The following is a 55,486-nucleotide window of genomic DNA, read 5'->3' on the forward strand; positions in this document are numbered from 1 at the left end:
GGGGAATATTATTTTGTTAGATATTAGAAAGTGCAGATGTGGCATGTGTTTTTTATACCATTTTTTAATGTGACTAGGAGAAATACCTTGTTGATGTCATCAAAACAAGATGATGTGAAAATAACTCCATGAGATTTTGGAAGGTTTTTGGTCGAAAGATGGGGCTTTGGTTATGTGTACAAGTAGTAAAGTTGATATTTCTTAAATCCTTAGTTGTATGCTTGACCTTGTTTTCTTCTTAACCATTAAAGTATGAAATATGTATAAAGGACAAACATTGCTTTGAGTTTTTGTAACTGTCCATTTTTTAAAGGGGTTTTGATATTAAAATCAAACACTGAACTGCCAGCAAAGTGCAGAATAGCTTGTTTATATGATGGTATAATGGTTGCTGTAGACTAGAAATCAGCTTGAATTAATTTATTTCTTACCATATTCATAAAACTTGTGAGATATGATACAATTATCTAGATATTCATTCATTTACTGTGTTATGCCATTCATCTGTACAACTTCAAGAGACCATTACAAAAAAGGCATTGTCAAACCTTTGTAAATTTTTTTCTCACACTTTCCTTAAATGAAAATATTGACTAGTTATTAACTGCAATAAATATGTGTGTCATTAATTCATTCAGATGGTGGGTTGCTTATCAAGATACTGAAAAGGACAGCTGTGTTTGAAGAGAGGGATCTTTCAGGGGGACCCCCTGCTGCTCAAAATGTGAAATTAAACGTGCCCAAGAAAACCAAATTGTTTGTAGACCAAACAATGAGGGAAAGGGAAAGTGCAGTCAGTAAGTATTTTGACTTAAGAAAATGTTCTTGAGGTTGTTGTAAGTCCCCTACCGGTTTACCGGAGGGGACTTTAGGTTTACCCTCTGTCCGTCTGTCTGTCCGTCTGTCAGTCCACAAAACTGGATCCCACGATAACACAAAAAGTACTGAAAATATTTTTTTGAAACTTAATATATGGATAGATAGCAGTATGGAGATTATGCACATCTTTTTTCTTTTCTTCCTATGTTGAAAATTCTGGTTGCTATGGCAACAAAAAGACTGAAAATATGGCAAATTTTACACATAAACTGGATCCAGTGATAACGCAAAAAGTACTGGAAATATTTTTATGAATCTTGAAATATGGGTAGATGGCAGTCTGGAGATTATGCTATCTTCCTATGTTAAAAATTCTGGTTGCTATGGCAACATATGGACTGAAAATATGGCAAATTTTACACATAAACTGGATCCAGTGATAACACAAAAAGTACTGGAAATATTTTTATGAAACTTGAAATATGGGTAGATGGCAGTCTGGAGATTATGCATGTCTTTTTCTTTTCTTCCTATTTTGAAAAAATGGGTGCCATGGCAACAAATAGGCTTAAAACATGGCAAATATAGCAATATTTGTGATAAGTCAAAAAGAGCTGAACATTTTTATGAATTTGCATCTTTATTTCAAGAGTTATCTCCTCTTTAAGAATTTTGCTTTTAAAAATGTTATATTTTAGTAACAGGGATGTTAAAATAATGTTTCAAATATTAACTTTAGAGTGTCCTTCAGTCCGTCTGTCTGTCTGTTCATAAAAACTGTTTCCTGTGATCACTTTTAAAGAACTTTTCCAACAAAATTACTTAAAATAGAGAAAAATTGAAACATTAGTGAATGGCCAATTGCCCTTCAGAATGTTGATGGTATGTAACCGGTAGGGGACTTATGGATTGCTTGCAATACTATGATAATTGCTTGTAATGTTTATATTGGCCCTTGTAAAAGGCGCAATTTGAACCGAAAATAAAGCAACTTGGGCTACCTTTTCACAGAACCATGGAGATTCATTCAACCGTGGCATCCTCTGATGAGATCTTCAAGTCTTTTAATGTAATAAATTATCTTAAATTTGTTTCTTTTGAAAGTTAGTTTAAGTGTATGTGCTTGGATAGTTTTGAAATTTCATCTTTTCTTATGTGCAACTAGTGCGTTAATGATATTTCTGTTTATTTATCGTGTGAAGATCTTAAAATATAATATCTCTTATCCTGCATATGGCAACAGATTATAGCCATGCTACCAGTGCACACCAAGATCAGCTGGCACATCCATGCCATGTAATCATGGTTTGCACTATTTATATTTTGTCTGAACATATTTTGAAATTTTCCCTAAACTTGATGATAAATGGTTTTGTCCAGATTGAAAGGTAGACAAGTTCATTTTCATATTGTAAATAAGCACTTGTATATTTTCAGCAATGCACAGGACATTCCAGAGGGACCTGTATTTGTTGAGATTGAATACAGCGCGGGAGTACGCCAAGGCCTTGAATAATGCAATGAATCCTATCTCTACAGATCCCATGGATCCCCTAAAACTATCTGCACAGGTTAGGGATTATTGTTTAATCTTTATATATACTTATTTTTAATGTATTTGAATCATAGTCATACTTCTTTAGAAATGATGTAAACTGATAAATAACATAAAGTATTAAAAGGTGAAAATGTCATTTAAAACAAGCAAAGAGGAAAGGACATAAAATGTTTATTTCTGAAAATTAAGCTTTCAAATTTTGTTGACATAACCCAGTTAAATCTAGATTCTCAATATCAAGCAAATTTTAAAATGAACTTAAACTGAAGTCAAGATGAGTGTTTGGTATTTTAAGTGGCCAACTTTCATATGACTCATCTTAGTTTGGACAATTTGATTTATCCAAAATAAAGCTAAAACTTCTGACATCATGGAGTTGATGATAAATAAATCCTATGTGACTGCTATATAATTCTGCATTATAAATACTTTCCTATGTAAGTTTAATTAATGCTTTTTCTTCATTTTGTTATACAGGTTCAAGGAATAGGGCCCACATTTAAACTGACAGTCAACCTTCAAAACACATCATTAAGTCAAGCATCTACCAATCTCCACATTACATTTGACTATGATGATAAACTTTACAGTTTCCGCAGGACATATATACCTGTAAGTATAATTATACGTACATGTTTTTATGGTAGGGTTTTTATCACACCACCACTGTTAGGTCAAGCTTTACTGGTGTAGAAAGATCTCAGGTGCCCCTCATTGCATTATTTCAGTCACAAAAGGGTACCTGAGTAGAACCACTGGCATTCTGTAAGCTAGGTGAATAGCTTCCTCTCATAAAAAAACCAAAGTCCCCGGTGGGCATTGAAATTAGAAGTCAAGCAACCTTAACCACTAGGCCATGGATGATAGGCATACATACCTATGAGTATAGCAGGAGATACACAACTATTTAGGCAATGATTAAACTTGTATTAACATCCGTTTGTTTGTATACTAGTATGTGTAATGTAATGATTCTGTTGAGTCAGCAGTAACAATAATGGCCAAGTCCCAGGTTTGTTGGTATCTACTTGTATTTATTTTTATAACTACAAAACCTGGTGTATTAAAATCATTGTTATGAGATACCATTTATGATTAATTGTAGTCATTATATTGTACATGCAGTTGTAAAAGGGTATAAGCATGTGACTAGTTACCTTAAACTAGAGCTGTCAGTATCTTTGAAGATTTATGAACAAGTGTGATGTTTTTGATGATTTTTCTTTTCTCTACATTTCTAGGTATTCTAATACATATTCAAGTTAACATTGTAAAGTACATACCAGTTATTTCGTAAATATTAGTATGCTATGGACTGTAATAAATTACTTGTTTTATATATCAGTATATAGGCAGGTGAACAAAGACATCAAAACAGACTTACAAGTATCTATTGAGTATTTTATATTTAACAATTTTATATTTCAGGTTCCAATGTTAGTTCCAGGACTCAATTATACCTTTGAGACTTACATAGAATGCCTGAATGATAAAGGTGTTTCAGACACTGTTAAGGTAAACACAGTTTTATATATTCTCTTTGTTTTTGTTGCATTGTAGTATGAATAGCTTAACTATGTGTTTTGTAAAGATTTTATCATATTATGAATGTCTGTGTTATATAGAGGTAAAACTCATTGATCTAATTTAACTGCAGGTGTGTGACTCCTCTAAAAGAGGTAGTCATTTTTGGCAAATTTTAATAATAGTTAGGCAATTCCTGGAGTATTAAGTCAAGAAAGATTGCCTACACAGGACCTTCGTTAAAATGATTTTAGTTAAAATGTTAAAATCGTGACTGAAATGCTAATTAGCAATTTCAGTCTGCATATAAATAGCCAGGAATAAAACTTTCTACTAGCATTGATGCTCCTGCTGCATGAAAATTGTTCTCAATGTCTGTTGCTATTTATATTTCAGGTGTATGTATTGAAGGAGAACAAAAGTGTTCCTATTATTACAGGAGTTATCAGTATGCCAGTCAGTGAGACATTGGTTGTTGTGTAACATCAGTTTGAAACTTAAAAAAGCTTAGATTTGTGTCAACAGACATCATCATAACTTTGGTATTCCTAAAAACAATATTTGAAGTGGCAAATATTAATTAGTGAAGTAGTACATGCCTTTATTTTCATGTTGAAAAAGTGTATTTAATAGTAATTATTGTCTTAAGTATACAAAATAACATGATAAAGGCATGGATGTCCACATTATTTCTCTTAACTGTGTAAAATTTTCATCAACATCTCATTTTCTTTTGAATAGAAAAGTGAGTCATTTTGTCAATTTTACTTTCCAAAATGCATCCTGCCTGAGTTTTCTTTTCATTTCTGATGAATAAAAGAACAATTCTTGATGTGATATTTTTTAGTTAATCATTGAGAAACTAATCTATGTGCATTTTCTATTTTATAATGTGTTTGTTGTGAACAAATCTCACCGATGGGATTTCCCCTATACATCACAGATTTCAATACATAATTGTGTACAAGACATTTTGTGGAATAAACTTACCTTTATACATGTTATACCTAACATTATTTGTGTAATAGACTCGTAATTCTAGCCTCAACTGTAATCATCAGATCAAACATGTATGAAACATGAAACACATTTTATGTACTAGTATGTTTGTATATGTTAAAGATTTACTGTAGTTGTGAGAATTTCCGTCCGTCTTTATTTATTGAATGTGATTTATATTGAAGAATAAAAAGATACACTTATCTCTAGTTTTATTGTCACATAGATAAAACATTGTACTTAATTAATATGACTTAATAATAAACCTTTGATGTCAGTTTGACATAAAATCTACTGTCTTATCCTTTTGTTGTTAATTCTAGATTTTCTTTCAGTTTTCAAGACGAGAACACTTAATTATTAAATTGTAAATTTGTTGATAAATTGGATTATAGAAGAGTTGTATAATGGCATCATCCTCGCCAATTATGTGATTTGTGATACTGTATAGATACGTGTAAATCATTGATGAGCACTGAAAACTGCCAAATGAGTATAAAAAGACTATTAAATCTATGTAATTACTAATTAGGCAAGTGCGTGCAAGCAGTAGATTATTTTTCCTAAATGATAATACATCTGCATATAAAAAGGGATATCTATATTTGCACACGTTTAATGTACATACAAAGTTTGCAAGAAGACTGAATATCGATGATGTTAAGTATAAATACAGTGTACATAATAATTTCAATATCTGCTATATACAGTATTTTACTATTGCACGAATGGCTCGTGACATCAAGCTGCAGCATTGCATTTATTGTACATTTTATTTGGAACGCTTCACTTAACCCTTTATCATAGCTTCTGCTACTACTACTGCTACTACTAGAATATAAGACAGTATATAAGGTCAATTCGTCACAATGCTCGCCAATATGGTACTTTTTCCGACAGTGAGGGTGAATTATAAACCAAAAATTCGTCAAAGATTTAAGAAGTTACACATTTTCTGATAAAGTCTGTAATGAATGCGTTTGTAATCTGGCAGTTTTCCTTAAATGCTCCTGAAATAACAAATTCAAGATGTATGTGTACTGGTAACAAAATCAGTTTATAGTTTTCACTAGTCTCTGTTATATTGTTTATAAGGATAGTTACAGGTTGTGTCTTGCCATGGATTTCCGTTCTAACAAAGCATTCTCGCCCATGGCTTATAAATACGTACTATATCGACTTATATAACAGAAGAGATACATTTGTTTGAAGTGACGTTTTAATGTAGCAGGAATTGGCTACACTTTTTAAGTTATTGTCCACATTCTGCTTTAAATTACATGTACCTATTAAAATGCTTTTGATAAGTAAATCAATTTGGTTTACCATTTATGAGGTACCTGTAATGTATGTAATGTTTGCTGTTTTAAGATTTTGTATGAAAGTAGTCATATTGCTGATGAAATGTAATGTTCTAGCATATCCTTGATAAAATATTTATTTTCATATAATTAATTCTTTGTTTCTTTGTTCATGATTTACCTTATTACTTTAAAGTAATAACATCTACCTGGCAAACTCCAGTAACTGTGTGGTACACCTTTAATTAACTCCAGCTGGACTTGTACACCGGCAGCTTTCAGTTTATCATGGTATTCTAAAATTAAATGATTTTGAAAATGGCATGATTGACAACTAAACGATAAATATTAAATAAGATCTAAAGATATAAAATCGTTTTGATATACATATGTAGCTCGTTTTGAAACCGAATTATTGATATGCCTGTCGCAAGCATATGGACATCGCTAACATCTGTGTTATGAAAATATCTGGTCAAACGTGGTTCGTATATGCACCAAACCGATGTGCGTGCGTATGTATTATTGTATATATGTATTAATGTTTGTATTTTAAGCCTAACGACGGTTCATCTGCCTTTTCTGGCGAACATTCATGACTTTAAAGGTTATAACTTGCCGGTAGGTGACCTATATTTTATTTTAGTAATTCACTGCATGATACATAATACATGCAAAAATTGATTTTGTAAGCAGCTACATCCTGAAATGAGTTTGAACATAAATTTATGTCACCATAGCAACCGTCACGTAACTGATCATGTTCAGCAACAATGATCAGTGTTGGTGGAAGGTATGAGAAGTCCTTATTCAGTATCACTGAAGCTCTTGGTAAGTTCTTCTCTTCTTCTGTAATGTACTGTTCTGCATACCTATCAAAAGTATTTACACACAGTTTACATAACGAATATAATAAGACATTCCATTTGCAATAAATGTTACTAGCATTAATATTATTCACATATGCTTGCGATTTTTATATGCCCGAAAGGGCATAAATATGTTATACCCCCTGGCGTCTGTCTGTCTGTCCGTCCGTACGTCGTCCGTCCGTTAGCAATTTGGTTTCTGGAGCATAACTTAAGTTCCATTTGGCCCACAATGTTCAAACTTCATAGGATGATTGTCCATATTGGGCAGAAGACCCCTATTGATTTTGGGGTCAAAAGGGTCAAAATTCAAGGTCATTATTACCTTAAAACTGAAAACAGTTTCAGGAGCATAACTTAAGTTCCATTTGACCCAAAATGTTCAAACTTCATTGGATGATTGTCAATATTGGGTAGAATGCCCCTATTGATTTTGGGGTCACAAGGTCAAAGGTCAAGGTCACTATTACCTTGATACTGAAAACAGTTTCCGGAGCATAACTTAAGTTTCATTTGGCCCACAATGTTTAAACTTCATAGGATGATTGTCCATATTGGGCAAAAGACCCCTCTTGATTTTGGGGTCAAAAGGTCAAAGGTCAAGGTCACTATTACCTTAAAACTGAAAATAGTTTCCGGAGCATAACTTAAGTTCCATTTGACCCACAATGTTCAAACTTCATAGGATGATTGTCCATATTGGGTAGAAGACCCCTATTGATTTTGGGGTCACAAGGTCAAAGGTCAAGGTCACTATTACCTTGATACTGAAAACAGTTTCCGGAGCATAACTTAAGTTCCATTTGGCCCACAATATTCAAACTTCATAGGATTATTGTCCATATTGGGTAGAAGACCCTTATTGATTTTTGGGTCAAAGGTCAAGGTCACTATTACCTTAAAATTGAAAACAGTTTCCGGAGCATAACTTAAGTTCCATTTGACCCACAATATTCAAACTTCATAGGATGATTGTCCATATTGGGTAGGAGACCCCTATTGATTTTGGGGTCACAAGTTCAAAGGTCAAGGTCACTATTACCTTAATACTGAAAACAGTTTCCGAAGCAAAACATAAGTTCCATTTGGCCCACAATTTTCAAACTTCATAGGATGATAATCCATATTAGGCAAAAGACCCCTATTGATTTTGGGGTCACTAGGTCAAAGGTCAAGGTTACAAATATCTTAAAACCAAAAACAGTTTCTGGAGCATAACGTAAGGTCCATTTGGCCCACTACATTCAAACTTCATAAAATGATTGTCCATATTGGGTAGAAGACCCCTATTGATTTTGGGTTCACAAGGTCAAAGTCATTTTTACCTTAATATTGAAAACAGTTTCTAGAGCATAACTTAAGTTCCATTTGGCCCACAATATTCAAACTTCATAGTATGATTGTGAATATTGGATAGAAGACCCCTATTGATTTTTGGGTCACAAGATCAAAGGTCAAGGTCACTATTACCTTAAAATTTAAAACAGGTTCCGGAGCATAACTTAAGTTCCGTTTGGCTCACAATATTTAAACTTCTTAGGGTGATTGTCCATATAAGGTAGAAGACCCCTATTGATTTTGGGGTCACAAGGTCAAAGGTTAAGGTCATTATTAATAATTAAGTATTAATCAACCTACAGCTGTAAAATTTTATATGATGAACAGCTAATTCCCATGTCTTACAAATGTTTCATCCTTACTAAAAAAAAAAACACTTTCGGGCATATAATGCTCTGCCTAGCGGTGCTCTTGTTTATATACTGTTGTAAAAAATCATCCAATTAAAATATGAAACTTTATTTTAGTATAAACTACATATATAAATCTGCGCTACCTAAACGCAGGCCATATAAATCACCTACCAATCAGACCTTCTCTTGGGAAGTAATGGTCCAAATCTAAATTCTTCTGTCGATTTGTTGGCTTTTGTGAAATCGACTTTGGGATAAACCAAAACCTACAGAAAATAAGAAAGAAAAGACGAATTAAGATGGAAAGATAACAAAGTGAGTCTTCCGGCTATAAAAATTTGGAAATATGTTTCTTAAATTGTGTTGTTATCATCATCATCATCATCATCATATCATCATCATCACCACCACCACCACCATCATCATCATATCATCATCATCATTATTATTATTATTGTTTATTATTATTATTATTATTATTATTATTATTATTATCATCATTATAATTATTATTATTGTTTATTATTATTATTATTATCATTATTATTATTATTATTATTATTATTATTATTATTATTATTATTATTATTATTGTATTATTATCGCCATTAACTGAATTTTAACACACGGTAAGACAAGAATAACTTGCTGCAAAGTCTATAAGTGAAAAAGCATCGTGGCAGACGACAGCTGCCAGACGACCACCAGCACTATCTCCCGCCACTCCAATCTTGCTGTCTGATTCACCACCTAAAAGAAACAACATTACAGCGTGTTTGTAAGAACATTAAATAATCTAATGATGATGTTATTATTTAAGTGGAAAATGTAAAAACACAAAAAGCAGTATTCTAATGTAAGCAGACGAATTCGGGTGAAAGCGATGATATTTTATTATTTAATGTTATACACATTGTACGTATAAAAGTACACCCTCCCCCGAAATACAAACTTTCATTACAAAGAATTTCAACAGATGTCACAGGGCTTACCAACTTCCTTTTTATTCTCAGATACCCATTCCACAGCACGCTTGGCATCGTCATTATTAGCCGGGAACTTGTGCTCCGGTGCCAGTCTGTATTCCACATTGACGACTATACACGGTGTATCCCTAAAAAGAATTTATAAGAACATGGTATCTTAAAATATATATGGAATTGTCTATGACTGAATTGTTGACGTAGTGTATAGTCAGTTCCGTGAATTCGTGAATTAATTAAAATCGTGACTTCGTGAAGGTGAAATCGTGAATTTTTAAGTTCAATATGTTGAAATCGTTTGTTTTTTAAGTCGAAAGTGTGAATTAATGAAAATTAGTTTAAACATTTTAATGTTAATATTTCATCATATTATACATTTTATAAGTATGTAATTATTACATATTATTTAAAGGGATTAGAACGAAAGAAAACTCATTTGGAGACCAAGTGAAGTTGACATCCCATTTGTCTTTCGTAGAATAACCATATGGTTGTCCGATTTAAGCATTTTACTATTACATGTAATTTAAAACAAAATGTTTTCATTTTGCATACTCAGGAGTGCACTGCATATGTGTATTTTTTAAACTACCTAAGGTTTGTGAACGGACTTACGTACCTAGCTAGAAGTTTGCAAACATTTTCGTTGGTTTTTCTGCTTTTGATAACGTTACCACCACCGTGGAAGTAAACAACAATAGGTACTGTAGATTTGTCACAAACTTCGCTCTCTGGTTTGTAAATTGTAACAGGGATCGTATCTAAAATACATGTATAATTATGTCTAACATGTCATTCCATTGGTATTGATACATGTATTAAATTATCCATGTAATAGAAATACTGTAATAGAATAATTAGTTAGAAATTTAAAGCTTTAAAATGGTACAGACTTGCACGTGCTAAAAACATGAAATTGTGTTTGATATTTATCTTTACACTATCTCAACCCTGTTAGATATATTAAGACCTTTCGCCCTTACTTGGTTAAATATGTACGAAGTGTAATAAAACTTTGTTGAAATGTAAATTATGTACATATACAGATGACTAAGTTAAATATTTACAATATTTCTCGACGGAACAAAACAAAAATCTAGCAAAAAGAAATAAAGCATTTTATACTAGTAGTAACAAAGTTTGCTTTACTCACACATATAATTTTGTATTTATTTTGTTGATGTTAATATCTTTTATTTAGGTGTATCATGTCGGTATGAGCACTACGTGTGTATTATATGTAAGTAATAGAAAGAGCACCGAAACACGAGGTTATCTGATTTGTACGAGGGGGCGTAGCCCCCCGAGTATTAATCAGATTACCGAGTGTTTTGGTGTACTTTCTCTTTTGTATCATAGTCAAACATAAAAACACGTTCCCTGTTGTTACAATATGAAACCCCGGCAAAAATGAACCAATGAACGAGCATCTAAATATGACATTTCTGTCGATTTCACTTTCACTGCCGTCACAATATGTAAACCCCAGCAAAAATGAGCCAATCAATGGGCATGCTCTGGAGTGCGGGTAACTAATACCCGCACTCCAGTTAACGCACTGTGCATGTATATGTATACGATTTAACCCTGACACATTTTCAACAGAAAGGTCTCCAAACTATGATACAATCATGCCATACACTACTTGACGATAATAATATCATAGTTTACCTGTGTTTGTCGTAGGTGGTATAAAATGTTCGTTTTCTGTCCCGTTAAACTTTACATGTCCTCCATATTGTTGAGCTGTCTTTCTTGCTGCTTCTCGTGTTGTTTCCACCGCATACCTTTCATCTGATTTTGCTTCAGATTTACCTTTGAGATAATCCACAGTTTCCCGGTGTGGATTGTACGTTTCAATATAAGATTTTAAATCAAATGACATCTTTATTTCACTTAAATGTTTATCTGTTCGGGTATTTCTTTAAACTTATGTCAGATGGTACATATGTACTATAAATTTACTGACATAGAAATGTGATAAACCAAATGTTATGCTAGTGATTAAACACCACTGACAAATCTGTAATACACTCGTCTTAAGCCTTAATCAGGAGACGGGATCCCGAAAAAATGTATAACGTGTGCGCGCTTAAAGCAGCACGCCCCTATGTTCATGCTTATTTCATGACCATTTTTGAAATGTTTTTAAACATTACCCATTACCAATGGCACTTATACAACCCGCGCGCATTAATTACCAAAAGGAGATTTATAGAAATATGCAAAAATAGCCATTACTGCGAAATCAGTCAATAATACCATTAAATAACATATAAATTATAACTTGAATCTTAAATTTTAAAATTTTAAAATATTTTTCTCAATTAAGTTTGATTGATTGAAATAGTTGGCTCATCTGGAGGCATGCAGATTTAAATTGCTTCTAGAAATTCGAGTCACCGTAATAATGAACATTTCGTTATGGCTCTAAATCCGGACAGTCGTAAAAACGAGTTACAACTTAGAAAATTGGTAATTCTTTTTTTATATGTACATGTATAACTGTCTGTTCTTGAGTGCTCTTCAAACGAAAACAGTAACTGTATGATATTTTATTCCAATGTTAGAAATAGAAGACAAACATTTTCTGTCAATTCTTTATCTAAAAGATACCCAATTTGATTTAAATCATCACCTAAATAACGCTAAGACATGTAAATATAAGGAAATCTGAGATTGATAGTGTATGTTTACTAAGACACACGATCCGGGGACCAACCAGTACTGAGCAATGAGCCAAATGCAACGACTTGTCCCCGATAGGGTTTGAATCCACGTACGAAACGTTATAACCACTTGGCCATTCCGCCTGTATATTATTAGTTATAAAGATCGTTGACAGGTTATATGGCCCTATATAAACGGCTATTTGTAAATATAACCCGAGCCGTTAGGCGAGGGTTATATTGCAAACAGCCGTTTATATACGGCCATATAACCTGTCAACAATCTTTATAACGAATTTATAATACAGCAAACATCATTTTTAGAGAAAAAAGGCAAGATTTCTTCATGGATCGTCAGCAGCCGTGTATATAAAACTATATAAACGTCACGATTATCCAATGAAAAATGACGTTACAAACATGCAGTATTATAATGATACATGAATAACTTTTATGAACAATACTATAACTATTTACAATATTTACGGTTTTTATTGAAACATCACATATATGTCATTTTTTATCAAAATCATCTTTACAAAAACCTAAATATTTATGCTTAGAACATACTCTTGTTGAACGAAACGAAATTTGCCTTTTTTGTACACCTGTTCATACTTTAACCTAACAGTAATAATTAAGTCCGAGAATGTATTCAGATATAGAGCACTGAAGTGTGTTGGTTTAAGTTCCGGTGACTAACTGCCCATAATTTAAGTACCTTGTACATGTATTTAATTACTATGCAAAACATTTATCAAAATTAGGTTTTGGTGATTTCACTAGCAAGTTAGTAGTTGATGCTAGCAGGTCATTGTCTAAATAACATTTCTAATAAATCCGTACCAAAATAAGAAAAGGACGCATATAAATAGCGTATTTCTCTGTTTATATTATAAAGTATAAATGTGGACACTCAATAATTATATTCAGCATCATTTGGACAAACTATATAGCATATTTTAGTTATTATAACAGTGGTCTTGGATGAACTTCACAGCAGCAGCATGTGCTTCTCTACAATTCTCTTTGTATGCAGCTGTAAATAAATAAATAAATAAATAAATAAATAAATAAATAAATAAATAAATAATTTTTTAAAAATAAATAAATGCTACTTTGTCTTTATAGAGATAGCAATGACTCTGTAATGAACAGATAACGGTCGTTTTACTAAAACATACTAAACATGCATTTATTACAGTTGTGATTTTAAATTTGCTGCATTCAAGAGCAATTTGACCAATATTCCCAGACCGTGTCACAGCTCTAGATATATAGGCATACACAATGTTTTTTTTTGTTGTTTTTTTTTAAAGAAAAATCTTTAAAAAAAAATAACATGCATGGCATTAATACTGAGAAGTAATTTTAAAAAGCTGTTTATTGTTTTGCTATTTATAAGACTGTTAAATAACTCATTGTCTGAAAATAGTTACTATGTTTACCTGTAAGGCTCCAAAATGCATGAGGCACACCTTTTATTGTTTTCAACTCTACTTTAACACCTGCTTGCTTTAATTTCTCATAATATTCTACATAAAAGAAAAATAGATACTTGATAAAATGAAAATATAGAGACGAAATGAAAATACAATGAACAAAAAAATCTAGCAAAAATATGTTTTTTAATTCTTGAAATTTATATGATTTAACATACGTGAATGCCAGAGAAACATATGCATGGTTGTTTTTTGAACTTATGCATAACAGCTTAATATCATATATAGAGCTAGAATTCCAATTCTCTCAATTCCGATCTTTTAATTAAATTTTAATTTAAGGAAATTTTATTAAAAGCTCAAGAGAAAAAAAAATGAAATTCTATAATCACTTAATATTATTCATGAAACAAACCATAACATCCGTCCCTCAGAGGATCAAGATCAGCCACAATAATCTGTGTCGGTGGAAGGTATGAAAAGTCTTTGTTCAGAATTACCGAGGCTCTTGGTTTGTTTTTATCTTCATCTGTGATATATTGGTCTGTGAACCTGAAATCAAATTTCTCCTATTTTAAAAACTAACAGTCTCATTATGGATATATCACCAGAATGTCTTTGCACAAGATTGGAAATTCACAAATGCTTTGTTAATAATTTACAGGCACAGACGTTATGAAATTAATCAAACAAATCGAAAAGATTACTATCATGTCTTTGATATAAAGAACAAGCATGTTATGTGCGAAATGTTATCTTGATAGAATAATAATATCTGTCATATTTTGCGGTTCGGATCGGAATATCCGTCCCGAGGTGACCCGCCCATTGGGCGGTAACGAGGCTTGCCGAGTTACCGCCCATGGGCGGGTGACCGAGGGACGGATATTCCGATCCGGACCGCAAACATATGTCAGATATTTTTTCTTGCATATTCTACCATATTCCATTATACTTTAAATTCTTTATCTTTATTTTCAATGAAAATTAATATCATTACAACCATAACTACTTTCTTACAACGGCGTATGAATTACAACTTCATTCATAACGGTAAAATGACGTCATCCTAATCGTGCCATTGTACAGCACGCGACTCATCTGGAACCCCCCCCCCATGCCAGATGAAATTTCCGGCATGGGTAAAACTCACGGAAACGCCAGTCTGATATGCAAGAAAAGAAGATTCACCATACTATAAACATGCTCAATTAACAATGATAATCAATGTACTAATTAATATGGAGCTTTCTTAAAACAACAAACAGATGGGAAAAGAAGGTGCTTTATATTAGGGTTAAAATAAATATGCAATTTTAATATCAAAGCGTCTATCAAGTAATAAACAGTACAACAGGGGATATGGGAAGTGGGTGAATGGTCATGTAATTGAACCCACCATTTCATTATAGGCGTTGAAAGTACTGGACCATCTTCAAATTCTTTATGTGACGGATACACCGCTGCATAACTTACACTTGGATATACTAAAACCTAAAATAAATATTGCCATGACAACATATCTTACCATTTAATTGTCGTTTGAGACAGACTCGGACCATCTCGGAACTCTTCATTTGAAGGGTGTTCAAAGTTCATACTGACACTTGGATAAATCAAAATCTGTCAAAGTTTATATGTCACAAAAATGATTATCAATAACAAAATAAGTGTTATGCACTAAAGCTACCCAACAAAATGGTAACATTATATTTCTTCTCGAATTTGTTTCTGTCAAATTGAGAAAGTGATTTAAATGATGTTAAATTTTGATTTTAAATACCGGTAACAATGCAATTTTTCTATAATTCAAAGCAAGGTATTCAAGACTTTGTGTTTATAACTGTATAGTTGTCTACATACATTCTTATAATAACAACAGATTAATCGTATAGCATACATACTGCAAAGTCTACCAAGTCTTTAGCTTCGTGACATACAATAGCCGCTAGTTTTCCACCAGCGCTATCCCCAGACACACCAAGTTTACTATTTACATTACCACCTGAAATTGTATGAAATAGTAACATAATTATTCATAATCTCGTTAAAAGAACTATTCACTGCCAAAAAATAATTGTAATACCTTCATTATCATGAACATTTATCATCTACAAAAAAATGGAAAACAAATATGTATTTTTTATCAACTTTTAAAAAGATTTTTATTGTACCTATGGTAGTCTTGTTTGCTGCCACCCACTGTAGCGCACATGTAGAATCGTCTATATTTGCAGGATATTTGTGTTCTGGTGCCAAACGGTACTCAACATTCACAACTATACATGGTGAATCTCTTAAAAATAAGCATGCCGAATTATTTTCGGTCTATAGCTAGATATAGGGCCTAAGTATATTTTCAGATAAGCAAATACGTATAAGTTACATAGTTTGTAAGGCTTAGTGTGAAACAGCTTCATAAATATATAATATATTTTGAGAATTAGCATGTATGACTGTTTAAGAGTTTTGTTCTATATAACTTTGTTAGTTCTTTACACTACATGTAAGCTTAAGAGTATTTATCAAGAATCATTGACAAATATTTACCTTGCTAAAATTTTGCATACGGTTTCATGGGTTTTACGGCATCCAACAGTATTTCCACCACCATGATAATATACAAGAATACCAGGATCTGGCAATGTATCACAGGATGACGGCTTGTACACAGTTACAGGTATACCATCTGAAATGTCAAACTTCAATATCAGACATGCGCGTCCAATTCAAAGGTTAAGTTATAGGTATGGCATCGTTAATGAAACACTTAAATTTATTTAAAATCTAATTATTTATCTTTCAAAGCGATTCGAGGTTATCATATGCTTACTGAACATGTATAGTGTCTATTGTTTCGTAAGTAAGATAAAAAATACTGAAATTTTTATCAAAAACAAAATCATCCTTGCCTTTGCAGTGTGGAGATGGAATGATAAACTCCGTCTCTTTTCCGTCAAGGTTAACTGTACCACCATATTTAATTGCTGCGGCAGCACTCTGTTTCCTCGCCTCTTCTACTCCAACTTCATAATATGGTTGAACATTATCCGCAAGCCTCGCTTTGAAAAATTCTATTGTTTCAGGATGGACGTAATATTTCTTTACGAACTCCTCAAAATTAAATGACATGATTGTATTGTCAGTTTACAACTGAAGATAACTTCATGGATTAAACTGAATGGAGTGCATATAGATTAACAAAGTGTGTAAAGTTTTATCAGAGGACTTGGTCAACTTTACTATCTTAATTTTATGTAGACGCACGCTCTTAATTTTAACTGATATGAAATAAGAGGTCTGGATTGTGTAGTGTCTGTAGTGTTACAAAACATCATGAAGTAACGTAAAAACAGCATGCATGATAATGTATCAAATGCTGCAAATATATCAAGCAATGAAACAATTCCATATCTTTTCTTTAAGAACTATCAACTGGTTAATCTATTACAGAGTATTTACTAAAACTTATATTAACGTACGACAGTAATTAATATATAATGCCTATCTATAATCCACAAAAAAAAAAATCATAACTTTCGCAGAAGCGGTGTATCCATAGCAGCAGCGGTGAAGTATTCGTCGCAGTAGCGTTGGATAAAAAAGGCCGTTTGCTGTTGTCGATAAGTTTATAATTCAATTTTGTTTTATGTTATAATGTTTATCTGGAAACACCTAGTGAGACTGGAGGCTACATATGTATTCTTCAAACTTATTACACGCACACGGTGCAATTCATTGCCATTTATGCAAACACTTGTACGGTTTGACGAGGGGACGCCACTGTTTTTGGTTAAAACACGTACAAATGTGTGCAAAACGACCCCTTATATAATACTACGGCATAGCATTGTTCGTATGATACTTGTAAAAAACAACCATATTTTGGAACTTTAAAAATGTCAGTAGTCATATATATAAAACTTTATACAATACTGCTGTAATGTTACTTTTTCATTGGATAATAGTACGTGGTGTTTATAAAGTTTTACATACATGTACACAGCTGCTAGAAATCTCACTTTTTTCTCAAATAAAGACGTTTGCTGTATTAAGATTCGTTATAAATTCCTGAAAGGTTATATGACCGTATATAAATGGTTGCTTGCAATATAACCATCGTTTACTGGCTCGGGTTATATTTCCAAACAACCGTTTATATAGGGAAATATATCCTGATAAAACTCTTTTTTGTAACTAATAATAAAAAATCGTCAAAATTATTAAAAAAAATCGACCTTACAAACGTGCAGTATTATAATATGTTTAATAAACTTTTCTGAGAATATGTAACAGGTACCAGCTTGTATTGTAATCTTCAAATGTGATTTTATTAGTCTTTATTCTATATAGAAAGTCTTCGTATTTTCTGACCATCCACTGTATTTGATATAAAAAAAATGTAAATTAAATATTCTTGAATCTAATATAGTTTCGGATTTGTATTTTTTTTATTCAACTTATTAGTAAGTAATAAGCCAATACTATATATTATATATACTTCATCTATAAGTATAAAACCATATTTTTTTCTAATTTAAAAGTATAATTTGTTATCTTTTTGATAAAAAATACTTTTAAATTTTAAGTTGTACTTAACTCAGTAAATAAGAAGAAAATTTTAATAAAAACATAATTATATTTTTTGTGTGTGACAAAAAAAAAACGCTTATGAAAATTACCTCATGCATAGATTTACTGTAAGAAAAGGAATGCATGTGTCTGTTAATTCGGCGGTCCAATGATAGACTTGCTAAAACATCAGCTAGTAACTTGGCATCAAATCCTTCTGTTACCATTGAACTCCATTCACCACTCAATATTTTTGATATTTGACTGTGTATGGGGAATATCATACTCCGGCTGTCGTCTGACAAGGATTTATTTTTGCTGTTTTGTTTGGGTCATTCGGTTATATAAAGTTTATAAAGCTTTACAAAAAGGTATTACTTGTCGAGGTTAACGGGTTTATTAGTTGTCAAGAATATGCGTTTGTTCCAGTTAAGTTTAGAAGTGATATTTACACCCAGCTATTTTGCATCACATACAATTGTACTGAATTGTACTGCTGTTCGTGTTTGATCACGTACGTAGTGTGAAGGTTGTTTTATGGGGATGTCTAAATTTCGATCTAGTGATGTTAAACATAGGCGCTTGGTTTCGGGATAAAACACCTTAAGAGAGGTTTTTAGAACTCAAATTCAATTGAATGTAACGATTTTTAACATACATGTAGGTCTTTGTCTCTTAAATTTTTTCTAAAACGTCATTTTCCCTATGTTATTAAAAAGATGTTTAGAGCTACACATTGGATTTGTATAAGGGATCCAATGTCTATCTTATTTTGGTACTCTTGATATTATAATACTGTTGTATTATGGGTATATTTATTAATATGTACACAGAGCGTGCACTTGTAATATATAACACAGACACGTGTTACTAGTTCTATCGTTTAATGATAACTGAATATTCCAAGTATATAAGTGGCGGGAAGATAATGGACATGCGCATTACAGTATAAGATATTATTAAGATGAAACATATGTTTACAATATACAACATTCCCCTTGTTTTAAAAAAAATAAGCACATTTAGTAATATTTCAAATTAATCTGTAAAAAACAATTATTTAAGTATATCAAATATAATTAATGATCTTTTAATTATGACATTGAAATATACATGTATTATTAATATATACAAGCAAATTTTTTTAATCCTTTCTAAATGTCACTGATTTACAGTTTTACTAATGGCTATTTCAACAATTCAACAATTGTTATCACTTTGTCCAATCTTTTCCACAGTAAAGCTTATTCGGGTTTCACCTCTCTACCTGACCTAGTGATTGTGAATGGTTTCGATTTATCTGCACATTTGCAAGAGATAGGGACTCTGTAGGGGTATTTTGAATTGTTTGTTCACTTAAAATATATTCTTGGTGTTCATCGACTTTAGATGGTTGCTGTGTTTGTTTTGACAGGTCAGATAATTCAGGAGCTTTGTTTAGGAAACGACGATTTCTACGATAAACAGCACCGTCAGGGGTCTGCACGTGAAATGAATGTTCATTATGCTGGGTTATAACCTTGGCTGGTTCCCAGTACTTATCTTTTCGAATTCTGACAGATTCACCGATTTTTAGAGGTTTCATTTTGTGCGCATTTTTATCGTAATGATTCTTGCTAATAAATTGTAATTCTTCCATTTTCTTTCTTGCTTCACAATGATTTACTGTTTGTGGCAGAAGCTGATTGTTAGTTGTTGGGAGAAGCGACTTGAGGCGTCTGCCCATTAAAAGTTGAGCGGGTGACCATCCACATTTAAGTGGTGTATTCCTATATTCTAAAGGGGCAAATAAGGATCTTTATTATCATCCTTAGCTTTCTGAAGAATGCGTTTTGCAATTTTAAACATATACTTCACTAAGTCCATTTGAACTTGCATGCGTGGGACTTGAAGTTTCGTGTTTAATGTTCCATTGTTTAAGGGAATTCTGAAATTGTTCGCTAGTAAAGCATGTCCCATTGTCAGTTTTTTTAACTTCTCACAGATACCAAATCTGCTGAGATGTACCTTAAGTTTTCTTAAAATACAAGTACTAGAAGTGCTAGTCAATAGGTCGAACTCGAAATATCGACTGTAAGCGTCAACAAGAACCATAAAATCTTGACCATTCCACGTAAATAAATCACATGATAAATATTGCCATGGTCTTTGGGGTATATCATAAGGATGTAATGGTTCTTTTTTATTTGAGTCTCTATATTTACAACAAATCTGGCACTTAAGTACATAATCTGTAATTTGTTTTGACATTGATGGCCAAAACATTATATCCCTAGCTCGTCTTGTCGTTTTTTCTACACCAAAATGACCCACATGTACTGCGTTAGTCATGTCCTGTCTTAATGATTTTGGTATTACAATTTTTTGACCCTTGAACACAATATTGTCTTCAAAAGCCAATTCGTCTCTATGATTCCCGTATTCTGATACAGTCGTAGGGCAATTTCGTCTGTCGTCAGGCCAACCGTTAGAAATGACACTAATAAGCGTTTGTAACTGAGCATCATTTTGCGTTGCTGTTTGAATTTCCTGCAATTTTAAATCACTTATCGGTAATGATTTCAGTACAGTGTGTACATGTGTTTCTAATCCGTCAATCAGATTAGGAAAAGTGTCAGTTACGTAATTCCGGCTGAGAGCATCTCCAAGCGGAATATCTTTACCTCTACAGTGAATTACATCGAGGTCAAAATCTTGAAGTTGTAATAACATCCGTTGTAACCTAGGCGGGGCACTATAAAGTGGTTTTCTCATTATAGATACTATCGGTTTACAGTCAGATTCGACAACCGTGCGCCGTCCGTAAATATAATGCTTAAATCTAGTGCATCCAAATAATATTGCCAGCATCTCTTTTTCTATTTGTGCGTATCCTGTCTCGGTCAATGTCAGTGTTTTTTTGAAGCGTATGCAATTGGTTTACCATTTTGTAAACAACAAACACCAAGACCTTTGGACGAAGCATCCAATTGTAATCTAACAGGCTTCGATGAATCATAGTAACTGAGGACAGGTGCTTGTGTAATCACTTGTTTAACCTTGTCAGAAGCGTCAGATTGGGCTGAATCCCATCTGAACTCTACGTCATTGCTTAATAACTCTCGCATCGGGCTAGCTATCTCCGAGAGATTTTGTGAGAATTTTGTCAAGTATGTAATCATACCCAGCAGGGTTTCAAGATCAGCACGATTTGCAGGATTTTTCATTTCGATAATTGCGCTAATTTTTCTCAGGGTTAGTTTCAGTCCATCAGCACTGATCACGTGACCGAAATATTTAACCTCCGTTAGACCTATTTTCAGTTTGTCAGGATTAAATCGTAAACCGACTGCCTTTGCTCGATCGAGTACGTTCTTAAGGTTGCTGTCATGTTCTGTGCGTGTGCTTCCAAACACTAATAAGTCGTCAATTATTGACGTCACACCCTGTAAACCTTCAAAATGTCTCGTCAATTTTCCGTTGGAAAATGTCTTGAGAACTTCTTATGCCCATAGGAAGTCTTAAATATTTGTACCGTCCAAATACCGTGTGTTAAATGTCGTTAGTGACGTTGAGTGGTCGTCTAATTTGATTGACCAGTAACCTTTGGTGGCGTCTAATACACTGAAGTATTTAGCGCCATGCAATTTTGACGTAATGTCGTCAATAGTACGTAATGGATAATACGGCCTTTGTATATTTTCATTCAATGCTTTGGGGTCAAGACAGATTCTAAGCTTACCGGTTTGAAGGTTTTTTTCAACACATACTAGTGAATTTACCCAGTTTGTAGGTTCTGTAACCTTACAAATAATTTGTTTTGGACTCCATTGAGTCTAGCTCTTTTTTAAGCTTATCTCTGAGTCCAAAATGTACTTTTCTAGGTGGACAAACAACTGGTACAGCATTTTCCTTCAAATGCAATGAACATGTTCCAGGAAATAACCCTATCCCATGAAACAATTCTTTGTACTCTCTAAGTACAGTGTCCTTACTAAGGTCAGATGCGTCAATAGACTCAATCTTATTAACCGAATACGTTAATCTTAACAGATCTAAATCTATAGATGTTTTGAGGCTTAACAGCGGGGTAGCAGAACTCTCAACTACATAAAATTCGGAAACACACTGATTATTGTATTTACAGTGGGTAACCATAATTTCCAAGCACTGGTAATCGGTCACCTGTGTACGAAGTTAACCTTGCTTTGGAGGCTTCCAAAAGGTGTTTTATTTTCAGTTGCCTAAATATGTGATTTGGAGGCAATTTTTTTTTGTGAACCTGTATCAATTTTTGCAATTAATATTGGTAATTTATCTTGTGTGCCAATCAAAACATTTACAACAAAAACTTGATCAGGAGAAGATGAAAAAGAATTTACCCGTGTGAACAAAGAATTCTTGGCCATTCTCGCCGTCAGATTCACAAACGTAATCCACAGTGTCACCTTCATAATGTAACTCGTGCACAGAATTTAAATTTTACATTGTTTTTGAAAAATGATTTAATCGTCCACATTTGAAACATGTTTGACCCTGTGCTGGACATTCACTAGAATTGAAATGTTTATTTCCACATCTTTCACATTTTTTTCTATAATCTTCAAATCGTTGTTGTCGTCGTGGTTGTTGTTGCTGATGAGGTGGCATCTTCCGGTCTCTCTGGTGTGCATCTCTTCCGTTGCCTCGTCTCCAATGTCGATTTATCGCATCAACAGACTGTTGAGATGTCGTAGATCCGCTAGCGATTGCTTGTGCCTGAGACTGACTCAATTCGTACGTATGAGCAACATCTATCGCATTTTTCAAGTGTTAGATCTAAGCCTTCCACAATCAGTTTTCCTCTGACTTTGCTAGATCTTACTCCAAAAACAATATGGTCGCGAAATAAGATCTTGCTGCATGCCCACAGGATAATCACAATCTTTGATTAGCGTTTTCAGTTCTGTAACGAATTGTTCAAAAGGTTCGTTTTCCTGTTGTGCTCTTTGATTTAAAAAGATATCTGTTGTATATAATGTTACTTTTTAGTTTGCAATATTCTTCGAATTTATCATAATATGATTTAAGTTTCTTTCTCTGATCGTTTTGATAAGTCCCATGTTGAGTATATTTGTCGGCCCTTTTCACCGACCCATAACATCAAATAGTTACATTGAATTTCTTCCGTTTTACTTGCCAACGGCCCTTTAAACATGAATTCTGAATGTTCTTTGAATCTCTTAAACGCACTGTTTAAGTCCTTCGAATCCCAGTCCATACGCGGATTTTGTTGGTGATTATTTTCCATGTTGCTTATAATTCCGTTATAAACATACAATTATAAAGCGTTTAACTGCAAAAATTATAATCCGTTAACTTCTGACACCATGTTGTATTATGGGTATATTTATTAATATGTACACAGAGCGTGCACTTGTAATATATAACACAGACACGTGTTACTAGTTCTATCGTTTAATGATAACTGAATATTCCAAGTATATAAGTGGCGGGAAGATAATGGACATGCGCATTACAGTATAAGATATTATTAAGATGAAACATATGTTTACAATATACAACAAATACAGACAATGTTATGAATGTAATTAAAGCCCCAGGAAGAGGGGAAATAATAATACGCTCAGGTCAACTCGTCCCGGGGTTAATATTCCGGGGACGTGAAAGACAGGAAATAGCATTTACCAGATCCAAAGGGGAGTAACTCGTAAAAATGTGCATAACCAATTAATTTATTTGTATAAAATAGACAATTATTAACATTATGACGACGATACGGCAGTTTACTTGCGATGACTTATTTAAGTTTAATAATGTGTGAGTATAATTGTATTAAATACCGTCGCACGGAAGTTGATATTCCAGATTAGCTATTTCAGTATTTGACTAGTATTCGGATATGCATCTATTTACGGGCGGCAATGATTATGATACGTTGGCCTACGCATTTTCACAGTGCTAGTTTTTCGTACGTGCCCGACAGTTATATAATATTTTTGGAAATCGTATTCGCCACTTTTTGAAAAATCCACTTAGTTACCGGATGCCTTAGTCCAATATATTAGACGTTACAGGCGATTTCGAGACGTTTCGGCCCCAAGACGTATCGGTCCCAAACTACCCAAGACGTTTCGACCCCGGACGTTTCGGCCCTTTACCAAATCGGCCCCAGAATAAGTACTGTATTTTAAACCGATATATTAATAGCATTTCATTAAAAAAATTAATCAATTAATATATATATTTAATCATTTTGTATAAAAACCAGATTATTATAGTAGTAGGGGGAAAGTAATCAATACAAACAGAACAGAGCATAAACTATATTTGAAAAAAATATAATACACAAACAAACAATTATCAACCATATATAGATAATATTTTATTTGAATGATTAAGGTGACAACAGACACTTTCTGTGGTACTTAGGGCTGCAACGATACACCAAATGTTCGATTCGATTCGATTTCGATTTTAGACACTCCGATTCGATTTTTTTCGATTCGATACATTTCTGATTAATAATTTATCTTTGGTATATAATTCTGCTTGTCTGCTCAAAAAGTGAGTGGCCTTCAACCTAGTGCTTTGCTTTTCTGTTGTAATATAACTATTATATAAACTTATTTGACTTAATTATTCTGTTAATGAGAATAAAAAGCTCTAGTCTATTTAGAAATAATTTTAATCAGGCAAATAATCATTCATCTCAGTTACATGACTATCACAGATACCTTCTGCTGACTAAGAATTTAACAAAGTATGTAAATTGTAAAGTAAATAATAATGAACAAAGTTTCACAAGGTTGTCAGAACTGATATTCAGATATTCTGTTTATAATTCCCATAAAATGTAAAATGAATAATTAATCAATCCTAATGTCAGTGTTGTCACACAATACTTCTTAGTCTAGTAAACAATACAGAAAAAATGAAATTCATGAAATTTTCACTTTTTTTCACACTTGACTAAAAAAATAATAATCAATCCCAATGTCAAATATGCCTACTTACTGTAGTACTAATCAAACTTATTTCGGGAAGGCCAGGACACGGATAAAGCTGACCAAACAAGTCCACATCGTGTTTTCGTTTCATGTGTTGCATTAAATTAGACGTACTGTCGGACTTTGGATATGACACGTCCGTAAAGCATATTTTGCAAGTTTTATCCGTGTCCTGGCCTTCCCGAAACCCAAAAATGTTCCCAAACCTTTGATTTTAATTTTTTAGGAGAATTTTTTAATTTTATTTTATCAAAATTGATGTTGGTACCCATTTTGACTTGTTTGCCGAAAATAAAACATTACGCACCCACTGATTGGATGACCGAGTTCTAACTGGCCAATCGTATGTAACGTGATAAAGCGCGAAGGGAAAGACTAAAACTCTCACTTTTTTCCATATTAATTTTTGGGTGGGGAATCGAATCGAAAATGTTACAGTTGGTATCGGGAATCGAATCGGCGCTTATAAAACCGGTTTTCGATGCATCGAAAGGTATCGTTGCACCTCTAGTGGTACTCACATAAATGTCATTTAAACAAAATTATTTTAGTAATAATTGTTATTTATTTAATCTTTGTGCATTAAATGTCGTTGATCATCATAAAAAATAAGATATTTGAAAAAAATGCCTTTGTAAATGATTGATTTTGAATAAAAATCCTAAAATTTTAAATCGTCATATCAAAGTCATTTTTTATTTTTTTGTCATCAAACTTTTGGAAAATAACCATACTTATATTATCTAGGGAACCGTGTCTCAAATTTTTTCTATCTTTTCTCAAAAAAATATTACGTAACGTCAAACATTTTATGCGACTTTTTTCACCATACATATTACGTAATTAAAGATAATTAAGTCGCCTATTGAGCAAACAAAAATCCCTGACACGGTTCCCTCTGTAAATGCATTTCCTTTCATGTGCTTTAAACTGCATGTTAATTGCTTGATTATTAAAAAAGTTATGCCGATTCAAAGTTAGTCCGACCCGCATCAAACGAAGTGTCATAAATCGGCTGTTCTCTCTCGGACCCCTACGTTTCACGCTAAATAATTGCATAATACACAAATACTGCACCAGAGAGGGTCACAAGTTGCGGTAACATACTCTAACAACATTTTATGACCCAGTGACATCTGACCAATTAAAAAGCTGCTGATTAATATCAGTTTATAGCTGAAATTTCTTCAATTCTTAAAGTGATTTACTGTCCGTCTGGTATCTGTCGCACATGTCACGTGACTATCGGTAAAATTTGAGGCACTCAGTGGGGGGAAATGGAACGCATTTGCGCACCGCTAGCGGGGTATTTAATTGTTTCCTTTTTGAAGTTTATTATTATTATCATCAGCATTATTATTGTATTATACCAGTGTCACTCTGCCTGTGTATTCGCGTATGAAATTCCGTTAAAATATAAAATAAAATAACAAAAAACTAAGCTGTCTTTTAAAGTCCATGGTAGATGTACAAATAAGAACGGGATATTATATATTTTTTCCACCAAATTGATAATGCTTTCCATATTTTAATAGAAATAAAAGGTATTACTCGATCATTATGATCTGGCCTTCTTGACTTCTATTATGAATATCATCTATGCACGGCATAGAGATCCAGTTTCTACCGGGATAGACAATAAATTTCATACTTTGTCCCAGATTTATTAGTACTGTCACTACTGTGTCCGATTTACTGGCGAACAATTTATTTACACCGAGAATATATTTTAATATCTTTTTTTTATTCATAGAGAAATAATCATCCTTAGACAATCTAAAATGGTTTAGAAATTTGTCAGGGACACCTTACCACAAGTCATATAGGCGTTCACATAAAAAAATGTTGTCTGTTTTTGTTGTTGTTTTACTTGACATTGTTAGAAAACGAGGTTGAATGTAAAGTAAGCCCTTGAATCCGTACAAAAGTCTATCAACTCAACGTAATATCTATCAGATTAACGGCAGACAAATTATTTTCACACATTATTGATATTTTAGCAACTATATTTTTATGCTATGCTTAATTATTTATACATTATGTTACGTACATTGGCCGACAATTTCTTAATTTATAGAAAAGGCTAAATGTTGAGATATTCATAAAAGATGTACGTTAGTTGTACGATACATGTTTTACGAGAAGTATGGACCAGTATGGACCTGTAATTCACGGATATATGGAACTACCGATTTCCCTCATTGATGCCTCAACAGGGGGCGGAGCGTTATCGATAATCGACAGGTTACGCGAATAGCAGATACAAATAGTATAGGTACCGTTTTAAAACGTTTAAAAACACATTTTTTGGACTAACTGCTTCCAAAATTAAATCACGAATGTGTTCAGAAAAGGTTGATAAATATACTTAGCAAAAAATCTCATTTTAGGTATTTTCAGTGATAATTGACTCCGTTGTCACCTTAAGAAGCAAGACACAAAACAATACCGCCAATTAGCATAAAGTATAAACAGTTAATTAGTTACACTTTGAAAAAAATTACGTATAGTTTAATTAAGATCAAAAGATAGTGTTTTCTAAGGAAAAATTGTAAGTAACTTTCTTAATCCAGAAGTTTTAGTGGTTTGTTTTGTATGTAAGTAACCGGCCTTTATTGTTTGTTACACCTTTAAAAACATTAACGTATATCTAAATGGTTCAAGAGATCAAAAGATAATAAATAATTATTCCAAGAATTAAAGTGTCATAATTGTTTAATTGTAATTAAATTTATTGTTGTTAATCAATCAAGCAATACACTACAGTGGGGCCGAAACATCTCGCGGAAAAGGGCCGAAACGTCCAGGGGCCGATTTTTCGACTGGGGCCGATTTGGTCTGGGGCCGAAACGTCCTGTTTGCTTACAGGCTTGTTATAGTTTTTGTCGGTCAAGCCTGACGTCTAATAGTTATTGCTCAAAAACGCATAGCATCATAAAAAATTCCAAAAATGTCTATTGTCTTGCCTTTCAAGCTTTATTCAAAAGCTTATCATATTTTCTTTCAATTTCATGCTCAATCATACACAAAAACTTTCAAACGATGTACTTATCAATTTAAAATAAAATATAAACATCAATCTATTTTTGTCTATCAGCCATACTGGTTAAGCAAGGTGCTTTACAGATTGATTCCAAATTTTTGAACGGAAAAATATATTTGAACACACTGACGGTGCATGGGCAATTATTTCGTTAAAAAAATATTCCGTTAGATTGTTCTGACTCAGTTAAACGCTTGCATTTGAATTAGCCAATCAGATTTCGCGCACTTTACGGCCGCCATTTGTTTATCGGCTGTAAAAGGAATTGAAATACACAGAGGATTTAATCATGATTTTTCGGATGTGACAGTTTAATTATTTTGACAAAAGGTATTTATTTTTTAGTTTTGTTCATAAATAGGTCAAAAATTATGTAAATACACGCTGTCTTCATTGTTTTTCGTTCCGCCCGATTTTCTGGCGGAACATGCTATGGGTTTTTGAGCAATTTCGATATGACGTTGCTTTGCCCAGAAGCAAAAATATCTCAAAGCGACGTCATATTTATAGGACTACCGGATGCCTGGGACAAAATAAATTATCCTGCTGCCACTCCTGACATAAAAGATTTTTTTCAGACAACTCGATGAAAATAAATCTTTTATTTCATAGAAAGAACTTGAATATCCTCTATTTATTTTTAACAAAATGATAAAATATGATAATACTATCTATCTATCAACATTTTCTTGTACTTCTCGCAAAATCTTAGTGCACTTAAACAGGTCTGCCTCATAAGGCCAATACCTGGCATCAGGTAATTTCCTTGTTATACCACAAAGTCCTAATTAGATTAGTTCTGGCTTCCATAACATTATATGTCGCTTTTATTTTGACGTTGTGCGACAGTAAAGTTATGGGTTAACCCTATTTGCAAAGGCTACCAGAATTTGGGCAGTTCGTGTGTCGTACATAAAAACCTATTAAAATCACCCTTCTTAATCAAATTTGGGTCAAATAAAAATACCATTTGATGCACAAAACAATTTTGAATCAATTCATGTTTTTGTGCCCCCACTTTAGTGGCGGGCATTTAGAATTACCCTTGTCCGTCCATCCGCCCTTCATGTGCGTCCGTCCTTCCGTCCGTCCGTTCACTTTTGTGTCGCACTTAACTCAAAAAGTATTTGACCTAGAGTCATGAAACTTTACAGGAATGTTGATCAGCATGTGTAGTTGTGCACCTGGGTAATTTCGTCTGGATGTTTTTAATATTTTTAGAGTTATTGCCCTTGACTTAGTAAAATTTTGCAATTTTCAACTTGTGTCGCATGTAACTCAAAAAGGATTTGACATAGAGTCATGAAAATTTACAGGAATGTTGATCAGCATGTGTTGTTGTGCACCTGGGTATTTTCGTCTGGATATTTTTAGTATTTTTAGAGTTATTGCCCTTGACTTAGAAATTTTTTTGCAATTTTTCAACTTGTGTCGCATGTAAACTTCTCAAAAAAGGATTTGACATAGAGTCATTAAACCTTACGGGAAAGTTGCTCAGCATATGAAAGTTTTGCACTTGGGTTTCGCTTTGTGGATTTATCCAGTATTTGTAGAGTTTTTTCCTTGACATAGTAAAAAACTGTTTTTCATTATGTTGTTTATTTGTTCCTTGAGTGCTTGAGTTAGAATGCAACCAACTTTACAGGAATAATGATTCACATCACTGTGAAGCTATGCACCTGGGACTTTGCATGTGGATTTTTTTCAGTTTTGTTAGAGTTATTGCCCTTGACTTACAGTAGTATAAATTTGCAATTTTCAACTTGTTCATGCATAGCTCAAAAAGTATTTCACTTGTAGGCCTGAAAGTTTACAAGAATGTTGGTCAGCATGTGTACTTATGCACCTTGGGGTTTGCTTGTGGACTTATTCAGTATTTGTTAAGTTCTCGCCCCTTTACTTAGTAAAAGATTTTTAGTTTTCAAAAATATTTGACCTAGAGTCATAAGATTGACAGAACAGTGGCGAGGTTGGGGCACCCGTGTCCTATGGACACATTTCTAGTGTTTTTAAATGAAACTTCAATGACATTGTGTACCCAACTTTTTGTTAGGGGAGAATGTTTACCAATATGGATTCTGCTTTCAAATGAAATCCTCCGTGACTTCAACTTTTGGGAATTCTAACATCTATTTTTAGTAACGGACCATACACTATTTTTAGTAAGTGTACGATTTTAGATAAAAACAAACAAAGAATTCATGAATCATCACTCAAAACAATATAAATCCAATATGACTTTGGTACAATGTCTGTTATTGAAGAAGTACACCTTTATTCATAATTGCAAAGCCATGTTTCCATTTAAAAATAGCATTTGGGTCACGGGTCTCCAAATGCCATGCAAAGGTATCCGAACCTAAAATCTCACTAGTCACGTGATAATTAGAGCAGCAATGGCGGCGAATTTAATGAAATGTGAACCCACTGATAAACTTTGAGGCATTATTTCATCAGTCTATCGTTCTGTGTTTAAAAATATAGACTGAAGTGTCCCAAATATATCTAACTGCCTGCATTAAAATAGCTAATTTATTGAATTACAGCATGACATAAATATGTCACGGTTCTGGTTGACTTTGATATGGGATTGGCTTCAGCGAACAGGTATAAAACCTGTTCGCTGAAGTCTCTTTAGTTAAATTAGATATGCTTCCTTTGCCTTATTGACTTTACAATGTTTAAACGCTCAAGTTTTTGTTCATTCAACTGTGAGTTGCACAATGATAAGTACATATTTTTACCACTTTGACTTTTCGACATGTTTTGCACTTAAAAAAACATCAAAATAAAAAAAACAACATCAAAACTTATATGCATTAGTCACGAAATCTTGTTCAAAATAAGATGATATATAGCTGCATAGATTCATGTGCCTATTTAAAAAAAAAAAATAGCAGTCAAGCAAAAAGCACTGACAAAGATTTCATACAATGAATTTAGAATTAAATTTTACCATAAATTCTCTTTCCTGATAGTCTGGATTTGCCAGTTTGCCTGCCTATTTTTGTTTGCACATAATTTGGTCAAGAAAGATAATTTAAGTTTTGTAAGACTAGAATCAATTTAAGCCTCTTTGCAGAACTTTCCATCTTCCCTTGAAATTAAGAGTAATACTCGTAGCTTAAAGCATCTGATCGGAAACAGCAATTAAAATGGGAGAAGAATAAAGTGACTTACTTGAATAATAGTAGATTTCCAGGATTTATCAGCAAGTCTATTCTGAGAGATCGTCAGAACGCACTGTACTAGATTTGTAAATATGTTTTTTTAATGACAAACGCAAATTGCAACTTTTGCCTTTATATAGGAATCTTCAGACACAAAAAGGAACATATTTTCATGTGATTTTTTTACTAAGAATGGCTTACAAAAATAAGATTTTTGTGAGATTATCATGAATGATATGCAAAAATCATGTATATATTATTATTTACATTTTAAGGACTTTGTGGTATAATAAGGCAGACACCTGCTGTCATGTATTTGCCTTATGAAGCAGCCTTGTTAAAGATTATAGAGAACCATCATATATCAATCAATATATATGCATGTCAGTTTGGGTGACAGACTAACAGGAATATTACTATCTTTCCCGTGCTTGCATTTCCATTAACACCTGTGTCATATTGAGTATTGCTAGAATATATTCTTTTAGCATATTTGGGTAATAATATGGTAATTTTGGGTAAATAGAGGTGTCCCTAGAATTACAATGTACAGTACATATATATTCATGTTGTCAAACATTATTGCATATATTTATATTTTGATATTAAATTAATTATTGCATTTTTTTGTTTTCTTTTTTTCAGGAATTTAGATCCTTTGACTGAAACAGTATCCTTTAAATAATCTTGAATAAACGGTCTGAACATGGTAACTCCACTGGTCATCATTGTTTTTCTTTTGGGATTATAGTCATTATGGTTGGCTTTTGAAAGTTTTGATATAAACATACATGTACATTCAAATTTTACAAGCATTTTGAATTTTTGTCCAATTTGATCTTTTTACGGCCAAATGGTTATGTACAGTTATCTGTTAAATCATAAAACTTTGTAGTTGTGGGTACCCCTGAAATGTTGAATTTTATCATGTTATTTGATTTGTCCAGTTGTCAACTAATGTAATGTTGGAAATTCAATAAAATGATGCTAGTTTAACTAACAGTTCAAACAAATAAGCTACAAAAAACAACAATTTATTAACTTTAGGGGTCAAAATTATTTTACAATTTATTAGAGCGTAACATGCAACTTCAAGAATCTTATTTGATAGGGAAAGATCAAATTGAATCAGTTTTATCCACTGTATAGCAAATTAAACTATTTAATATATCTGTTAGTACAAGTTTTTACAATAACCTTCCAGAATTAACATTATAGTTAGGTGGATATTCTGGTATTTTACATACATGTATAAAAATGTACTGCATGTGCTTTTCAGGTCATTCCAGATTAGTGTATTTTGATGATTCCTTAATGACAATAAAACATTTTCTGTTTTTTTGTCAGAGACAATTGGTCCCAAATAACTAGTAAATTTTGATATAAAATATAAACAACCCGATTTGCATATTCCCTGTAGAAAGTACTGTTTGTAAAATTTCCTTGACAAATTACTAGTATGGCTTACCATTTTATATGCAGTATATGGCTCATTGGCCAGAGTACTTCCAAGTTGCAGAGTCACCTTCCGGGGAAATTATGGGATATAGTGAGTATATATGTATACTTATTTACATTATAATTATTGTCATTTCATTGTAACTTTTTTCTTACAGTAGCATATCAATTCATAACTTCAATCATAACAGCAAAATGAAGGTATAATGAAATTGTTGAAAAGATGAAGTAGAAAATAAAAATATTTCGTGCATAAAGGACTTTCAAGGCTAACTGAATAATTGTGAAGTTGTCCCTCGTAATAAATAGAATAAATTGAATGTTATAGAATTTATTTCCGTAGCAACTGTATTTAATTGATGGCTAGAGATTTTTCTGAGATATATATAACATTGTATCATTAATTGTCTGTCAATTACTATTATGGTATTCACTGAGTGTGTCCTAACTAGAACCCTACAGAATGTTTAGATGTGTTAAACTAGATCATCTTCAACAAGAAAACTTTTCTGCTTTTACAATTTCTTTTTTTTTGCAGTAATAGAATTCAATTATGAAATATATTTTCAGTAATGGGTAAAGCAGAAGGTAATGGCGACCAGTGGCATGGTCACGTGACTGCTTTAACTGTAGCTCCAGAATATAGACGTCTAGGCCTTGCTGCAAAACTGATGAGCAATTTGGAAGAAATCTCTGAAAAGTTAGTGTCACAATTGTTTTAACATTATTTTATTGATAAATTTTTCATATACTTGATAGATTTCAAATAATTGATAGTATACATAGTGGTTAAAACAGTATTTTATAAATATTTTATATACATGATTGCAAATAATTAATTATACAAATTGAATATGTCACAGGGAGAGAAAAATCTGCAGCCTGACCAGGACTTTGGAAAACTTTTCACAGTTCTTCCAACTGAGCTATCCGGCTGCTAAATACAATGTAGTGAACAGTTCTGAACTGTGACATACTCCTCAGCTATATTGAAATATTTCCCCGAATATCTGAGGATTACAGAGCGATGCTAATTAAACTCTGAGCTATATTTGCAGTCACTGTCTCCCATTAAAATTTAGGGGCATCTGTATCATTTCTAGTTTTAATTTAACTCTGCATTAAAAATTGTAAAAAAGTAGTACTTGTTATTTCCCTTTGATATGAAAGCTTACATCACAATATTTATTAATGTTTGTGACATTGTATGTGTAAATATCAAACAATGAAATTTGGTATCAACTTATATATTTTATCACAGTCTGCCCAATTAGCTCAGTAGGGAGAGCATGCGATTGTAATCCAGGGGTTACTGATTTGATCCTTGGGGTCTGTTAACAATTGATCTCGGACATTTGTCTAATGGTCATTAGTCTGTCACATCAAATTGAAGAAATTAAGTGGGATTTACAGTTGGTCACTTGTGTTAAATGTTTCAGAGCTCAATGTATGAAATACTTAATTGTAAGCAATAAGATACATTTAGATAGTAGAAACAAAATATTTAATATGACAGAAACAGCAAAGGGATAAAAGTTTGGCAGAGAAAATTGAATAAAAAATAAAAATAAACAAAGTGTTCCTTTCTAGTAACTTCTATTTGGTAAAGGTCTGGTTGCATTTTGTATCTTTAAAAGTTACAAGTTAAAAACAGTGCTTCAAAATACCCAGTGAATGTTCACTTTGACTTCTGTTGAGTATATATATATATATATATATATATATATATATATATATATATATATATATATATATATATATATATATATATATATATATATATATATATATATATATATATATATTGTATTTCTTTTACAATTATTTATAAATGACCAACATTTATGAAACAGCCAGTGTATGTACATTATTTTTTTAACTTCAGGAAACGTTGTTTCTTTGTTGATCTGTTTGTTCGTGTATCAAACAAAGTAGCAGTGGATATGTACAATAAGCTAGGATATAGTGTATACAGAAGGGTTATAGAATATTACTCTGGAGAAGTGGATGAAGATGCTTTCGGTATGATAACATTTCATTATTTTGCATGCCTCATGTCTTTAGTTTCTGTTTAAAGCAGCATGCCAAACTGATTCATACTAATTTTCATGAAAATTTTGAAAATGTATTAAAAAGTAAAATATGGCAAAGGAAACATAGAAAGTAATTTACACGTTGCAATTGGCACTTACAGTCCATGCAAATTACCAAAAAGAGGTCAAAATATGCAAAGAAAGTCCTTACTGTTGGTAAGGCAGTAGAAATATTGTGATACATGTAAATACTGCCAAATCAGTCCTTAATTGCACATAACATGTAAATTATTACTTAAATCTTGAATCGTTTTACTTTTCTGAAAATATTACACTTTTCTTGATTTTCATTTTCTTGAAATATTTTGGCTCATCTGGAGGCATGCAGCTTTAACTCATTTAAAATGTTTTATAGTATAGATGTGAAAGCTTATTTTGAATTCAGTAAATCTATTTAGTTTATTAAGCATTCTGTTTGTATGTGTTCTAGAATGTAAAGTTTATGTAGAATTCTGTGTATGTATTAAGTTTATCTAGAATCCTGTATGTCTACATTCTAGAATATCATTATGGTCTACGTAATGTATATAGAATTCTGAATATCTATGTGTATAAAGTTTATCTAGAAGTCTCCATGTCTGAAAAGCTCTGATGGCTAGGTTCAGCTAGAATTTTGTATGCCTTCATGTTTTCTAGTTTGTTAGTTAGATAGTTTAGAATTCTTTGTATGCATGAGTTGTTTTATAATCTGTTAAGCTTATCTAGGATTGTTTACTTGTATGTGTTTGAATTCATTGTTATTGTTTTGTGAAAAAAAGTTAAAAACATATCTTGAATTTATATATTTAGTTAGAGCTATACATTTTGATATTTGACACTTTATTTTGATTTCTTTGTGTATCATTGATCTTTAGTATAATTATGCTAAACTAGTTTGAATCATTTAAATGTATGTATTTTAAGTGATTCCAATATTGAAACATTTGGGCCCTATTATATTATATTAGATCAAAAAGTTTCATTAATTACTGATTCAATAAATTGATTTACAATGTACATTGTATGTTGTAAATGTTCAAGCAACATAACTTGAAAGCAGAGACCAGTAAATATTGTATCGCTATTGAATTGCTAGGCCAATTCAGCTGCCTACAACAAACCTGCGTCTTGTTGCATATATTTCCTTCATTTGCATGCCATGAGAGGCAAAGAAATCAGACAAAAAAAAAAAAATGTTATTAATTAAATGAGTAACAGTGATATATTAATGTGGCTTAATACCCACCAAACAAAGAATAATTGCAGAAATTGTATGAAATTGAACATATAAAAACACTTGAAATGCGTATCTTTGGGATGATTTTCTATGGGAATTGCCAAGATTGGGTGACAAGTAAATTATATATCTTTTTCCTATAGTCAATAGCTAACCATACTTTTCCTTAAATGACCATAATGCTTCATTATACTCCAATCACAAAATTATTTTCTCATCTTAGTGTTTTATCACAACTGAACCAAAACTGATCTTTTAATTGGTCATAAGTTATTAGTCTGAGCCAGTCATAAATTGTTACTGAATCCTAGTCACCTTTATATATTACAAAAATTATAGACATAAAAAGGTTTATACCCTTCCTAAGGGTTCCAATTTTATGCTCTTCAAATTTTAACTCACAAGTTTCCCCATACTTCTGTGGCATTTTTACCTGCACTTCCATACATTTCTCTTAGCAGCTTTATTTATAGACAGATATTCTCTGTATTTGGTAGGAAACTTTGATGGTTCTATAACTGTTGTTAGAGTTAAAGGTCACTGGGGTCAATGTCAAGGGTGCTGAAAATATATTTTTTGACTTATGATTATAATTGACTGATGTTTTTTCATATTTGATTTGTGCATACCTTTGGTGGTCCAACTTTGGGTAGGTTTTGAGGGTCACTTAGGTCAAGGTCACTGGTGCTTAAAATACTAGACTTTAAGCAACACTTTTGCTCATACAGCCTTTATTAAAGATCCTGTAACACATTTTTTTATGGTTTTAAATCACAAATATGATGCTCAAATTAAGATTTATCAATATTGTAGGTTCCAAAAAGCATTATTTATAAAGATATTTCGAATTTAACATTTCATGTAAATTAAAGGAGGTAATAAAATATTAATTTTCTATAAAGTTTAAGTCAAATTTAACAATAAGAAATGAATGCATATATTTTAATGATTACATATAATATGCACAAATATTTGCAGTTCATATTTTACATATTCTTCAATGTTTGAAAATTGTTTTATTTACATAATTATATACATTATACATAATTTCACTTAGTGTGGTTTACCACTTTTATCACAACATACAGGATTTTTAATTGGCCTACATTATGTATTGAACATACCTTTGGTGGTCTTCTTACATTAGTTTGAAAAAAAAAAAGTTTATTTTCTTTCATGCTTTGTATTCTAGTAAATTATAGTTTTGAAGAGTATTAAATACATTAAGGGATGTCTTGTTTTTTTGCAATAAACATTATCAAGATGGTATATAAAGCTATTTTTTTTATTTGATTGTAATTAGAACTTATATTTATATTTTACGGGAAAGTGACTCACATTTGTCAGTTAAATCAGGAACATATATTAACATAGAATACTTATGATTACTTTTAAATGATCATAATAAACATCAGTAAGAAGAAAGAAATACAACAGAAGGCTATTACTTGTATCTAGGGTTAATGATTTTCTTTCATGTTTTAATCTTTATGTATGCATTAAGTGGTCGTTTTTTTATAAACTGCATAATAAAGATTGATTCCAGCTGCTAAAAATACTTTGTTACATATTTCTGGCTCTATATACAGTCTAAGTTCACTGAAACTTCCTGTTTTTGTATAAAGCACTAAAAATTAAACAGACATGCTATGAATAAAAAAGTTAAATTCAGCTGGCACACTTTAGACCCAGCTTAGAAAAAGTTGTTTAGAACAATTCATCTGCTAGACTAAATATCTTTCTGCCACATTTTTGTAAGTGAAATTTAAATTATGTTGCACTGCAAATGGGCACCACCAGGTGTGATAAGTGGTTGCAAATTATTCAACAATTACATACAGATGTATACTACAGGTGTTTTTAGGCAACACGCAATTGTATTGAAGAGGCATGTGTATTAGCCAGGTGTCATTCACTAATTGAATTTGAAGAAATAATAGGGTCTGTTCCATGCATGGAAAGTTATGTACAAGGCTGATTAATGCACTTCCCCACCATATAAATGCTCCCTTAAAAGCTGTTATTTTGTTTAACATTGTGTTAAAAAAAGAACATTTTGCATAATTCAAATGCATTTGATCTGAGATAGAAATTTTAAAAGAGGATCATTTAATAATTAACACTGGAGGTTAAAGTGTAATACTGTTAGATTGCCACATGGGCTAAATAATGTTGTAAGGGCTTTCATGGCTAACTTCAGATTACTATTCCCCTCACTAATGATGGTTTTAATCATGTTAATGGTTTTATTTATTCAAAAAACTTCTCAAAATTTCATTTTAGAAAGATACATGTATTTAGCTAGCTAAAGGAAAGTAACTGGTTATACTCAGTTGTCTGCTGGTGCCTAAGCTTTATCTTTTTTAATAAATAAGTTATAATTTATGCATAATATCTCAAATAGTTATCATATAAGTTTCCTATGCAATATTGTGTTCTGTAATATAACTTCTACATTGTATTAAATTTACTTGTATTATTTTTGATTATCAGGGTTTTCTGATAAAGAATTTCAGTATTTATATGTAAAGAATGGGAAAAAATGATATGATAACATCACTGATGTTATTCAATTGCACACAAATGTTGAAGATAATATAGGTACTGTGTCAAAAACAAAATATGCTGTCAAAATTATGAATTATAAATTTCAAAAATGAAACACTAATTAATGAATGTGTAAAAATTATCAATTATGAACAATATATAATGATACATTTATGTTACTTCTTATCTGATTGTACTCTTGTGGCCAGTGCCGACCAGCATCAGCGGCCATGTCAGTGATATCTGGTCACGATCTGCAGTGTTCGCTATTCAGTCAATATATAATGTATTTGAAAATTGTCCCTAAAATGAGAGAAAGTTTTGTACAGATTGAAAGATAGAAAAGTTAATTTTAGGTTTTAAGCTACTGAAAGGTTTAATAGAAATGTAAGCTTTCCACTGCATACACATGTCTGCACTGCTTAGCACTTTTGTTTGATTAGAAAGTAATTAAAGAAAGGATTGTTTCTGAGATTGAATTCTTTCACATTTTAAGGCTTTAAGTAATTGTAAATAGCTCTATGTTGCCAATTGAATTAGAAGGTAATGGGGCAATTTATCTCGAGCCTTGTGAATGAGTACTTAGTTTATATTCATTGTGGTTTATTGTCTAGATTTAGATCTAAGAATGACCTTCAAACATAACTTTTTTTCCAGATATGCGGAAGGCACTATCAAGGGATGTAGAACAGAAGTCAATTATACCACTAAGTCACCCTGTTAGACCTGAAGATCTAGATTAAACCAATGCCCTGTATTCTCATGAAACAATAATTAAATGAAGGAGACACTGTACTCTGGCTGTCTTACAGAACTTGTTAATAATGCTATCCTTAGAATCCTAGTATAGTATAAACATACTCATTTACATTTACACTTCATTCTGTGCTATTGGAAAATAATTTTATTAACAAAATCCTGAAAGAAGCTTAACATAAAAATCTTCACATTAAGTAACTGATGGTTTAGAATCTGGTTAGAAAGGTAAAGTTCGATCCCCACCAAAGTTTGTTTAAGTTATGGTAATTTATTATTAGACAAAATATGTGAAATTCCAGTGGATTGTGAACAATTAGCAAATGTTTCCCAAACTTCAATTGTGAAGTTATATATAAGCCTTTTTTGAAGGTATTTAGATTAAATCGGGTCCTTTATTCTGTACAATAAATAATATTTTTAAATACATTTTAAAATAATTCTTTATTGATTTCAACATAAATGTAATGAAAAATAAAATGGAAACTAGATATCTGTGATTTATAGGTATGGGCACCATTTTCTATGGGCACCAAGATTATGTGACAAGCATATGTTTTCTTGTGAAGAACTTTAATTTTGTGATTGTCAGTGGATTTTTTTCTCCAGTATGATTTGTCAGTGGACTTTTTTCTCCAGTATGATTATTATATTTGTTTCTTGAGGGTACAGGGCTTTTTAGGAATTGTTCTGTGTATACAATTGTGTCTTATATTGTCTGTGAATTGATAGCGATGTGTACTCACATTTAATCATTTTTGTCTTGTAAATAGTTATACCATTTGTTGAATCTTTCTCAATTTTTGAGTGATTGTGCATGCATATTTGATGTAATAAACTATTGATCATAATATAACTAACTATTGATGGTGATATGATAAAGTATTTGAATATTTTGAGTTTAAGCATCTGGCAGTTTGTTAAATATTTTGCATTGAAATAAAGATGTTGATAGTAATCTTTGATAATTTTTAAATGGTAAAATAACTTTAGTACACATAATACACAAAGCAAATATTTAATTGGAAATAAAACAAAAAATGAAATGTTTTGTTAAAAGTTTTAATGAAATATCATTGAAAATTTTGAATAAATTGTGAGCTGTGTTTCATTCTTGTTTTGCATTTTATATTGCCTATTTTTAGAATTTTTAATGTTTCTGTGAAGAAAGGACTTTGTTAAGGAGTGGTTTTGTTCGTCGACTTCAAACCACTTGCTATTTACCGGTATGGGTTCATATTCCGCCAATGACTTTGAATTCTTCATGTGAGGAAGATAGCCAGCTAGCTTATGAAACGTCTGTGGTTCTACTCTGATGCCAGTTTTTGCCTGAAATAATTAAAGGATAAACACTTGAGATTTTCCTACAACACAAAAGCTGGAAACTCTCTTTATTAACTTTCGAATGTTGGTACGACGAAAAATCCATCAAAACTGCTAAACAAGTTTGCTGACTTTTTAAACAAATAATGAAATTTGAATGACATTAATTTCTATACCACTTGACTGATTTTGATGTACTCTCCTGCTCACTGGTGGAGTATTTCACTGACGTTCACTTTCTTACCGGTATATTCAATTGAAATTCAAAAGGAATGGCATGGATACAAATATGTCCATCAGGTCGAAATCTTGTCCTACTCGGGTAAGAAATAAAAGCTATCACCACTCTTGTCTGCAAAATTTTTAAACTTCACTGTCCGAATTGGGAATCTTTTGCTTGGGAATACAATCTTAGCTGAATATGCTTCTTTATATTAGAATCGCGATATTTTAAGATATTTTATATACTAGTAAGTTATATGTTCAAGATAGATGTTTAAAGCAACAGCTTTTTCTTTCACTTTGCATGGAGAAATAGAAATATAGCAAGCCAATCTTGCCTTTTCCCTCCATTAGATATTGTTAACAAAAATAGATTGACGTTTATAGGCGCTGGCAACTTGTATTATCCGAGATGGACTATTCCTTTAGATCCGATTGCCCCAATTTCCTGTCCTTAAATGTACATGTCAGTTTCCATAATTCATACGCACTAACCTGAAGAACGACATAAAACCCGGAAATATAGCCCAAGAATGTACGAGGTTGACTTTATTCATGCAATATTTTTATTTCACTCAATCCCTTGTGTTATAGGTGATTTATATCAAGTACTATTAAACAGAATCCCAGTAAGTTCTGCCTTTAAAGTTTGGAAGGTTCCATATTATTTTAATCTACACGTTCCTTCATTTTTAATATAATCTTACAAAACATATTTTCTTTTTGTTGTGAAATTAATTATAAGTAAATTCATTTTCCATCACAGAATCGTGGTTTGTCAAAGAAATGGTTTGGTCCGTCTCGTTTTATTTTCTATTTTTAATACACCCCTGCTTACTTGTTAGCCAAGGAACACTTATATATCAAATTAAGCAAATATAGACAAGCAATAGACAGAAATGGCAATCTAATATTCAATAATGGAATAAATTCACACGTGATGCAGCAAAAAAGTATTAGCCGTCTCTTTCTTTCGGCTGGCAAATCAAATTACGTCATTTTTATTAATTGCACTTTGTAACATTGGGAATGTATTTTCGAGAAATATGCTGACTTCATACGAAATTATTTCTACGATAATATGTTTTGACATTTCTATGCATTCTATTGTAATTATGCAAATTTATTCAGCGCTATGTGTTATTCATTGAATTAGTTATGAAATATGGAAAAGAAAAAATCATCATATTTTTAGAGCTTCTAAAAGAATTTTCTAAATATAAACCTTTGTAACAGAAGTTTCCTTTTTTATCTTAATTGAAATAGTTTCGTTGCTATTTGTATCTTTGTTTAATAGAAAATTTATGTTTTCATAGTATAGATTGCAACCTTGAATTAACCTAAAATTTTTACACAGATAATACCTGTTTTTGCAACCGTGAAAATATCATTTTCTTGGAATAAGATGCAAGTTTAATCTATAAAAGGTTAAAATTTCAGATAAGTTAATCTTGAATCAGGTTTCCTACTGAGAATAGACACTTGTGTCAGAATTTGTTATTTATATAAGCCTAGTTGTAATCATAATTGAATGTTTTAATAATGATACAGCTTATTATATTCGTTGACATCTTTCAAGGATAATACAATTACATAATCGATTTTGTTTCTTGCAAATTTTCTTTTTTTATATAAAGAAAGAAAATTTGGAAGAACAAAAGCAGTTACATTATCTCGTTCAAATAGTTTTCAAACGTGTTTCAAAAGATGAGCAAGAATGCACCAATATATTTTATTTATCTAACTCCTGGCCACAAAATTAAGTGCTATTCATTTACAAATTGTAGGGGTATCAACGAGTTGAGCATATTATTAGATTGGAGAAAAAATATGTTAACGTCAAATAATTTATTTGAACAAGGGAAAGAAGGAAATCTTTAAACCAATTTAAATTCAAAGATTATGGTAATCCAATGACAATTAAATTTCCTGTTTCAAAAATGTGTTTTTTAATTATCAAAATATAAAGAGAAAAGCAAATATATTATAAAACATAAAGGTAGAAACTAACTCAAATTGGTTTAAGTGTGTATTCCGTATGTATGAATAACCATGCAAAAACTATTATAATTGTATGCATAGAAAACGCCACATCTTGAAATCAAATTTAAAAAAAGTTCCTTTTATTGATCCCCATCCTAACATATTACGTGCAATGTCTAACGATAAAGGCTGAGGACAAAAGCTGCCGCAGCAGTGATGTCAAAGTTGATTAACTTTTGTTTCGAAAGCACACCTCTGTCTAACTTGAGTGATCCCATATTAATTTTAAGTTTGATGAAACAGAAATGTCTATCATTTTTACAGTCTTTTGAATAACATCTCTTTACTTGTAAAAACAGAACAAGTTTCAATATTTCATCGCATTTCATTGTATAATCAATCTTGATCAGCCTCTCATTTTTATCTTCTTTTTTCACTTCTCAGAATTATGCAAGCTTATACTTAGTTCGAGTGTTTTTTATTAGAAAGTAAGTGCTATTAAAAAGCAATCATTTTCATATCTGCTTTGATTGAAAGGTAGAATTCCAAATCGATGAGATATGTATAGACGTAAAGAATAATGCTCTATTGATCCATATTTTCATTTTGTTATACAACTCGACAGGTCTGTTTAAGAAGAGTCGATTTGATGTATCTTAGAAATGAATGGCACTGATTTTCTTTTATAGTTATATTTTTAAGTGCGATTATATTATGCCATATATCAATGTATAGGGGATTTATTTGCTTTTTAATAAATACAATTTTCTGCTTTGTGAGATTGTTTGGAGTAATTTCTTATTTAGTTATTATTACATGTGCCCTAAATATTGTTTAAACATACAATGATATGTTTGAAAAAAGCGCAGAATAATCCATTGTATTCTATTTAAATTACAGAAAAATGACACAACTTTACATTTATTGATACTGTTGAAATAGATCTTTAATGTATTTTCCTCATGATTTAACCGAATTCGACTCCCTACACACAGCCTGAAAATTAATTATTTTTTATCGTAGAATCTGTTAGCATAAGTTTTTACATAAAACAGCATGATACGCTGTTAAACTTGTACTCTTATTTTAATGCTTTATGCACGATTTATAACATCATGTACGAACATTTTTATGATCATTGTAAATTTGTTAAGTCAAATACAAAATTTATCTGGTTCCGATGTAAGACTTTCCGAGCCTGCATCATTGTCAATTTTGCCGTGTTGGGCTTTCTTTAGGGATTCTTATTTCTCTCTATTTTTTACGTTTGTTTTAATATAGTTTCATAAACGTCAAACTTTCTTCTTAGAAGTTTTTAGTAACATAACAACATGATTTGTGATCTACAACCTTTTGCTATATGTAGATAAGCTATTACCATTCTCAGTATATTTCTGTTTATTTTTTTTAAACTGCTACGAAGTTAAAAGTTGAAAATGAATGCCAGATTTGAAGCAAAATTAAGACTAAACTCATTTCTGTCAGTATTATATGATTAATATAAGATGTCAAAAAATGAAATATCAGTCGATCGAGTTTATACCGTTTCTAAAAGGGTACCATCTTGCCGTTATTAGCATTGATTTTTCTTCACTGTATTGTTCTAAACAGTTTTCCATTCAAAGCGATCACTGCGCCTAAAATTCTGAAATTGTTAGATATATACATGTATTCGAATCGCATAGCTCGTAGTCAAAAAGTACAATGTTAGAAACCTCTATGCTCGCTTCAGTTTCAACCTTCTTGCATTCTACTCTTGATGCTAAAATAATTTATTCAGTTAGATCTGATATCTCAACATAGAATATCCGATCATTATCGACAACAAAATTAGGTTTCCACAGTTTTAATAGAAATTGTTATGAACAGGACCTAGTTGCATTGAAAATCTGTTATAATTATAAGTACATCCCATTATATCATTTGCATTTTTCTATAATGTACATTATCTTGTATTTTAACCTTGGTTTGAACGTTTGATTCTTCTATTATACAAATGAGACAAGTAACTTCAATGATTTGGGCTGGTTAATAAGCAAATGGATATCTTCCCGTATTCATTCATGGCTTTGAATTAAAGCTGGAAAAGGAAGACGAGATTGACTAATCTTATCTGTAGCAGAATTTGATTTACACTGCATGATCGTATTAATGACAGAACAGACAAATATTGCTTGTCATTCAAAAACAAGTTGTTTCTAGTTCATAATTTGTATACAAATCTTGATGAAAAAAGGAATGTTATTTTATTTAATGTTATTTTATGAGGACACACGCTTTTTTTTACATGAGGACCATATGCCGCTTTTCATGGAATGGCACTAACGTGTCAGATGATGACCGTCATATGAACCCGTCTGCAGATGTTTCAAAATTCACAATCATACCACTTCATGTTATATGTTGAATTTTGCTGAAGCCGGTACTAGGAGGCGTGGAAGGTAGCTAGCAATTACCACTACCGTTCATGAACTGGCTCAATCAAACCAAGCCTGCAACATTTACAATTTTGCCGTGTTGGACTTTCTTTAGGGATTGTTCTTTTCTTTCCCTATTTAATGAGTTTAAGTTAATCACAATGGTAAATCTTTAAATTACCACTTTCTTGATTTCTGCGACGGTTTTGGTATAAAACAGTATTGGGTAATCCCAACCTTGTGGTACAGGTAGAAGCGTTGCTGTATTCACCTGTATGTACATGGTACATGCTATCTGTAATATGTATAGTTTTATTCTTTTACTGTTTACGGTATAATTTAGGTCATCTTCATACGTTATCTATTTCGTTATCCTGGCTTATATATACTTATGCAATTTTAAGTGTTATCTTCATAGTTCAAGTGTTACTTATGAGCAATATCTGTAATACATCCCTATACAGAAAGGTATTAACTTTAATCAATGAAATATCTTTTCTCCCTTGGTGTAAGCCTTTGATTGCTATATACTATAAAGATGCACTGTCTTTCTTTTTGATTTTATTATAGAAGATTTTAAAGGTGTATAACAAGTTTTGATTTTTAAAATCATGGTCATATTATTTATATGTTTCTTTTTATACATGCGTGTACTTGATTAATTATTTCAGAAACGTAAATTTGATTATATTGATAAAATGATAAAAATCTTGGTTTCTTTGATATATCATTTAGATAATGATTCCCTCAGGCAAGACTCGAATATGCCAAAGAAGCTAACATGAAAATGCATTTGGTTTAACTTGATGTGTAAATTTATATCATTGATTTGTAATTTCATGGCTATGTCATTGTTTTTCTTGAGTTTGATCACTTCAGTAGAAAATGATTCCAGTCTTTTAAATACCAAATCATACATATATAAAGTAAATTATTGACAGCTTAAACCGTCTGTTACCATAATGGGTACTCCGGAACTTAGTAAATGTGAGCTTTTTTAATCTAATCCCGGGGTACAATAAAACATTTACAGTTTAGACCTGATACCGATAATAAACGTAAAGAGATCACTCTATAATGAACGGCAGTCTGTTCCATCCTAGATTAGACTGGAAAACCCCATATTTGCCGAGATTTGGATAACCTTAATTGTTTTTTATTCTTGCATATAAAGCAATAAAACATTATAATATATATAGTCTAGAATAACCCTCATTCCTTCGACAAACTTAAATATATGAAATACAAGATCAATGTAAAGGAGCAAATGTTAATTGAGTTAAACTTTCATACATATTATTTACAAATGTATTCATTTTTGAAGCAATCTTTTAATCGGTTTTAAAAGATTTCTTTACACATCATGCAATGACCAATCAATATTTAATAAACAAGAGCATTCTTTCTGTCGATGGACATTACAAGTGTCTGTGAAATGGGATGTCAAATTGCAAATAATATGCCTGAGTTTTCTTCGGTTTGAACTGAGAATATTAAAAGATTGTGTTTTTTTCTTATTCAAAGCAATTACCACGTTTTATATCAAACATAGTTTTGTTTTTCATCTGTTGAAAAGCATAGTACATTCTCAATATTTGTTATGAATTGTAATAATTGTTGTGTTTTGTGTTGATTATCACATGCGTCTCACTTGCCTCATTTGAAAATGCTCATGCATTTATATATCAGCCCACGCTTTATATTTGTATTCAATTAACCGTTAATTAAATAGTTGCATATCTTGGGAAAAAATATAGAATCAATAGATTCAAGGGAGAAATAGTTATTACATGTGATCAATGTTACGAGTATAATAATTCATTCGTAATCCAATTGAATTTCAGCAGCCGTGTTTCTTTGAGCTGGTAAATCAAATTCTGTCAAATATTCTGATCATATTTCTGGCATTATGACTGAATTTTCAAGCAAAACATGAAATGAAGACAAATACGACAATAATATATTCTTTCGGTTAAACATTTAAAGCAGATGACTGTTTCAACACAATGTTGCTTTTTTAAATAACTGAGTATTTGTGGGCATAAGATCTATTTTATGCAATCAATCACATAGCTTGTAATGAATTGTCAGTTTAATGGCATTGTATTAAATATACAGAACTTTATTTAAAATTCTATTGGCAAAACATGTTGTTTTATCTAAATAGAAACAGTTTGATGCTATTTGAATCCAAATATTCTAGAAATAATTTACTTTCGTAACATAAATAACCACCTTGAATTAACCTGAAAGATATAAACTGATTTTGTTTGCCATGATTCCAACTGTGAAAATTTAAAATTGTTGCAATAAGATACAACTTAATCTGCAAAACTATTGATATGTCAAACTTATAGATAAAGTGTTGTTTATATAAGACTTCCCATGTAGTATACACAGCAATTACCTCATTTTTTTCTTTAATGTTGTCGATGTCATTGCACGTGTGTACACTTTAAATAATTTAAAAAGACAACTTGCTGATTTTAGCTAGCGATTTTTATTATACAAAGTCGCGTTTTAACATGAAATAAGATATTCTTTTAGTACTTCACTTTTATAATAAAATCTATGGTTTGACGTTAAAGACAATAAAGTAATCAATGTCACAGCGGATATAGCTAAAATTTGTCCACCAAATTCCTGGACTATTCTACCTATAGGACCAATGTAGACCAAGATCGTGGTATTCACTGTTAGCTATTCAGTTAGTACTTACTATGATTTTAATGGTGTTGTCCAGAATAACAGTTGGACAATTTAAAAAGTTCATTTAGGATATTTAGGGTTATTAGGTTTAACATCACCCCTTTACCAGATTTGTAACATTTGAATTGAGTGAGTTTATTTGAAAGAAGCTCAAGAAATTTTTTCATCGTTTCATAAGATCACATTAATGATTCAGAATTTCATTTTATGTTCTTTTACGCACGGATACATATTTATGTCGTTTTCAGAAAAAGGTTTGTACTTGTTATCAAACAATCTTCCATTTTGGGTAACCGTGATGACCTCGAAATACAAAAAATATTTGCGAACCTATATTCCCATGAAACATTAAACCAATGGTCTGAAACTAAATAAAAGTTTTTTGTTGTCCAGGTTATCAGAATATATCAATCGAGTATCTCCGTCAATAAAGTAGAAAATAGTAAAACAATATTGCACATTTTACAAAAGACTACAAATAATATAGTAGTGAAAACAATAAGCTGTTTTACATACAAAGATGATATGATAATAAAGTAGAAAAGTTTGAAGTAAAGTTCTTGAAATAAATATCGTTTTACTATTAATAGGTTTTCTTCTGTAGGATTTTATCAGCAAAATCAAGCAGAAAGTATTTAAAAGCTGCATTAAACGTACGCGTAGTTACCTTTAGACAAATCTTTAGTTCTGAGGACTTGGGTCAAGTTAAATATTCATGAAGCAACCATATAATACATTGTTCATTTTTCTGTCGGGTTTATCCCTTTTTTGGGAAAATTTTTTCAAAACAAATCACTATAGAAATAACCAAAAATTCTTAAAATATCAAAACATAACAAAACATAATGATGTTATAACGTCTTAATTTTAGAAATAAAAACCCAAGTAATAAAGTTTTTAGATTTACTATTTTTTTTTATAGAATTAAAAAGGGTCGGATCTAAAAAATTTTTGAATGACGCAAGAAAATTACCAAAAAAAGCCATTAGGCCTGTACATCTTTGCAGTTGGCCATACTATACAAGCAAACGGCTCAATATTTAACTTCTTTGTACATTGTGTGTTTAAATTATTCAAAGCAGGGCCAGGTTATTGTACACAATTATTGGGATATGGGTTGATTTAAAGTTATGACATATCGCATCATACATTTGATCAGTTCTCATTCAGATAACCTATAACTGCTGATTACGATATCGTGTGAAATAAATGAATATATAATGGGTTGGAATTAACCTTAGACATAAAATATGTTATTGCTCATTTTCTCTTGCGATAAAGTTGTTATTGTTTCACAGATTGAGATTTTTATATCAGTAAAAACATAAAAAACTGCAGAATTGTTGATACATTATTTCTTCTATAAGACTTCCCAAGGAGGATAGACAGTAAAAATACATTTGATATCCACGGATCATAGCATGACTTTGAATTACTCTCATGAAATATTGTATTTAAAGTTAATAGCCTTTATTAGAATTTATTGTGTTTTAAAGCATTTATACGTGCCTTTAGTGTAATTATGACTGTTTGATTATAGAATACTTTCTAAAGAAATTTTGTGTAAAATTAATTAAAGTCTAAACTAGCAAGACGTTGTTCTCATGGCAGACATAATGGTATATGGAAATGAAATGCAGGTTTGTGTGTATGAACACAAGCAGAATGATAGACAGCTGTAACTATGAGGTGCAAATGGTGCAGTTTCCTTGATAGATCATCCTAATTTGAAGCATGGTGTGTGAAATCGTGGGTAAATCATCAAAAAAATTTTGTTTTGTTAATTTAGGGATTTCATTTTAAAAAGTCTTGAAAAGAGACTTTGATAAAAATTTTTAATTTTGATTTAACATTCATCTCTGGGGAAATTTCCAAAAAATTTTCCGAAAACAATTTTTAAAAATTCCCAAACCGGTATATTGTTTTTGATCAGTAACAAACAATGTTGTAAATTCCCTGTTAAATTTTGGGTTTTATACACTTTTTTAATTTTTTTGAACCCGCCCGAGGAATCAAAAAAATTTTATAAAAATGGATTTAAAATTTTTAAAGTTTCAAATAAAAATTTTAAAATTTTGCTTTTTTTGGGTTAGTTTTTTTCACTTAAAGCAATAATGCATTTTCCTCTTCTTTTTGTAGTTTTTAAACTTAAGTTTATACACGCACATTTTTTTCTAATTTGTATAATTATCACCAAACACTTGATTGTTTTGGGAAAAGAATTTTTTTTCTAAATTGTATATAATTACGTATGAACACTTGATTGTTTTGGCAATAGAAAAGAGTTTTGCAGGCCAAGATGAATACACCTTCAAAAAAGTTTTATATACAAAACATATTGACATAAGTTTGGAACATTCAAAGAGAACATTATTAAACATTTATAGCAAGCATTTGGCTTTAAAATAAACATAAACCCATCAATATAATAAACATAATTCCATCAACCATAACATACATTTGTGCTAAATGTAGACGTTCTTTCTTTTATAATCTAATCTAACCATACATATTTACTTGTTTGTGTTGAAATCAATTATAAGTAAATTCATTATCTATTACAAAATCATTGATTGTCAAAGACATCGTTTGTGTGTCTCTTTTTATTTTCTGTTTTTAATACACCTTCTGCTTACTTGCCATTATATTACTTTAGCCTAAGAACACTTGTTTTTTTAATAAGCAAATAAATGCAAGCAATAGACAGAACAGGCAATCTAATATTCCACGTAATCTTTTCGTAAACCATGATATTATAAATTCACACGTTAAATGCACAAAACTGTATTAGCCGTCTCTTTCTTTCGGCCTGAAAAATCAAATTTACGTCATTTCTATTAATTGCACTCCTGTTAACATTGTGAATGTATTTTTTTCGAGACATTTAATTATGGCTGTCTTACAAATACGAATTAATTTTTTAAGATAAATATTTTATGACATTTCTATGCATTCTATTGTAATGATGCAAATTTATGCAGAACTCTGTCTTATTCATTAAAGGCACTTTGTGCCTCAAAATTAGCATTTTTTTCCTTCTGTACAAAGAGCAATTATGAGTAAGTTTTATACCGTTCAAATAATGGTTTTAAAGCATGTTAGATACCTATTAGTACCAATTAAAGTTACCAAATAGTAACTTTTTGGAAACTGTAATTCAACGTGGCATCAAATATAAAAAAAGCTTTTTGAAAATAAAAATAAAGCATTTCTGGGCATAATGCGCCTTGAAAACATATTAAAAAGTGCTTCATAAATGTATTAATAAAAACAAGATTAAAACACATATCAATAAAACATATGGATTGTTAAGCCATTGATTTAAAGGCCTTAATTTTAAAACAGATTTAGAACCCTAGTAAACATAAGGCATCGTGTCCGAATTAAATAGAATTACAAGATTAAATTGTCACATGAATGCACGACCTAACGTAGAGCAACACTATTTAGACTGCAACGAATGGTTTTTAAATATAATGTTATGTAAACCGCCAATAAATTAGTTATGAAACATGGAAAATATTTTCATAGTTTTGGAACTTCTATAAGAATTTTCTACATAAAATATTCAAAATGTAAACCTTTGTAACAGAACTTTCTGTTTTTTTATCTTAATTGAATCAGTTTCGTTGCTATTTGTATCTTTGTTTAATAGAAAATTGATGTTTTCATAGTATAGATTGCAACCTAGAATTAACCTAAAATATTAAATAAGTTTAATCTATAAAAGGTTAAAATTTCAGATAAGTTAATCTTGAATCAGGTTTCATACTGAGAATAAACACTTATGTCAGATTTTGTTATTAATATAGAACTAGTCGTAATCATGATTATAATATAGCTTATTATATTTGTTGACATTTTTCAAGGATTATACAATTACATAGCCGATTTTATTTCTAGCAAATTTTCTTTATCGATAAGAAAGAAAATTTGCAAGAAACAAAAGCAGTCTGTAATCTCACTCAAATAGTTTTCAAACGCGTTTCAAAAGATGAGCAAGAATTCACTTTTTCCTATATTTTTTTGATTTTATTTATCGAAATCATGGCCTGAAGATAATAAAATTACAAATTCATAAAAGCAGTTTTCATTTGGATATCAAGGAGTTGATAATATTATTCGATTGTAAATGTCAAATAATTTATTTGAACAAGGGAAGGAAGGGAATCTTTATACCAATTTAAATTTAAAGATTATGGTAATCCAATGACAATTAATTTTCCTGTGTCAAAAATGTATGTTTTTTCTTCAATCAAAATATATAGTTCAAAGCAAATACATTATAATATATAAAGGAAGAAAATACCTCAAACTGGTTTAAGTTGTGCATGTATGAATAACCACGCAAAAATTATTTTAATTATATGCATACAAAACGCCACATCTTAAAATCCAATCTTAAAAAAAAGTTTCTTTAATTGATCTCTATCCTAACATTTTACGTGCAATGTCTAATGATGAAGGCTGAGGACAAAAGCTGCCGCAGCAGTGATTTCAAAGTTGATTAACTTTTGTTTCAAAATCACACCTCTGTCTAACTTGAGTGAGATTTTAAATTGAAGTTTGATGAAACAGAAATGTCTATAATTTTTACAGTCTTTTGAATAACATCTCTTTACGTAATAGTTATAGTACATGAAACTCGTTAGTTACGAGGATTTAACATTGGCTGGGGCGACATCAAGGGGTGTTTCTGTTAAAAAATGGCGAGGCCGAAAGGCCGAGACAATTTATTATGCAGAAACATCCCGAGATGTCGCCCCAGTCAGTGTTATAACCCCGTAACTAACGAATTTCATATACTATAACTGTTTTATCGCAATGACATAATGCTATCTTTTTTTGTAATAGAAACAAATAAATAAATAGATAAATCGTTAGCTACATTGCAGTTATTTATGATAAGGCAGTTTTTTCAAGTTGTTTTCGCTGCCGCAAAAGACATTGATTGAATATTAAAGGGCTATTTTAAGTGGAAATAATTCATTCAGCGGATGTACCTTTTGATTAAATGAGAGTAAATTTCATTTCATTAATTATCTTTGTTTATATTTTTCATTGTATTTATATATTTATTTTATTTTATTGATTTCATAATTTTTTTTTTGGCTACTGGGAATGGTCGTTAACACTGCCCCATTGGAGCCTCTATGAAAACACTGCATTGATATATACAAGGTGCGAAAAAAACTCGACCGATATATAACAGTCGAGATTTTTTCCTATATGATCAATGAAAAAACTGTACTGTTATATATCAATACAGTTTTGAAATGGTCATTGAAGTGTACTGAGTATAATGGGTTATAAGAACAAAGGAAAAGTTCCAAACCATGCGATAATTGTAAAAACAGAACACGTTTCAATATTTCATCGAATTTCATTGTATAATCAATCTTGATCAGCCTCTCATTTTTATCTTCTTTTTTATTTCTCAGAATTATGCAAGCTTATACCTTGTTTAGAAAGTAAGTGCTATTAGAAAGTAATTCTTTTCATATCTGCTTTGATTGAAAGGTAGAATTTTATGTATAGACGTAAAGGACAATGCTCTATTGATCCATATTTTCATTTTGTTATACAACTCGACAGGTCTGTAAGATGAGTTGATTTGACGTATCTTAGGGACAAACGGCACTGTTTAACTTTCAATTTTTAAAGTGCGATTATATTATGCCAAATATAAATGTATAGGGGATTTATTTGCTTTTTAATAAATACACTTTTTAGCCATGTGAGATTGTTGCGAGTATATTTGTTATTTATGTTACTTTAAAAATTGTGCTCAAAATATTATATAAATAATACAACGATTTGTATACAAAAACGCAGAATAATCTATTGTATACAATTTTAATTATAGAAAAATGACAAAAACTTTACATTCATATTTGATACCATTGAAATAACCTCTAATGTATTTTCCCTATGATTTAACCGAAATTTACTCCCTACACACAGCCTGAAAATTAATTTACTTTAATCGTAGAATCTGTAAGCATAAGATTTTACATAAAACAGCATGATATACTGTTAAATTTGTACTCTAATTTTAATGTTTCATGCATGATTTATAACATCATGTACGATCATTTTTATGATCATTGCTAATTGCTTATGCATAGTCAAATACAAAATCTATCAAGGTCCGGTATAAGAATTTCTTACTTATCTAATATAGTTTCATATAGATCAAAGCGCTTTAAATTTCGAAATTGTAAGATATGTTTTCGGATTCCGTATCTCGTTGTCAAATAAGAGCAGAGACAACTTTAGAAACCTCTATGCTCGCTTCAGTTTCATCCTTCATTCTTGCATTCTACTCTTGATACTAAAAATAATTTATTCAGTCAGAGTAATTTATTCAGTTAGATCTGATATCTATAGAATAGAACTTTAAGCCTATCATAAGATCGAGTATTCCATTGTTTCTTTTAAATGAGCATTTTCATTTCCACTTAAAAGCAAATCAATTCCAGAAATAAACCGAAATTTATCTTCTTTTTTATCAATTAAAGTATGAAAAATGCTTAAATTTCGAAAACACATACCTGAGATCTTTAGAAGAATGCTATTTTAATATGATTAACTAAGTAGTTTTTTTAAGAATAGATATAGTATCTTTAAAAGTAAAGAAATCATATGATACCGTGTATTAGATAGTTTCCAGTATCAGACTACCATGGGAGCCATTCAAGCATCTAAACATCATGGAATTCGTTTCAGCTATTAGATTTACAAATCAAGTGAAATTTGTATTTCGTTTAAAAATTTGAATTACAGGAACCATTTCATACAGATTAAAGCAAACTACGTGAAGACATTACAAAAAGAACCAATTTTCAAAGAAAGAAGCGAGAAGACTGTCCTGAGGGGCTTATGATTAGAGTGTTATATTTTTATGTATTGTCCAGGTCAAGCAAATATAACTGGCAAGACGAAAACTTGATTTTGGTTATGAGATAAAAACACAACACTTAGGTTAATGAAATAGGGCATTTAATTAAAATGCCATAAATGAAAATGTTACATAATAACAAACATGAAATGTTACATAATAACAAAACTATGGCATGTACATATTTGTATCGAAATAACCCCAAACTGGGAGTAAAAAACGCCATAGGATT

The 55,486-nt window shown here is 31.3% G+C and overlaps 4 protein-coding genes across 6 annotated transcripts; 2 read left to right on the forward strand and 2 right to left on the reverse strand.

The window, feature by feature from the left end:
- Nucleotides 1-159: 159 nt before the first annotated feature.
- LOC132748469 (Bardet-Biedl syndrome 1 protein homolog) lies at nucleotides 160-5,103 on the forward strand. The gene is made up of 6 exons (XM_060738092.1): nucleotides 160-185; nucleotides 639-797; nucleotides 2,257-2,390; nucleotides 2,855-2,989; nucleotides 3,806-3,892; nucleotides 4,298-5,103. Exons 1-6 carry the CDS (start codon nucleotides 173-175, stop codon nucleotides 4,382-4,384), a joined length of 615 nt encoding a protein of 204 aa, XP_060594075.1. The 5' UTR covers nucleotides 160-172; the 3' UTR covers nucleotides 4,385-5,103.
- A 138-nt stretch (nucleotides 5,104-5,241) lies between these two features.
- On the reverse strand, nucleotides 5,242-11,785 carry LOC132748467 (carboxylic ester hydrolase LipN-like). 2 transcript variants are annotated; one of them, XM_060738090.1, is made up of 8 exons: nucleotides 11,416-11,785; nucleotides 10,364-10,505; nucleotides 9,754-9,875; nucleotides 9,411-9,511; nucleotides 8,933-9,027; nucleotides 6,937-7,073; nucleotides 6,411-6,497; nucleotides 5,242-5,910 (listed from the first exon to the last, which is right to left on the reverse strand). In XM_060738090.1, the coding sequence occupies exons 1-8, from the start codon at nucleotides 11,627-11,629 to the stop codon at nucleotides 5,837-5,839; spliced, it is 972 nt and encodes a 323-aa protein (XP_060594073.1). In that variant the 5' UTR covers nucleotides 11,630-11,785; the 3' UTR covers nucleotides 5,242-5,836. The 2 variants fall into 2 exon arrangements, with proteins under 2 accessions (XP_060594073.1, XP_060594074.1); XM_060738091.1 differs by lacking the exon at nucleotides 11,416-11,785 and adding an exon at nucleotides 10,898-10,984.
- A 499-nt stretch (nucleotides 11,786-12,284) lies between these two features.
- On the reverse strand, nucleotides 12,285-17,047 carry LOC132748470 (ethyl acetate hydrolase-like). Of its 2 annotated transcripts, none has more exons than XM_060738095.1 (8): nucleotides 16,768-17,047; nucleotides 16,406-16,544; nucleotides 16,030-16,151; nucleotides 15,760-15,860; nucleotides 15,384-15,478; nucleotides 14,271-14,407; nucleotides 13,862-13,948; nucleotides 12,285-13,452 (listed from the first exon to the last, which is right to left on the reverse strand). In XM_060738095.1, the coding sequence occupies exons 1-8, from the start codon at nucleotides 16,985-16,987 to the stop codon at nucleotides 13,376-13,378; spliced, it is 978 nt and encodes a 325-aa protein (XP_060594078.1). In that variant the 5' UTR covers nucleotides 16,988-17,047; the 3' UTR covers nucleotides 12,285-13,375. The 2 variants fall into 2 exon arrangements, with proteins under 2 accessions (XP_060594078.1, XP_060594076.1); XM_060738093.1 differs by lacking the exon at nucleotides 15,384-15,478 and adding an exon at nucleotides 15,255-15,349 and having other exon boundaries at nucleotides 16,768-17,045.
- A 7,044-nt stretch (nucleotides 17,048-24,091) lies between these two features.
- On the forward strand, nucleotides 24,092-40,805 carry LOC132748471 (N-alpha-acetyltransferase 20-like). The gene is made up of 6 exons (XM_060738096.1): nucleotides 24,092-24,226; nucleotides 32,275-32,299; nucleotides 33,088-33,178; nucleotides 33,658-33,787; nucleotides 34,973-35,109; nucleotides 39,601-40,805. The coding sequence occupies exons 1-6, from the start codon at nucleotides 24,174-24,176 to the stop codon at nucleotides 39,684-39,686; spliced, it is 522 nt and encodes a 173-aa protein (XP_060594079.1). The 5' UTR covers nucleotides 24,092-24,173; the 3' UTR covers nucleotides 39,687-40,805.
- Nucleotides 40,806-55,486: the final 14,681 nt, after the last annotated feature.

The sequence above is a fragment of the Ruditapes philippinarum genome, unplaced genomic scaffold (assembly GCF_026571515.1).
Source record: "Ruditapes philippinarum isolate M1 unplaced genomic scaffold, ASM2657151v2 ctg5673_1_1_1_1, whole genome shotgun sequence".
NCBI lineage: Eukaryota > Metazoa > Mollusca > Bivalvia > Venerida > Veneridae > Ruditapes > Ruditapes philippinarum.

Bases quoted from the DNA above. Each gene is read 5' to 3' on its own strand.
- LOC132748471 (XM_060738096.1), top strand. From the start codon at position 24,174: ATGACGACGATACGGCAGTTTACTTGCGATGACTTATTTAAGTTTAAT. The intron at 33,179-33,657 runs GTGAGTATATAT...ATATATTTTCAG, and splicing joins CGGGGAAATTATGGGATATA to TAATGGGTAAAGCAGAAGGT. The intron at 35,110-39,600 runs GTATGATAACAT...CTTTTTTTCCAG, and splicing joins AGTGGATGAAGATGCTTTCG to ATATGCGGAAGGCACTATCA.
- LOC132748469 (XM_060738092.1), top strand. The intron at 2,990-3,805 runs GTAAGTATAATT...TTTATATTTCAG, and splicing joins TCCGCAGGACATATATACCT to GTTCCAATGTTAGTTCCAGG. The intron at 3,893-4,297 runs GTAAACACAGTT...TTTATATTTCAG, and splicing joins GTGTTTCAGACACTGTTAAG to GTGTATGTATTGAAGGAGAA.
- LOC132748470 (XM_060738095.1), bottom strand. From the start codon at position 16,987: ATGTCATTTAATTTTGAGGAGTTCGTAAAGAAATATTACGTCCATCCT. The intron at 13,949-14,270 runs GTTTGTTTCATG...TCTTTTATGTAG, and splicing joins TCTGAGGGACGGATGTTATG to AATATTATGAGAAATTAAAG. The intron at 13,453-13,861 runs GTAAACATAGTA...ATTTATTTACAG, and splicing joins TGCATTTTGGAGCCTTACAG to CTGCATACAAAGAGAATTGT.
- LOC132748467 (XM_060738090.1), bottom strand. From the start codon at position 11,629: ATGTCATTTGATTTAAAATCTTATATTGAAACGTACAATCCACACCGG. The intron at 9,028-9,410 runs GCAAGTTATTCT...TATTTTCTGTAG, and splicing joins TTTCACTTATAGACTTTGCA to GTTTTGGTTTATCCCAAAGT. The intron at 5,911-6,410 runs GTAGATGTTATT...TTGTTATTTCAG, and splicing joins CAGTTACTGGAGTTTGCCAG to GAGCATTTAAGGAAAACTGC.